Source organism: Ischnura elegans, chromosome 7 (assembly GCF_921293095.1).
Source record: "Ischnura elegans chromosome 7, ioIscEleg1.1, whole genome shotgun sequence".
NCBI lineage: Eukaryota > Metazoa > Arthropoda > Insecta > Odonata > Coenagrionidae > Ischnura > Ischnura elegans.
In genome coordinates, this window is record NC_060252.1 from 89,004,735 (window position 1) to 89,076,823 (window position 72,089).

The window sequence follows — 72,089 nt, forward strand, 5'->3', positions numbered from 1 at the left end:
AAAAGAGCTCTTTGTTTTGCCGTGTTTTGCAGTAATTCTGTGAATAGTATTTTTTTCGAGGGATAATGAGCCTATTCTCCCAAATATATATGGGAATAATTATAAAAACCTAATATTTTGTGTACAAACTACATGTGTGGAGTGTGAAAGCATTAAGTAATATCATTTTCAATTATGGTGCTGAATCATTACCCTAAGAATTTTGATAAGCATTATATCCAAATAAAAGAGATTTTCTGCTACTGCCGTAACATCGTAGTGTCAACATTAGATGCAGTCAATTACCTTGGGATTCACAACAAGAATCGATTTGAGTATCCAAAAAAGGTTTATAGCAGGTGAACTAGTAATGGAGGAGAAAATAAACATTTTTCCCCATCGACGCCTTAAAACGTCGAATAAAAACCTTTTTTCATTCATAAAGTTTTTATACCAAATGTTTTTTTACATTTTTTCATTTACTGTATAAATTTTCAAGTGGAAAAGTAGGCCAGCCAAGCATCTAGTTTATATTATTCTCGAGAAATATGCAGTTTCATTATCATTTCCTAGAATTAGTTATTACGTAGAAATATAAAAATATAAAATCAGACAATGCTACGAAAGGTATTTTCAATGAGATATTTAGCGTCAAAAATCACGTTTCAACACCGTTGTCAGTGGACTCGAACACGTACATTTTGGTAAATCGTTACTGAAGATATGAATACACTGACGCAAGGAGTTAGTTTCACGTGAAAGGTATTAAAAAATGTGATACATGATAATAGATGGAGGTAAATAATTTAATGTGGCCAATACTTGATATGCATTATAGTGAATAATTGCAGAAAATTACTCATGGTATTGATAGAGTGGGATTTATTTTGAGTGAAAATAGATAACCAAAGGTACTAAATGAATACGATATACCATGAAAAGCGCCATCTATCAAGTCACTGAAAAAATGTTTTTTTGTCGCGTTATTTTCAAGCCGATTTTAAAAATAACTTCAATTTTTTAATGTTGTAATCGTTTGGTTTTTTTGAGGTACGCATCTCTCATATCAAGACACACCAGTGTATTTTAAATATGATATTAATTAAAAATCCAGGTTAAAACACAGTAAAATTAAGTATGAATGAAAAACATTATCAGTACTGAATATTGGTGGCCCCGCCACCGGCCTCGGACATGGAAATAATAAAATAAATAGGTTGGAAGGAACTTAGGCAATTAACAGAAAGGAAGCTGTGGTAAGAGGAAGCTGAGCAGGACGTAGATTTTTACGGAAATTATTTTTTGGCTTCAATTACATGCGTTAAAAGTTATACTTCACCATACCCACGCAGAAGCGCAAGCTTTGTAACAATTCTGAGCAGAAACCATTGTAATCAAATTCTATTTTATGGACAGATTCTTGGGTGAAAATGTATATGTATCTCAACTGTATTTTCCCGATTAAGTTATGTAAGAAAATTTTGTGATTATTTTCATCGAAAATAAAGTCACCCAAATTTTGCTTGTGTCACGGAATAAACATGTAAGCGGGTAATCATGTAATACACCCGATGACTAATATGCATTATTGTGAACAATTGCAGAAAATTAGTCAAGTTATTCATAGGATGGGATTTATTTTCAATGAAAATAGATAAATTCATGATGATAAAAATAATTGCCAACTCAGACGAATCGCACACGCTTTTTGAGGTTTGCGAGGCTAAGGTACTCGTTATATTTCATTGAATATATTTCTCAAGACAACATACTATGAATATGTGGTATTGAGTGCGTTAAATTTTGATGGCTGCAATTTCAAATTAAATAAGAATTAATAAATTACAAAAATGGCAGTAAAACTGTCGTCGTGACATTAAGGAATAAATAATAAGTACTTATTTGTTGGCCGAAGTTTATTACACATACTCACATCTTACAGCAAAATCTGAGCCCGGTGGTTGGGAGGAGGATCTTCGGGTCTTGCGAGAGCGCAGACCGGAAAGGAATAGTGGAAGGTGCGGGTCTTGCGAGGGAGCAGACCGGCTAGGAACAGGGATGATACGGGTCTTGCGAGGGCGCAGACCCAGGGAGAGGTATGGTAAGAAGGGTCCCTTGTCCTTTGAGTACCCCATATTTATATCAATACGGGGGTCCAAAGGACTAATTGATAACAAGAGAGTGATGCGTCAGGGAGGGATGAGAGTGCAGGCGGACGCGATGACTTCACAGGAGTTCGGTTACTGCACTCCACCCACCCCCCGCGATAAAACAAATGTTTCATGGTCCAAATGAGGAGAAGTTTACAGCAGAAATATTCTAGATTAAATTAAATTAATACCGTAATTAATAATAATGCCCTTATTTTATTTTTCTGATAATTTCAGTTGATTCATAAAATAAAGGTTGGATATAATCGGATAAAATGAATATAATATGGTTAAATGTTATATAAGGCGTAAACTCTAACAAAACACTGCTTAATATATTCTTTTATCTCATATCTAATGTTATGAAAACAGACTTCACCTGAAAAAAATGTGCAATTTGAGCTTCATTTATGCCCGGAAAAAGTGGATTTATATTCGGGGAATGGTTTTTTGGGCGGAAGAGAGGAAGATACGAAAAAGAATGTCTATTCTCAAAGATATTTTATTTAATAACTTTGTACATTATTTTGGTGTTATAAGAAAGAGATGAAAGGCGTAATTCAAAGAAAAAACAATTCAAAGAGTTTAGTGAATGGATTTTTGAAAAAGCAAGATCAGAATAACTTCATTAATACAATTTGCTTATTCAGTTTGCCAGTCAAGCAAAGCTGTTTAAAGCTTCAACTTAATGATACAACTTGAATTTGAAGAAATCAAACAGTTTTTTTTATCTAGGTGCACTCAGTCTGGGATTAATATTCAAGAAGCATTAAATTAATAAATAGATTAACGCGGTATTTTTAGAACATTGCTTGAAATTTCAGAAACAATAAAAATGTACTCACACACAAATAGTTTGGAATGATGTATCATATTAAACGATATAGCGAGACATTTATTGAAAATAAAATAGCTTACTAATGAATGCGGAAAAGTTCTACCAATAACTTTTATGCTCTAAAAAATGATACAATGGTTAATTTTGAGAAAAAAAGATGGAATGATAAACTAAGAAAGTGAAGCAATTAAGAAAAATCCAATTATAATACTGAAAAAACCGCTAAAGCACTATGGTATTTTTGACTAATGATCATGTATCACAGAAGTCTCTCTCCAAACTCTTACTAAACCGACAGGTCCAGTAGTATGCGCAGTTTCTTTTGCCGTTTTGTCGCCTGATGAAATCACCGCTGTGTTGTCCTGATCACTTTTCGTCGTAGCTGTTGTCGACTTCCCCCGAATCTTCGTCGGCTTCGTCCGATCCGCTGTCCTCGTAGTAGTCGGCCTGCCGGTGATGTCTCCTCTTTGGGTAGCTCGGGCGGTGAGGCACCGGTTTCACCACATGGTGACCGTGGTGCGGACGCGATGGATAACTAGGACGGTGGTGCACGGCCGGTGGTGGTGGAGCGTAGGGCTTCTTGTGAACGTCGTAACGTTTCGCCTGTGATTCCTCGGCCAACATCACTGCCAAAGCGACGAAAGCCGCGACCGAAAGGAACAAAACCTTCCCCCGAATCATATTGTCGGACCGACTGTGCAGAGAACAAGTGAAGACCTTGAGCCGCAGGAATCAAAGGAAAGAATGACGACCCGGTCAGCCGAACGTGATATTTCACGTTGAAAGTGTGTGTTTACTATTTCGAGCGAGAAAGATAACAATACGAATATGTTATGTTGCGTGATACTACCATGACTTCTTTCCAATTTTTTTTCCGGAAATCTTGGTTTGGTCAAAGTTTCTTGCCGAGTCGTAAACCGCATGGATGTGGTAGGCCTTCGTAAATGCCTGAGGTATACGTAAACATCCGACGTATCGAAAATAAGCTATTTTATTTTTTATTTTGAAGCGGAGAAAATAGGCAATCAATAAACAAATTTTAAGTAAATATGGATAAAATCTATAGGTAGAAAAGTAAACGTCGCTGTATTACACACAGTACTTATTTGTTAAAAGACATAACTGATTTCTACGATCTCAGGACATTATCAAGAGGTTCACCGTTGAAAAGTTTGAAACTGACAGTCTCTTAATAAAGACTGTGTGGAATACAATAAAATTTACTTTTTAATCACGATACCACGAAGCACACTCGCAAACCATTGATACAATGGATTTAATCCCCGAAAATAAAGATAAAGTTTTTGGTTAAGAATTTTATAAGATTAAGCAACAGTGGAAATATTGCTAGGTTAACTGAAAATCATTGATATCATATGATACTGAGAAGCTTAGTATGAACATTATAAATTTCATAACTCTAAACAAATCTGTGAAGCTTAATCTCAAAGCTTCTCCTTCACCATTTTATGGCTGTAACTCTCAAAATATAAATTTTAAAAAAAATGCTATTTATGCATTTCAATATCGATAACTATGATACAAAAATTATGTTATTTGAGAATAAATATACCATGTAATTATTGCTTTCGTTAATTGCCACTAAGAGCAGAAAAAAACAATGGATAGCTACTTGACTGCTATTTCCTGCTCAGAGAATGAGGTTTGATAGAAGATTCTTGACACTAACGTTTTATAGTTTACTCTCAGGTACTATATTAACCTGTGAAGGAAAAGGAATTGAATTTTATTTTTTCAGGGAATGACTTCCCTATGCAGACATTTTTCGTAACATAATTTGACTGAGATGCCAACATTTTCTGTTGACACATCAAGATTTCCATCGCTAGAGTTTAATTTAATTTTTTATGTGCTCCTATAATTTTGATTATGATTTTTATTTTACCGTTAAGTTTACTCATAGAAGCTAGTATTATACCAAAATTCCCTGCCGTATATCATGCTTATCCAAACTTTCTATTTGCCTTTCTATTAGGCGATATAAAATAAAAATTACATTACATCTTTTTATCTATTTGTATTTATTTTATTGGATATTTTTTGTCCTCCTACAGAGTGTAATTGATATTTTTCTATTATTACATCTATCCTTTATGACCTCCTACATCGATTTGCTTTCAGAAATGTGTATCCTTACTTTTTTCATGCTTCTTAAAGTACATCCTGCTGTATTTCTCTCATACCAATGTGTTTTTTTCTCGATAGATATATCCAGAAGCCAACTTTGTTATTCCACCATCGTTTATCTGTTATTAAATTCTATATCTTTATAATGTTGTGATTTATCAACTTGATCGTCTCTTTTTAGCTTAACGTGTACATGAAAGGACAATTTCGTTAATCTATTATCATCTGTGTTTTCATACACACTGTGTATTCATAATTTGTGGTATGGCAAATTGACTGTACCCGCGGTTTAACAGGTACATGATATTTCGATTTGAAGGTATTCCTACAGAGATATATTACCTTTTTCACTTCTCATGCATGTGATTCCAATATTGTTTAAAGAATCTTGGGGATTTATAGCAGCCTTTTTATTGTCCTCAATTGATTGTACAAAAAGAAAAATTAGACCACTAATTTTTTTATACCATCGGATGTTTTTCTTTGAGAGTCCGCGAAAGCTTACCACATCCATAAGTTTTACACATGGGCAAGAAACGTAAGTTGAGTCAAGACTTCCGGCATGAATAGTAGAGGACGTGGACTGGATATCGTTGCGTCACATCTTATTGTTAGAGATCTTGAATTTGCGAGCACATTCCTGCATGCAGAATGATCGAAGGTGACTGTTGGAGAAGTAGTCTGCACTTTGATGACTGAGACTCAAGTAATCTACTCTCGTACAATTGTTTTCGCACAATTTGTGCATTGCGGGTGACTCCCGTAAAGTTATCACCGTGGATAATCCCGGTATACTTAAACTACCTAATCCCTTTATTAACTTGATTCTCCCGTGCCGATGCGATAATGATTAGCGGAAAGATTTTGTTCGTTTCGGTCGCGGCCTTCGTCGCTACGGCAGTGTTGCTGGCCGATGAATCCGAGGCGAAACGTTACGACAAACACTTCCAGACACATCACGCGCGTCTACCGAGTCACCATGTGGTGAAGCCCGGACACCACCGCCCAGGACATCACTTTCAGACGCACCACGCGCGTCTTCCGAGTCACCACGTGGTGAAGCCTGGACACCATCGCCCTGGCTACCCAAGAAAAAGACACCACCGAGAGGCTGGTGACTACGAGGACATCGCATCGGACAGAGCTGACGACCAGTTGCAGAGGGGAAGGCGTCAAGTGCGACGGAATGTGATAAGGACCACGCAGCGGCCGTGCTATCGTGACTGTGATAACGATGCACAGGGGCAGGACAATGGAATAGGAATACCTTTGGGCGGACCCATAGGGTTCAGGGAAGCGCTGGTAAGGGGCTGGTGATACATTCCGGCAGGCAATTTTGAGAAATAATGTAGTGGCGTCGAGGTATTCAAAGCCATTTCATTAGATCTTTCCTCATTTTTTCACGTTCCGATCGAGTAACAGAAGTTAAACTTGCACAGAACTTATTTCATCAACCATTACAACATTTCATAAGGAAATAGCCTAAATTAAAACTAACTTCCTAAATTATGGGAAAAATTATTTGCTCCAAATCAAATGAGTTGCTCAGCTGTGCACTGTGCACTCTTATTGATTTCAAAGAATTTTTTTCACCCTTAGTTTACTAGATAAACTAACTCGCTCGCGACAAATTTGATTGCTCTGACACACTTCTGTGTGTCCTGACACTTATTAAGACACGCAGACGTCCTACAGTGGATTTAAAAAATTTTCAAACGGAAAAACATTATTTGCTCCAAATTTAATGCCTATGTAATGCCATTTCATTTTTAGATGGATTTTTGCATGATTGTAATAACAAATAAACTCATAGATTATAAAAATTGTCATTGCCTATCATGAATAATGTACCATTAAGTTGAAACGAATTCCTAATCCCAATAATATGTCAATTGAAAATTGCTAAAGTAATTATAGTTATTGAATTTTTTTCAGTGAATTATTACATCCATTTCCAATACTGGATTACACTTCTTTTTATATTTACACGCTTTTATCTCAAAATGTAATGTGAATATAGTCGGAATAAAATAGTTTTCATTGATTCAATCATGTATGTGTTTTAAATTGTTATATAATTTTAATATTAACATACACCTTCACCATCAACATCTTCAGTGGTCAACAATCATAAAGTTGGTATATACTCAGTTTCTCCATTCAGTTCCCCAGTCGGGTAATCTTTTCAAACTTACGTATTTATTTTCTTTCACATCCGTCTTAACCTGTTCCGTCAATTTATTTGTATAAAAGCGGATATCTGTTTGTCTATTCCATATGCATTTCCTTATGTCTGCACAGATTGTAATCAAAGTTAGTATGTACGTGCATCTCGTGCTCCCAAAGCCCGTAGTGATACTTCTGGTTGTGTCCGACGCGTTCTTTGCGTCGTTTACTCATTTCAGTTTGTTACGTGACGTCATACAATTTCTGTGGCTTAACATCCTGCCGTGTAGACGAGGCACACATCTTGACACGCCCATAGGGAAAACATAACTCAAAAGAGTCTACACATATCTATTCATCTTCTTGATGCACACCTTTTCGTTGAGAAACAAGTTCTGACAACAGTTTTGGTCTGCGTACATTCGGACACACATAAAGATAAATGTTTTGGAGCCGGGTATAAGGTGGTCCCGTGCGCGGTGAACGGAAATCGTTTTTTCCATTGTTTGCTGTTACATATGTATACCATCACCATACCTGCTTTATTCCTTAGCCAAAAAATCCTGCCATTGGGACCATGAATCCCAATTTCCCACTTCTCAGGGTACTATTCTTCCCGATCAACGCAGGGTGGCCTCCTTGTATATTATATTCGCAGTCTTCGTTTTCATTTGTTTCCATCTAATTGTCCCTCATCGATTTGCAACACCCCTCAATATGCATGACCCGATTATTGTTGACTTTCGGGAATAAAAAACTGGTTGTTCAAGAACGACGTGGTGGCACCTCTGCATCATAAATGATAGGTTCATATTACGTTCAACTTAAAAACTATATTTACAATATCGAAAAGTATCGCAACTTTAGTAAATTCTTAAAAAGGATCTCAAAATTTTCAATCATTCGTGGTACATCGAATGGAAACAGTTATACTATCCCTATTTCCTTAAACAACTCCCCAAAAACCACTTACACCCTTCCTCATTCAAAGTGTGTTTGGAACGTCGCTAAGTCCTTCTTTCCTTCGATAGCAGGGTTTAGATAAAATTCAGAGCAATATAATTTTCATTCTCCAAGTCATAATTACGGAGTAAGATTACCAGGATAATTTATAAGCTCAGTTTAGAAATTAATGTATTACTGTATTCACTTATCTTGAGACATGAGTGCATAAAATGTAAGATTGTTCACTTTAAATATGCGTTTTATCAGTGTAAATTAATTCCTAACTAAAAATTTATGAGAACCTCATTCTAATAAATTTATATCTTCCAAAATACTTTGGGTAACAAACTATCTCTTCAGTGGCAAAGGTAGTATACTTAGTGTACTATATATTACATGCTTAATTTACACTCTGTGGGTATCGTAACATAGTGACATCTTCAGGTGTCTGACTATTACGCATGTGTTTTATTAAAAATCACATGCAGCTAGGATTGGGTATCCACCAGTGACGTAATGGCAAAATTAGCAGTGCCGGAACGCATAATCCATAACTATCTTTAGAAGTGAAACACTACTCTGTTTGTGTTTTTATTACAAGTAAGTATTTACATGTTATTGCAGTTTTTTGTTACGAACGTATATGTTAGAAATTACGAGGCAACAAAATTCATAAAAGTGTTATTTGACAAATGAGTCTTTTAGTAACCAGTGCCGGAACGGCGTTCCGCAGCGTTCCGGCACCATGACACCAATGATATCCACCAGTTAATCACTTGGCGATTATCATATTCCTGATCAGTATAGGAAATTTTGGCCTTGTTACCACCTCCGTGCTACTTGCAACGATTCCCTGAATCAACATTAGCGAGGATTCATGGACAAAATATGATTATTGCTTTCAATTTCCCAGTGAAACACCGTGATAGTGTCCCCGATAATCCCTCCCGTCTCTCATGTTACTCAATTAACCCCAACTTTAACACCCAAGACACTTCAGTGGGTGCTCGGAATATACACCAATATTTTGTAGGTCCTCCATTAATTGTACAAAAAGAGGGGTGAGTTTGTTTTTTTATACAAACGGCGGATGTTTTTCTTTGTGATGGGGCGTCCGCTAAGGCCTACCACATCCATTAGGTTTGAGGCTGGGCAAAAAACGTAAACTTAGTCAAGAATTCCGGCATGGATAGTAGAGGAGGTGGATTGGATATCGTTGTGGTGCAACATCTTATTGTTATTAATCTCGTTAGAGATCTTTAATTTGCGAGCACATTTCTGCACTTAGAAAGGTCTAAGGCGACTGCTGGAGAATTCAGTCTGTACTTCGATTACTGATACTAAAGCTACCTACTCCCTTCACTAACTTGATTCTCGCGTGCTGATGCGACTATGATTCGCGGAAAGATTTTGTTCGTTTATGTCGCGGCCTTCGTCGCTTCGATAGTGTTGCTGGCGGATGAATCCGAGACGAAACGTTACGACAAACACTTAAAAATGCATCACGTACGTCTCCCGAGTCACCACGTGGTGAAGCCTGGACACCATCGCCCTGGCTACCCGAAAAAAAGACACCACCGAGAGGCTGGTAACTACGAGGACATCGCATTTGACGGAACTGACGACACGTTGCAGAGGGGAAGGCGTCAAGTACGGAGGAATGTGATCAGGACCACGCAGCGGCCGTGCTATCGTGACTGTGATAACGATGCACAGTGGCAGGACAATGGAATAGGAATACCTTTGGCTGGACCCATCGGGCTCAGGGCCATAGTAAAGGGTTGGTGAGAAAATTCTGTGAGGTGATTGCAGAAGCACTTTTGTGCTTTTGAGATTTTTAAAGACATTTCATTAGATCTTTCCTTTTTGTTAGACGTTCCGATCGAGTTACAAGATTTGAATTATCCTACTACTTTTTAAATTGTGAAAAAATGAGTTGTTCAGCTATATACATTGTGCACTGAATCTTATTTTTTGGTTTCAAAGAAATAACTTCACTTTTAGTATAAGGAATAAACTAGCTTGCTCGCGACATATTTGATTGCCTTGACAAACTTCTGAGAGGCCTGACCCTTTCTAAGAAATGCTTAAATCGTGTTGCGGTTTTAAAGATTCTTCAAGAGGACATATAATTATTTGCTTCGAAATTAATGCCACGGTATTATATTTTAAAATGAATACTTACAAAAATCGTAAAAATATAATCCTAGTGGTTATAAAATTATATTGCCTATCAAAACCAATGTACAATAAGGTGGAAAATTTTCAATTCTCATTAAAATGTCAATTGAAAAAAATATTAACTCTTTTTATTGCATTTATTGGCAGTGAATTATTACTTGCATTTTAAATACTGGATTAGACTTCTTTCTATAATTCTTCACCCAAAATTTATTGTGGTACTCGTCTGATTAAAATATTTTTGATTGATAATGCGTTTACGAGTTTTATATTCTTTATCATTACTTAATATGCATCATCGTCATCACTTGTCAACAATCTCAATGTTTGTTTGATCAAAAATCTATAAAAATGGATTAAAACGTAACGTAAAATCACTCGCAAACAAAGTGGCCTCTAGTGGCGTGGTCAGGGAGGTCCGGGGCGTCCGGGGCGTCCCCTTTCCCCAAAATCTAAAAACAAAATTATTTTCCTTCATAAAAGAAAGGAAAATAATGAAAAATCATTAATTAACCAAATATTTTTTTATCAAATGAAGTTTTTTTGATTATGAAAAGTGTAAAATTAGTTTAAAACCTTCTACTTGGTACCCTGTTTTTCAAAAATTTCCCCCCCCCTGGTTTTGAACTCCCCCTGAACGAAATTCCTGTATACGCCTCTGATGGTCTCCAACGGCAGCCGGCACAGCACAGCACTACTCGTGCCGACGGCAGAGCCAATGCTGTCACTTGCGATCGGGCCTTCTTTCTAGATGACTATTGGAATATGTGTGTGTGTGTGTGTGATAATTTTTCTCATGTGCTCTCCATTTACCTCAACTCCTTCACCCTCCCACCGTCCACATAACAATAATTATTCCTCACTCACAATTCCCCAACATTTCCTCTATTCCCTCGATCTTGTAAAGATATGGTTTAAATCAATGTTAGACACCTGAAGATTTCATTATGTTGCGAAATCCGGGTAGTGTCCATTAAAAATTTACCGGGTGCTTCAAATGGAATCTGCAATACTTCATGAGCTATGAAAGGACCTTTTTAAGCATTTTGTCCTATGAATATTAAATATAAGGTAGCAACTATTTAGTTAAAAAGCTGTGGCAACGCAAATATTTTTATGTACTTTTCAGTTACCATGAAAACTTTTTTTATTGGGTATCCAAACTAATGGACATTTTTCAATGCTCTGGATTTTTAAGGACGTTAAATAATTAATGTTGTAAGAATATGTGCGATTACGATTGCCTGAAACAATTAATCTTTGAGCTTGATTGAACGAGAGCATTGAGCGAGTATCAACAATATGATTGCGTAATCTCACACATTTTGATATTACTTGTTTCAGACAATTATAATGACACATTTTCGTCCAGCCTTATTTATTCAATGTCTTTAAAATCCATAGTATTGAATAAATGTCGAAAAGGCTGAATACCCAAGAAAAACCGTTTTCGTGGTAACTGCAAAGTTCGTCAAAAAATAGATCGGTAACTAAAGAGTTGCGCCCCATGTTTATAGGACAAAAATGCTTAAAATGGTCTCCTTTATCAACTCCTGAAGTATTGCAGATTCCTTTTGAAACACCTTGTATAGTTACCCCCTCCCCTGGTGTGCTCCACTGGGAAATTTATAGCAAATTAATTGTTTTCCATGGATCGACGCTAGTGCTGTTTCAGGACATGGCTTCTAGTAGCACAGAGTCGACAACAATTCCAACAATTATTAGGAATATGGTAATCGCACACAGATGGATAAGTTACTGATTGGATTGATGCCGAATCACTTCCTATGGCAATTAATTTTTAATAAACCAGAGGTAGGAATCATGGTCAAACGCCTGAAGATGTCGGCATGTTAGGAAACCAACGTAGTGTAAATTAAGCATGCAATGCATAGTGAACTAAGTATTCGTTTTAATTTTTCATGTGGAAAGATATTTCAAATTTAAACCTGCAAGTTAATACTAACCGCACATTCAACTTTTTTTTAGATATTAGAATTTACTCTTTTTAAGGAAAGTTTTAAAAAACAGCCCATCCCGCTTCGTGTGAACATAGCGGATGTTTTTTACCGGCATGAGAAGCCCACGGAAACCTACCGCATCCATGTGGTTTACGGCTTTGCTAACTACGATTATTTATCACGCTTGCATCAAGCGACCGCTCCGGAAATAAGTGGAGAGGAGGTGGTTTTCATCAGGTGTCATTGTCATCACCTTCCCATCTTTCTAGTGAGAGAGCATTGATACGTGAATATTTTCTTCCGCCGGATTTGGTTTCTTAAGTTGACAATCCGTCTCGTCGCTCTCCTCAGTTGAGGCACTGCCTAAGGTTGTTCAAGTGCACTTTTCCTCCCTATCGGAAGAGTAATAACCCTTAAATATACATTGAGAGTTCGGATTGTTTATATATATTCGATAGTCAGCGTTGCCACCATCCCCGCTTTCGACAGCGCTTCGAGTGCTGAGTTTGGCTGTGCTCTTTCCTCCTAACTCCTTCGACATGTTTCGTGGGAAGGCTTTGATCGCATCGGTGGCTGTATTGGTTGTGTTGGCAATGATGGTGGTCGACGAATCCGAGGCCAGACGCTATCGAATCCACAAAAAGAAGCACCCTCCACCAGTTGTGCACCACAAACCCAAACTCCCTCCCACCCCCGCGCCCCACCCACATCACAAGCCAGGGCCCTACCCTGGACACCACTATCCCGGCTACCCATACAAGAGGTACTACAGGGAGACTGCTTACTACGACGACGGCGCTTCAGACGATGCCGCTGATTTCCTGTCCGATGGCGCCAACTACGACGTGAAGTGAGCGGGAGTCCACGGCGACCCAGACCTATGGCCTCAAGTGATTTGATCGGAGAGGTGGAACACGGTTTTGTGAAACGGCATTTATCTCAGGATCTCTGTTATTTCAACTTTCGCTGGCTAACCCATGCTTGTGGAATTATAATGTTAATATAATAGTAACAAAATTAATTTTTCATTACACAAATGATACATGAAATATGTATAAACAAATATTTTGAATTGGACACCCTTTGAGACTTTTGCCTCGAGTAAGGGCTACCGACTCACTCATTATAAATAATCCCAAATTTCAAAATTTTAATTTGGCCCGCGTGAAATAATTTTTTTTCTGTTTTAAATTTTCACCCGACTGCTGGAGTGCTTACATATATATTAAGAGAAATTATTATAGATGTTGAGAGAAAGTATTATAAATTTTTCTTATGTCTCAGACCAGGTTAGGCTCTGCATGACTGCCGGGATTTTGTAAGAGTACTTTACGATCGTCCTCGTGAATCTTCGATGTCCGGATGGACGGATTTATTGTCTAGAAACTGGACAAAGACCTGCCCATTGGATGATCGTAAAGTACTTCTACGAATCCTCGGCCAACATATAGAGCCTAGCCCTGTAGGAGGCTCGAAAATGCTTTTAGAATCAGTTTGTAAGGAATCCATCAAACCCTTCTTAGAAATGTGATTCTTGGTAATATTTCACTTCATTAATCACGACTCGAATGATTTCATAACTAACACATAATTGTCAAGAGTAAAGATTCTCTTGTTGGATAATGATGCAGTAGCATTAAAGCTGATATTGAGGTGATAATTTGGTCGAAAATGACCTTGTAATTAATTTCATCCTGCATGCCAACTGGATCCCTGGTTACAGAATGTGGTCCGGCGACATGATACACATTGGCCAAAATTGGAGTCATTCAGGAAGCGCTTTATTGATGAACATAAAAATGTGTGTATAAAAATGTTGAATAAAGTATGATTGTTTAAACTGGTTGAATTTCGGAATTTTAATTTATCTTTTTTTGGCATCCATGTCCCAAAACAATTCAATGGTTTCCGGGGATCAAAATTATATTGGCGACAAAACTTGCGGCGGAGGATTTGTAAGATAAATGCTGTGCTAAGTAATGAACCTGGACACTTAGCTCGCACTTCCAGTTTTTGTTTAATTCTCTCATTAAAAAAACAGTTTTTCATTGCTGCTAAATATAACGTGTGAGCACCGTGGCCAGGTGGGTAGAGCTTTTGGCTATTGCCTAATGATTTTTGGGTTCACATCCTGAGCGAAGTCTTTCGATCTTTCAGAAATATATCCTCACGGTGGTAGGTGGCCCAGGGTAAATGATTGGTCCCCATGTCCTGTTTTGAAGTTCACACGTCTGCGGCTTAGTCTAAGATGAACTCTACCTTCATAATTCCAAATCAGCCTTCAGTTTTACGAACTGGGTGCGTGTAAAAATTGCGATTGTCAATAATTTCGTTCATATACGTAAACATATAGGTTCTGCAAACTTATATTCATAATTTTAGCATTATTTTTAATAAAAAGTTCAAATATGCCCGTTTTAAGTTACTCATCGCACTTTCGTGAATTTGTAGTTAGATCTAAATTATTTTTGGTGATAATTAATGCTAGCTAGTATGAGGTATTTCCGTATGCTCGAGCTAAAAATTATTTTTTTAGATTCTCATGGCACTCAAATATCTTGAGGATTGCATAATAAACCCCAGTGTTTCTTCTCTCAGACTCCTTACACCCGTTCAAAATTTTTACCAATACTATGTAACGAAAATGTTCTGAGCATTTGATTATTGTTATTCATCGCTCATGCGTCGAAATTGATAAAACATGGCTGAATTTTATAAATTCGAAGTAGCTTAGCTTGCACGCGAAATTTTTCAAGATTCATTATCTTGCTCATGAGCTTTTAAGTGATCATCCGAAAGAAAATAATTCACTTTATAGAGGTCTTTTTCAAAGATTGATTGAGGTTCTTTTAAGCGGTGACCTGTAAAATTTCTGCTTCACAAAGCGAATGAATATCGCGATTTTCCGGCACAGAAACGATGAGCGTGGGCAGGGCCGATTTTAGCATGTGGATGCCCGGGTGCCCATGTTGGTCGTAGGCCCAGTGCTTCAAGGACTTGCAATTTGTCAAGAAATAACAGGAAATCCAAGTAAGTATTTTTCTAATGTCAATGTTAACGATTACGTATTAACCAAAAAAATCACTCAACTTTACTTCTAATCTCCTCATATGAGTTCATGAGTCTGTTTATGACTCGTGGGTAGAAATACCTCGGATAATATGGGGAAGAATTCGAAGCTGGATCTTTTGCGCTTTGTCATAATGCGACGGATATGATAATTTCCACGGTATGAGGGGTACATAGCTTTTAAAATTCCCGGTTGTATGAGAGCATTACGAGGGTAAAATTTTTGGAAGACAAGTTGTTTCTGAACTGGTCGCTTTTAGGCGCCAACGAGCCTTGCGTTATTTTTTTCCGCCACTGTATTTGATAATGGCTCGATAGCCGAAACCAGTACTAGTAATTTTTTAAATAAATTTTGGGAGTCACGAAGTATTATCATTGCTAATATGAAGCCCTACCACCAGCTTCTAGTTTCGATTTAGATTCAGTTTTACATAGCTTTACATTTTACATAGCCATAGATGATATCATTAATCGAGTGGAATCAAACTTCCCCCTTAAAGGATTTATTACTTAAATTTTCCATTTATGTAGCATGTGTGGCAATGAGTGTAACGTAAATAATTGGTCTAGATCTTTCATCAGAAAGTTTGAAAGTACCATTTACAGTAATCGCGACCTAATACGACGTGTGGACCCCAATATCTTTAACCTAAGTCAATGGAATGAACTTGGAAGATAATATTAGAATTTGAATACTTTTAGCGTAAAAAGGGGAATTAAATACGTCCCCTCGCAGGAGACCCCTTGAATCGATAATAAATTGAGTAGCAGTGCCTACCTGCGTGCACCCAGGTTAACCTTGCTGGGCTACCGGTTGTTACCTTGTTGCTTGGTATCAGTGCCGCAGCGAAGGGGGGGGGGGGGTTTGGGGGATAAAACCTCCCCCAAGAGCTCAGAGAAATTTTTAAGTTTAATCCATTTTACTTAATTGGATTGACATTACTAATAGAATAGAGTAAAGATTACTAAATTATCCCTCAGAAAGCGGTAAAACTCACCATTTTTAACAATTTATCTAAAAGAAGGATTTGGTCCTTTCCCGGCGAATGCTGTTGATGAAATCTTCACGGGAAATAAGCCGGGTAAGGATGATCATTGCTGCCAACGTTTCGATGGCCTTTTGCTTCGCCCTGAAGACGATGGCAGAGAAGGCCATCGAAACGTTGGCAGCAATGACCATCATTACCCGGCTGATTTCCCGTGAAGATTTCATCAACAATTTATCTTAAAGTTCCGCAATTTATTACTCTCGCACCTACCGCTTATCCTGGTGGGTATTCCAAACCCCCATTCACCCCGGTATTAGTTGAACCTAAACCCCCCCCCCCCAGGCTTAATTCATAGCTGCGCCCCTGCTTGGTATGGCCCAATCATGAGATTATAGCCCAATCGTGAGAATCATCCGCCGATTGCGAGAAATGGTCCCTGGGGACTTGGGGGGCATGGAATTATTTGTGGAATGCCAGTGCCTGTCTCTCCTTTACTATAGTTTTGCTAAGGAGAACCACTGCATTGGGGAGACAGTAATAAATTGTGGCTTGCTACTGTTTGTCTCCCGTTTTGCGGGCAGGCTCTTTTGGTCTGTTTTTGCACTTTTTTTCCCGGAACTTTAGGCGATGTCGACCAACAGCGCTGGAACCAAGTCTAAAATGTGCGTTCAGATCATCGGTCGTATGTAAATATCTTGCACTTCTTTGCCCTAATCTGTAATTAGTTATTGACGGCGGGCGTTTCTATGTAACCTATAAATAATTCTTGAATATGGCGATGAAATTTCTAAATGACGACTGCAATTTTTCCATTTAATACTATGTAAATATTCTCTCAGTGACCAAAGCCTGTTGGCTCCAATATGACAATAAGACTTGTGCTTATAAAATGTAATATTATGTATGTAATGGATATTAAATCCTATTTGTGGCATTGCAGCACAGCAAACAATGCATCACCACAAGACCGGATACACCAGCAATGCAAGGACACCGAGATAACAGCGAACGACATCACCGCGAGCACTTCATCAACCCAGCAACAACAACATCATCATTTTACACGGCGGTCTACGTGGGATTTTGCCGGTTTCCCTCACGTCTCGGACGAATTTCGGACCAATGGCCATCCCGGAGGATAAGAGTTCCAGCATTTTTTACTTTTACCATATCTGCTACAAGCTCACAAACAATGTATAAATAATAACAGTGTGACAAGCCCTAATATGTTCACGTACACTGCAGTATGGAAATAAGGCTTTTTTGAACTTAAGCTTGATTCTGCGTCGAACACAAAGTACACTATGTATTTTCGATGGTATGCATCGGGTCATGCGAGCACAAATTTACTCGTCTCAGGGCGTGCACCAAGGGGGGATAAATTATTGTTTGAATTCAATGTCACCGAACTACCTCAACTCCAACCATGAATTACCTTCCTGCCGCTGTGATGTGGTGAACGTCGGTCGCTCAAGCGTCGCTCTATCTTCCGTCGGCGGTCAGCATTTATTTCCATTTTCAATCCGCGCGGATCACTTTGACTCCAATCCGTCAATTCACTTCCTACCGCTCTCGATACTCGCCATCGCGGGTGCAAGGCAGGGGGCCACGAAGTTTACCTTCAACGCGGGCAGATTATGCAGGCCCCTTGCTCTCCACGTCTCATCGTCCCATTCTATTCTCAATATTCCCCTCCATACCCAACTGCTGAAGGCTTTTCTTCTCTGAGCAGTATGTATTTCGAATGCTCTCATGTCCCTGAACCGTTAAGTGCCATTACTAACACCGCATACATTGATGTTTGCAGTCAAGGTCTCTTTCTCAGCGTGACGTCATATTACTCGGTGATGAGAAACCGTAATATATCGCTGGTGGCCTGTCAGCCTCACTTCCCTGCTAGAAGTATTGGGGTGCACATCGTGTGTTTTTTTTTGTCCTCAGATCTGTCAGCAAAGTTTTTTTTGTGAAGAATTAATTTGTGCGATGGTCCTAAAATTGGCGGGGCTATAAAAATGTTTTTTAATATATTCTGGAGCAGTACGTAGCCAATGAGGTGGCGCGAGAAGTTGCGAGGGACATGGACTAATTAGGAAATCTTCAGTTCGTGTGGTGTGGCTCTGAATAATTATCACCATTCTAGACGGAAAGCATCGGCAGTTTCCATTTCCGAAGGATGACGAAATAAAGGAGAAGTGCCTCGCGGTCACCCGAAGGAAGAACGTCTCGCTATGTCCATAATTTCCAGTGAGTAATTTTATAACATACATTTCCCGGAGCCAGTATAGTTTTATCGAATCGCCAATTTTCGTCGGATGTTCACAAAACTTAATATATATTAAGTATTTCCTATTTTAAACAATCGTAAGGGGCAAAAGCGCTTCGAGTACAAATAAAAATTTACTAATACGGTACTTATTTTGGTGTCGGATGGATAACTTGTACGTTGCAGGAGCCATCATAGATGATAAAAGACGATCGAAAACAAACTGTTGCTTAGGTCAATAAATTTACGGGCTTATACGCTTAGTTTGAATCAATTCGGGTGACCAGGAGGGATTTGATATAATTTCGAAGGATGAATGAATGCCCTTAATACGAAAACCATGCCCCAACCCACCCCTGCATATTCCGACCCGCCCACATAATTTCGCTTATGCCGTCATAAACCCGGAGTCCACACATAAGAAAGAAGCCGCGCCTTCGGTGCGGCTTCCGCTGTGCGCTATCCAACCCACCCCCATGTCCTACGACCGTACACTGCGAATAAGCCATTCATTCGCTCGGATTTTACAAAATTTAGGAGGAAAAATTTGCATTCTTTACAAAACAATTTTTTCCTTTCCATTGTCCGCTACCGCCACTTACCTTTTCGTAACTTCTCCCTCAAAAATATTAGATCCTCTCTTGGCATTGCAACTTTAGCTGATTGGCGTATCCTCAATGACCGGAGACTCCTCTTAAATATCATTAATGGCAAATACAGATCATCTGGCCTTCTTTCTTTTTTTCCGCTTCGTGTTCCTTCGCGCACGACCTCGTCATTTCCCCGTAATCTCGTAAGCCATAGCTTGTTATCAATGTAGAACAGTAAAATGAAAAGTGATTATTCCATATGGTGAAGTATATAGTTAAACACATCGAGAACACAGCTCTCGCTAAACGTATAAAATCATTTGATCACTTCCAATGCAACATATTCATGAAATATGAGTTCTTCCAGTGACTTAAATAGAAATATGCTTTGGGGGGGATGTGGGGGCTTCGGGGGTGGATAAGAGGGATTAGTCCAGGGATTACCCTCCCAGGAAACGAGGATTGCAGGAAAATTTTTGAAAAATAACATGCCTGAAAATGCATTTTACATCATTTTGGCACTTGAAATTTAACTTTTAGCACATGCAGTTATTATATATCAAATCCAGGCAAGATTTTCAAATAATTTTTTGATTTCGCCGAGGCTTTGGGGGGGATACATCCCACATCACCTCATCCCCCCCATAGTTACGCCACTGAGTTCTTCATGTACATTATTGATGTTTTTACATTGCTGACTTCATTATTTGATGCACCGAAGGCGCGTTTAAGCTGTCCCGGTAAATCATATTCAACCTAACCAGCCAGTTCACATTACAATAATTATTGTGCACTTTTGATCGTGTTGTGGGTGTGGTGTGGTGTTTGTGTGAACAGAAACTTAAAACTAATATTTTGTTAGGCATAAGATTTTTTTGTGTTAATTATTATTTTTTTATTATATGCCTTATGGACATCAAGCCTGATCCCCTTGTTTTTCGTTAACAACAGGCTTATGCCAACGTCAGGTTTCTCTCTACTCTTTCTTAAATACCCTTACCTCAAGACGCAAATTAATTCAGCTGTTGCTCGCCTCCTCCAAATACCATACCATATAAAACTCTACCACCGATCATGGTTTCAACATCCTATGTCATTTTTAACGTATTCTTCTTGATGAGGACATAGAATGTTCAGTCAATGGTCAGTATAGTTATATTAAATAGTGGAAATAACCATTTTTAGTTTATATTTTATCATGGATTGATATACCAATGCTCAAGGGCAGTGGTGCAACAATGGAGAGGATGAGGGGGATAGATACCTCCCGAAAGCCTCAGAGAAATTAAACAAATATTTAACACTATTGTCTACTTTTTACATGCAATAACTGCATATGCCTCAAGTTAAAGATCATTTATTAATATCATGGCAGTGAGACGAATCACTGAATACCGACTGGTGACTAACGAGTCGGGTAAGGAGTGGATGGGGGCTCCAGGATGGGGTCGCCCGCCTACGTCCGGTATAATAGGTCCTCCCATTTCCCCTCAAAGCATATTCCTAGTTACGTCACTCTTCTAGGTGTTGGTGGAATGCGGCGAAGAGGTTAGGGGGGTTGTAGAGGAGACTGATAATGGCATGGAGGTCAATGATGAGTGTACAGGCTAAAGGGTGGGTGACCGAATATTTTTTGGGAGGGGGGACGGGAACTTGAACGGGAGAATGGTGCAATGGTATTCGGCCATTAGACAGATACTTATCGGACTTGTGCTATATTCTGCTGCTGCTTTTTCTCCCCAATTGTCCCGCATTCCTAATCCAAATTCTCGTTCCCACGAATATTACAAAAGAGGATCCTCGTGTCGGCCTCTTAATGCACGTCGTCACCCAGCGCGCATTTATATGCGTTAACAAAAGTCTTCACTCGCATCGCTGAGGGGCAAAGTGATCCTGGTTTAACGGGGAAAAAGGTTATATTAGGACCGTTAACCGAATTTTAAATGTATGATGTGATCTAACAAACGCATAACTTTTCAATGTAAATCATCACAATTAGAAACATTATTATTCAAAATATTGGAAAAGTGGATCGCACCACACTTATCGTCGCGCAGGGGACATTTTAAAAACCGATTAAAATGCGACCGAAGTGGCAGCACAAATCAGCCTTCTATGGGATGGATTTGAGCCGCCTCTGTGCATTCCCCTTGATCGTCTCCATCCCTCCCTTCCCTAATTGAGGCTCTGCAGTCCATCATCACAACTAGATTTTCTTGCATGGGCTATCCCTATTTATTCGAGTTTTCATATACCTCTTATACTTCTTCCTTCCTATAATTGCCAGGGGGCATGTAAACTTGAACCACCACAAGTTTTGTGGGTCGAGCCTCAGTTTCTATCATCGGAATCCGATAACTTACCTGATTTATACCTACCATTCCACGATCCATCTTCACGTTCATTGTTAGTACTAAAGCTACCCCTGGTCGTCTTTCCTCCCCTCCATAAGATATAAACGTGTACTCACCACTACAGTAATCCCCACTATCCTTCCACTTCATTTCGAATAATGCCAAGATATCTATCCTCCCTTTCTCCATTTCTTTTTGATATTTTCTAGCTTACCCGCCGTCATGATTATTATCCTCACATTTCACGTCCCTTCATTTATTGCTACCTTCTTCTTCTCCATCTCCTTGGTATTCTTTATTCTTTCTTCATTGCTGCTGCTGTTGATGATTATAAGTCTCTGCAGAGGTTTTGCGTGTTGACGACCTCTAGGGCCTTGCCGACCTCGCTGCCGTGACCGGCACCCGTCCTTTGCGGACGGGTCTCGTTCGATGTGTTACCGAGGCTCATTTGATTGTACTCCATTTTTTCATGTAAGAGATAGTTGGTAGGGTTTCCCACTTCCATTCCAACAGTATTTTTTAAGTGACACCATTACGTACACTACCTTTCGTCAGGTACCTTCCCCTCGACTTATCTAGCATAGGTGGCCCTACCGGGAGTAATTAAAAATTACTACCGCCAGTGCAGCTCAAGGGGTCTTAGGAAGGCACAAGCCTTTCCACCGCGACAAGGTTATAGACCTTAGGGAAAGGTTGATTTGGAAATCGTCGTAAAAAAATAAATGGCACAAAATTGTTAGAAAGATGAGGAAAAACTGGGATAAAATGTCGAACCTTGCAGTTTTGTATCCGAAATACACAAAATCACAGCCGAAAAAGTAATATTCAAAAATAAACAAAGGGTCGCAAAAGTAAAATGAAAAAAGGTCTAGAAGTTTACGCAAGCCTTTCCATCGCGATCAGGTGGTATCCCGAAGAAAGGCCATGAATGAATATTTTTTGTGATTTTTTCATTCTATATATGTACGGGACACTCACCCACAAATAATCCAGCCAAATACCTAGACCTTTTTCTCTATCGAGCTATTCTTATCCTCGCACAACAGCATGGCATGAATGCCTTGCAATCCTGTCGAAAGCTTCATTGCATATCATCTTTCCGCCTAATCGAAGGTGATGTTATTGATATCGAAGCATATACTTTCGAATATTGCCTTGCTCTTGTATATCTCTCTTATTTCTGCTGCTCGAACGATTATTTTCTTTTAAGTCCTCAAATCAACGATGACATACATTTTCTAAGTATATCTAACGTTTCTGTCCACTTTCTGTTTCCCTTTTTCTTTCTTTTTCAATCCTATAGATGACAAAAAATGACCTCAAAATGGGATTGCAGTTCACCCACAATGAACTCCACTCATCGGTGACGAAATAAACGGCATTTGAATTTTCACTGTCTCTGTTCCCATCCCGAAAACAAAAATATGAAGCTATTTCTTCGGTTGCGTATTTCATAATTACATGGTGGCCTCATTTTCTTTAGGGAACAATCCCACATTTAAAAGGAGACCACTTGGCCACTTTCGTCAGAGTATCTTTTGATTTCTACCCGACGAATATTTGCTTGGTGACCTTCAGACAGTTTCGAGCCATAATTGCTTAGCAGGCAGATAAGTCGTAAAATTCAGCGCATAATGTTCGCGTCCAAAAAAGGACTGATCCCGCTCCTTGCCACCATCTTAGTCGTCGCCGCCTTCACTCTCTGCCTCGTGATCACAACGGCGGACGCTCTGATGGACACCACGACGAGGGATCAGACGGGACCATGGACCAGGGAGCGTCTTCCTTGTCCGCTTGGACGGAGGATGACCGGAAGTGGATGTTCGTCGCTGCCCATCTGAATTGCTGTCGTTTTATCAACGGAGCTACAAAGCGTCCTTCAAGCTGACTACCTATTCGACGTTAAAGCTTGAATCACACGATGATTTTTTTCGTCCTTTCAAGTACTCATTTCAGAGGAATCTCATCAACTTTTTCATCACTCTTCACGTCGCTTTTTCCGTAGCAAAAATCAGAACGCAAGGGGACTGTATGGAGGAGGGTCAATTCCAACCCACGGAAGGCTGATTTCTATTGCCTTTTCTGTCGCATTTTAATCGGTTTTCAAAAATACCTATTCGCGGCGCGGTAATAAGTGCAATTCGATCCACTTTTTCCCATTATTTTGCATTAAAATGAGTTTAATTGCAATAAATAGTATTGAAAAGTTATTAATTTGATAGATCACATCAACATAAATACAAATTTTAGTGAATAACCCTAATTATACCTTATTTCCCCGCGAAACTCGGCTCAATTTGTCCGTTAGTTGACGCGAGTGTCGACTTAAGTAAATCCAATTAAAGTTTACCGGGACTAGCCACGGTGATAACTTTACAGAGTCACCCGCAATGCAAAAGTTGTGCGAAAGATCCACAGGGCACAAATCATTCGCATAGACGGGGATTCGAACCTGGATCCCTCGATTTCCGGCAGAGTGCTTTACCTAGTTGAGCTACCGAGGTGTCTGCCTCCCCTGAGAAAATTTGTGGATATTAGGGGAGTATACCGGACAAGATGGTATGGACTGCTCGGGCTTTTCTATCCGTCTGTGGCGCTGTGCGCACGATTTTGACTGCTTGTCGCAGCATATGCTCAGCAGTTATATTAGATGGCTCAGATGTTATTACATGCTCAGTATACAGGGGAAAATGGCGCCTCGGTAGCTTAACTGACTAAAATACTCGGCCGGAAATCGAGGAAATCCGGGTTTGAATCCCGGTCAAGGCGAATGTTTTTTTTTTCTCTGTGGGTTTTTCGCACAATTTAGGAAACCCATTTAAATGCGCGGTGGGTGACAACACACATTGAGGTGACTTGAGGATCCTCTTGTCTAATATTCGTGCAGGAATGCATGGCCGTATGGGGCGATTGAAGTGCAATGTTTGACAATCGTGAGAACGGCATTGGGTTAACATGAACGAATAGCTGTGATAACGCCGAAAAGTGACGAAAGGAGTGATGAAGAGAAGGATGAATATAAAGGCCGTGTAATAAAAAAAAATGGTGCGTCGGGCGATCTCTTTCCCGGCCCCCGAAAATCGATCGCTCGAGAGAGGACTAAGACAGACGAAACTAATGATCGTGTGATTCAGGCATAAGACGAATATCGCTACACTTAACCGGTGCGAAATCTTCAATTAGAGCCTTGAGGTGGCCGGTTGGTTTTGACATTATGTGCAATCAATTGTGCGGCGATACTGTGGAAATTTAAATTTTAAGCCATGATGGAAATCGGACTGGCCAGGACGGTTTAAACGCCGTTTACTAACGCCGGTTAAAATTCTTGCAAATTACATCGCGCAGCTAACGCCCATTGAACATGTAGCAAGGATTCGTCTTCGTCGCCCTTTCCGAAAGAATTCGTGGCGATGAATTCCAAAACTGGGTGAAAAGCTTGAGGAAGATTCGTTCGAGCTCCAACCTACTAATATGTGCAAGATAATTCATTTCATAGTACCAATTTTGTCGGCGAGATATATTTACATTGTATGGGAGTTTTTACAGAGACAAAGTGACTCCAAGTGACATATTTTATCACCTCCGTATATTTTCTTTGATCATTTTTTAACAAATAATTATGCATAATCAATTTGTGTTCTTATCCTTTGTTAGTGATATTTTGATTGTGTATCCTCCACTTCAAGCAGTGTTGCAATCAATCTGAAATAATGAACTTCGGAAGGTATTAAAGCTTATGTTTTACCACAATATTACCTTTAGTGACTTACCAATTGTTACCTTTATTTTTTGCTCAAAGCCAAGTTATCTAACTCACGTCATTGTAATATGCTAAGTAACCAAACTAATCGGCAACTTGATGTGTTATAATTAATTTTTAGTGTCTTCGCAGTAATGGTAATTTTTAAAAGACTCTTTGGAACTTCAAATGTTGTTTGAGAGCAAATAACTTAAGTAGGATAAAGTTTTAAGTCGTGGCGAGTAAATTATGCATGCCTAAACCAGGAGAAAAGACCATTATGCGCTAAAGAGGTTTTGATGCTTGACTATGAAATAATTGAAATTGCTTATTAGTATTAATAAAAAATGATTTTTTTCGTCAATTGTGTACTTTCGTATTTTTTTGTCATCCATCATGTAATTCAATGAAACTAAATATTAATTACATGTGAGTTTAACGCTTTTGGAGGTTCTACAAAACTATCATAGCTATAAATCCCAAAATTAAGCAAATAACTAACTTAAAACTTTTGCAAAAAATATTTTTCGAGCTTCTGTTCGTTTCCTGATTGTATAGATGGAAATAATGTCAGGTGCAGTTTAAAGTTTTTAATACAGTCCATCATGCAGGAATATATTCATCCTGTCATTCCACGCGGTAATGGTTGGATAATGCTAAAATTCATTAGCTCCAAATGATATAAGCGTAGCTGAAAAACTTAATCACTATGTCATTAAGATACTGATTTTCTGATATGTTAACTTGGTGTAGATTTTTTATTTTAATAATAAATAAATTTGATTAACTCACAGATTTAAAGGAGGACAAGCTGCTGTTAGCCACTGGGTAACGAAACGTGTTTCACATTTTAAAGTAGCGATAGGTTATTTTAAGAACTCAATCATTACACACACCACACTTACATGTCTGCTGATGATTGTTGATTTGTATTTTTCAACACTTTCACATTTTTAAGTAGCAATAGCTTGAAAAAACACTCTCTTTTATTTGTATTGACGTCACATTATTAACTTACATGTATTAATCACTCAAGGAACCACTCCGCACAACTTATTTTCAAATTAATACATATGAATACGATCTAATCTCTTTAATCCTTGAATGTTGTCATCGAAATATATCAATCAATGAGTCTGTGAAACAACAATTTATGAGTCTTTTGAGTCTCTGAAAACTATAAGTTAAACGAGATACAAGCATTGGATATAAAATGCATTTATATAGAAATGTGATCACCTATTAACCAAGCGTTGGGATGTATTCTGATTACTGGAGATAGCGTGAAAAGGTTCGCCTTTGATCTGTTTCCTGGGTTTCAAAATTTCGTCGTTGTTTCTTCCTCTTTCTACTTAAGTTCTAAAAAATCACATGCGATAGTACTGTGCTTTTAAGCTGAAGAAGGTGACCTCCAGCTAATGAAGATATTCGATTAACTCAAAGGACCATTAAAGGAAACCACTGCAAAGCTATTAAGATCATAGCGGTCTGCACCTCTGGCGTCTGCCGGAAAGGCGACAGGAGACCTTCCGACCAAAAGTAATTCCTATGATAGGTGGTTTATAATTTCTCTTCACTATTTTCGATCTCTGGATCCTCCGCTTGGCTCCGTCAGTTGTTGTTTGTCGACCAATACTCGGGAGAATCATTCGTCCGTCCACAGCTCTTGGTATATCCAATGACGTCTTCCTTTCCAAGGAAATCCATCTCAAATCTTCGGTTTTTGCTTCTGCGATGAGACTGAGCGCCGAAACTGCGATAACCAAGTAAACCAGTGGCGACATTGTCGCATTTATTTTTTATCAAAGACGAAATTTAATAAAATTATAATCACAGAGAATCTATTGACAATTTGATATCGTGTCGACACGCAACTGTCTTTTCCCGCAATTAATTTCGTTCGGAGGTTGACCTTCTTCGGAGTCAGCCTCCTACTTCATAAGAAACTTCAAGAATAATACGAGCATTACGTATGCCTGTAAATCGTAAGAATGAGGCAAAGTGTGTACTGACTCTATGTCTAGGTTGAGAAAGCTAGCCCCAACAGCAGGAAATCAAGAGCAGACGTAATGTGTGGATGGAAGGAAGTGGGAGATTTGAGGCGGAAAAAAACAACTGTGACAGAGATAAGAAGAAAACAATGGACGGTGGCTGGTAAAGAGCACGATCACTGAGAAAGTCATTGCAATAGAAGGGCATGATTTAAACCCATTTGTCAAAAATTCATACATTTGGTGATAGTTTTCCGGGTTTGTATTCATACATTTCCTTGAGAGAAAATCCACCTGGAACGAGAATCGAACCACGGACCCAAGGGGACAGCATAGAAGAGGCTTAAACCCATTCCATAGAAGGATTAATTCTGTTGCCACTTAGGTCACATTTTAATTTGTTTTCAAAAATATCCGCGGCGCGGTGATGAGTGCAATGCGATCCACTTTTAAAAAATATTTTGCAGTACAAGGTTTGTAATTGCGAGGAATAGCATTGCATGGTTATGAATATGATAGATCACAGCATCGTGTATATAAATGTTGATAGTTGCAAACATAAAGAAAACGATTCTAACAATAAGGAAGCAATCTTTGAAGCATAATGTTACAGGATTGTTATCAGAGCTACTTCAAAAATATTTTAAAAGTGTATTTTTTATTTTAGAACGGGAAAATACAAAAAAAACTTCATTTCAAATACAATATACAAGACACATTATTTCGTGTATTAGAAATTTCAAGTACGAATTACAGATGCATTTCAAATACCTACGTATTTTAAAATACATGAAATTTAAAATACTGCCAGGCCCTGCTACCATCCTACCAAATGCGAAAAAAATCGGAGGGGGACTCTTCGCGAATGCTATCGCTTGTGAATGCTATGGAATTTAACCTATCCTCCTCGTGGTCGCGGTCTTCTCCTATTCTATATCTTTTTATCTTGTTCTCCTTCCTTCGATGAAAGGCCAACCGTAAACCTTCGTTGTATTCTAACTCTTAATGCGCTGAGAACTATGCTCAAGTTATGACTCAGCACCGTTGATTGCACTGAAAGGTAGGAGCTTTACCATTCCCAAGTCTTCGTGTGACCAGGCGACGCGGTAATGAATCAGAATGGGGCGGTTTCCTATTATTCTATTGCCTAAATCGAAAGATTGCGTACTCCTGGAGTACGCATTTCACGCTCTTAGATTTTTAAATGACGATATCTATTTTTCGCGATTTAACGAGAAATGAAAATTTTCAAGCGCGCGAAAACGCGACGGCTAAGTATGAATGCTGGGAAAAGCCCGTGTGACGTATTTCTGGTTCCAGCTGTTGCCGTGTGAGGTGACCTTGGAGCGAGGCTTTGAGCGCTGATACGATGCAGGCTACTGCCAGGTAGCAGAGTACCCTGCTAGCACGTAGCGCTTGGCTTAAATAAGGATTATTATTACCCTATCAAACGAAGGAAACTTTCCGACCTTAGGCAATTTTAATAAGTGATTATTAAGAAATATTTTCCTGAGATCTGTGTCTCATGCATGCATTGGTAATCTCAGACGATGTAAAACTTCTATCTACTCGTATAGAAACTAGGTCCCTGTGACGTCACGTGGAGTGGAATCGCATGAGCACCAATCTGGCCTTGTCAAAGGTTAAAATTGACCATTAAAATTCGTCTAAACTGGGATTTTCAAAACCAAATAAGTTGTATATTTTGAATACACTAATGGTGGGTAAGGAATGGCAATCAATGCCTTTCGTTTTCTTTGAGGAAGGAAACTTCCCTATTACAGATGTTTTTCAATTACGTATTTAAAAAAAACTTTCCAGCCCTGCCTATTAACAATCACAAAATTCTCTTCCTATACAATAATATTTTGAATAACTGTACACTAAGTTAGGAAATTTAAGAAGGATAGGATTCAAGCAATGAGTGGTAAAATGTCAAACTTGACAAATAGGTTAAAATGACTCATCTTCTGTATCCATAACAAGGAATTTTTGAGTGATCGTGGTTTTTATCAACTCACCTTCCGTTTTTTCTTCGGTATTCTTATCTCTACCACAATTGTTTTCCCTCCTTGCATCAATAACCTCCCATGTGCTTCCTTCCGCACATTTCATCACGTCTTGATTTTCAACAGCTGTGTTAACCTCTCTGAGCGCCGACATTGAATATTAAGCCTTGGCACAGTTCGCTTCATTATTACGATTTTTCAGTTATCCGAATCGTTTTTGTTACCTTTAAGTTTATTAATTTTTTAATATCGTAGAGGACTGTTGGTGTTGGCTATCTCAACGTGGACATTAATTCGGTACGGAGTTCACCTCATTCTTACGATTTACAGGCATGCGCATCGTTCTTTTTCTCGAAGTTTTTTCATTAATAAGTTGAAGGCTGCCTCCGAAGAAAGTATACCACCGAACGGAAAAATTTCGGGAAAAGATAGTGGCGTGTCGACATCATATTAATTGGTCGATAGATTCACTGGGATTATAATTTTATTAAACTTCGTATTCGATAAAAAATAAATACAACGATGTCTCCACTAGTTTACATAGTTATCGCCGTTTCAGCACTTCTCAGCCTCATCGTCGGTGGGCAAACCGAAGATTTGAGATTGATATCCCTGGAAAGGAAGAAGTCAATGGATATACTAAATGCTGTGGACGGACGAGTGATTCCTATGACCATTGGTCTACAGACGACTACTAGCGGAGCCAAGCGAAGGATCCGTAGTACGAAAACAGTGAAGCCAAATCCATCCCACTCAAAAAATAAACCACCAAAGAGAGTATTTATACACGGTCGGAAAGTCTCCTGTCGCAGTTCCGGCAAACGCAAGAGGTGCAGACCAATTGGATCTCAATAACTTCAGTGTTTTCCATTGATGGACTTTATAATTAATAGAATATCTTCAGTGGCTGGAGATCTTCTTTTTCCGTTGAAAAACATAGTATCGCATGTGATTTTTTTAAACGTAAGTGGAAAGAGGAAGAATGAACGGCAATGTGTTGAATTCCAGGCAACAGATCAAAGGCGAACCTTTTCACGACATTTCCAAGAGTAAGAATGTGTCTCAACGCTTGATAAATACGTGAGGATATTTTTATATATAAATATTTTCTACTCAACGCTTGTGTCTCAGTTTAACTTATACTTTTCAGAAGTCAACAGACTCATACTTCATCATGCTGACTATATTCAGGGATCATAGAGATTAATTCGTATTCATATGCATATATTACTGTATAAGTGGTACGGAGTGGTTCTTTGAGTGATAAATTAATTAAAACTGTTCATGTGACTTCAGTATCAATGAAAGAAATTGTTTTTCTTTTACCTATTGCTACTTTACAATGTGAAACAAGTTAAAAAAATTCAATCTAGCAACCATCAGCAGGAATTGACAGTGTGGTGCGTGTAATGATTAAGTGCTTAAAATATTAAGGATAAATTTATTGTTTTTTTAAATTTATATGCTTCTTGAAGTTTTTGGATATAGGTTTACAAAGATATTTTTCTAAAAATGGATCAATTTCCTCATCGACGTATGCAAAGCTTTTTGCTTTTTGACTCAACAAAACTTCAATTGTTTTGATTAACTAGCACACGGTTGAAAATTTTCTAATCCAATACTAAACTTAAACTTTTGATATTATAAATATTTTTATTTAAAATTGTTGAACATTTATAAGACAATTTTTTTATTAAAAAATTATTATACGGACCAATCTCCAATAAATAAACAGTACTACTTAAATACGCTCTAATTAACAAAGATATCTATGAGCCAAATAATTATTTGGGAAGAAAACGTGAAAATTTAACTTCCGACCCTTTTCCAATCACTATTAATAACCTATTGTTCACCGAAGAGTTTACGCTAAAGGTAAATTTTTCGTATCTATATTATTAACAAGCAATGATTTGAACATTGAGTGATCACAGACTCTTGCCCTGCTTATGAAAATCATTACAGAATTAACGTTTGACATAATAATTTTAATTGCTGTTACATAGGTCAGCGTTACTAGTTTTTTTAATACCACCTACGATAGTAGGCTTCAATGTGTGACCCCTTGGTAGGTCGGAGAATGTCGAAGCGGTATTCTAATTCCCGCCAGGTGATTTGTAACACGTGTTCTGTCACAGTACCCACAACAGCTTGCATCCTAGCCTTCAGTTCGTCGATTTCAGCAACTGATGTGGTAGAAACTCTGACATTGATATAGGCTTTTAAATTTTAATTATTATGTCGAATGGTTATTCTGTAATAAATGTTTGTAATCAGTGCAAGACTTTATTCTCGCCCTGTAATTTCCATGCCAATTTATTTAAGATCAACGGGATTCAATGCTGCGTATTACCATCATGTGAAACACTGACGTATCAGGGAACGACGAGGAAATTCTTATAAGACACGGTCTCAGGCGTTACTTTGTGGAATTGCTTCATCATAGAATAAAATAAAATTACTTTGTTCTATTCTACACTTTATTTTAAATAGCACGACCCGGGTTTCCGCATTTAATGCTGTCATCAGGTATCAATGCTATCACATGATAATAGCATTAGATGCTGAAACCCGGGTCGTGCTATTTAAAATAAAGTGTGGAATAGAACAAAGTAATTTTATTTTATTCTATGAGGAAATTCTTCTTTCTACCTGAGTGATAATGCGTGGTAATCACGTGCACCGTTGAAACCCTTCCCCCTTTTTGATTTATTCGTGAGATCACAACGGTATTGATTTTAAATCTCAATGATAACCAACCTCAACGGAGATAACCCTGAAACTATGGCATTTATTGCGTGGTATAGTATATATTAGCATGCACAAAACACTTGGAAGCACAAAAAAAAAACTAAAATAATCAAAACTATTCTTCACCGTTAACAATAGTAAAAAACATATTTCAAAATTAATGAATACGAATCGCATCCGAAGAACTTTGCTTATTATTTCGAGTTCTTGGAGATTTCTCAATCCTAAGTACAAAGTAAACCGGTTTGAGACTGGATATTCGAGGCGAGAAATATTTGTTGCTTTCCCCCTCAATGAAAGAAGGATGTGATATAATTAGCGGAAGGAGGAAACGAAAATGATTCTGATGAGAAATGTACTTTAATAATAATAATATTAAATTTATCCTATGATAATATCGTTCGGAACATATGAAGTATGCATTTACATGATTGGACTCCGTAATATGACAATTTAAGTAGATATGAATAATTAAATGAGAAAAAATACTTTATAAAATAATTGAAAAAACAAAATAGTAGCTACAGTATGAAACCAAAGTCAACAAAACGTGTCAATTAAGAATTACCTTAAGGATATGTAAAGTAGATTAAAGTTTTTAGTGCAGCACACGCAACAGTACTGCTGCTCCGTTGAAGAATGCACAAAACATAAACGTGGTCAATTGATATATCAGAATACATGTGAAGAAATAATACGATTCATACACCAAATAATAAGAAGCTCATAATTATCGAGAGAATATTTACGGAAATGTAACATGGGGAAATTTATTTACATAAACGCAATAAGCAGGTAATACACAAATCTGAGTATTTCTAAATAATGCTAAGGATACCTACTTCAGGTAAAATTTCAATGTTTTGCAAAAAAAGTAACTGTTCAATCAAAATGTAAACAGCATAAACGTATAGAAGGCTGAATGCTATAACTGATATTAAAAGGTAAATACGCAAAAAAAATCTAGGACCTCGTTCGTACATGGTTATGACACTTTTCGTATAAAAAAGATAACATTTTAATTTTAAATTGATGTATATTGGTAGATTTGACAACTTCGTCATAAATGCTATTCCATATCCTAACTCCTGACTCTATATTTGACGAGAAATAGATATTGGTTCTGCAATGAGGAATTTTACATCTGTTTTTGGCTCTTACTACTCTGCCGGAATCACTTCAGTTCCTAGCAATGAGTTCATACAGAAAATCAGGGGTTTTCGTCGACGATGCATGAATTTTCATACGGCTTCACGGATTGCAACCAAAGTTAATTCCTAAGTGCACCTCATCCTGCCAAAACCTACCACTGCTACTTCTGGTTGGGCATAACGCCTCCTTTGAGTCGTTATCTCATTACCATTTATTACGTCACTTCATGCAAATTCCGTGGTTGGCCATCATGCCGGGTGGACGCACCTCTTCACACGTCAAAGGGAAAGCATAATTCAAATAATACTACACTTACCTATTAATCCTCTCGGTACAAATAATTTTGCCGTGGTATGACTTCACACTTCGTTTTTGGTCTACGCACGCACGTATGTACGTACGAAACACACACGGGATAAAGTCAAAATTTTTGATGATTGTGGCTTTGCACAAAAGTATTTAGTTATATTTTCCTTAATATTTGTTTATTTCAACGAGTAACAATACCAAATAGCCTCAAAACTTAGGGCCTACTTTACGTGCTTTTGGTATGTTACAATCCAGTGGCAGATCCAGAGAGGGCATCCAATCTACATACAATATTTTCCGACTTATTTACCTACTTTAACGATTTTAATGCAAATTAACTCTAAACTCAGGGCCTATTTGATACAATTTTGGCATGTTACAATCCAGTGGCAGATCCAAAGAGAGGATAGGGGGGGGGGGCTTTAGCTCCCCTCCTTGGGTATCCTATTTATACTAGATAGAATGGTAATTTTGTTCGGACCCCACTACTGTTGGGAGGTTACCCCCCACTTACCCCTCCCCTTGTCGCTATCTTGGATTCACCACTAACCACGATATCCTCACTTCTGTTAACTGATACTTTGTTGAGATGTTAAAATGTTACATTCATGGATAATTTAACTATTAAGGTAGGTTTGTTTGCAAAGAGGCAAATTGGCTAATCACAGTCTTGACCCTCAAAGGCAGTAATCCTAGAGTTTTATATCCCCCCTGATGCGATCTACCTCTTGCCTTGTGAGAGACAATGACTCTCCCGTTCCCCAAAAAAAACTGTGATAATAAGTTATATTGGGTGTAGACGAAGAGTTAAATGGCTGTCATTTTTTCGGCCCTCTATTACTCCTTGTTCCAAAGGCAGGTTATAAAACTACCGAAAAATTAACTTCACATAAATTAGTTTGAAAATTCTTTTTACTACTATCAGCGGTGGATAATGGCTTGAACTATTTGATGTTTTTGTGTTTTCAAGTGCTTTGTGATTGCTTATTGCTTACTAAACCACGTATTTAATTCCGTTGTCTTAGGATTTTCTCCATTCAATTTACTTGGCATTGAGAGCAAATGCAATAGCAAAAAATCCAATAACTTTGTTATCTCAAGTAAGTGTGTAAAAAGTTTCGATATTTCACGTGATTTCCACGTATTATCACTCAAGTTAAATTACGCACTTCCTCCCAAGTCCCTCGTACCTGAGTGTTTAACATGATCGAGATATGCAACCTTGAATTCCATTGTGTTTAAATAAATTTTTATGGATATTGTTTCTAATTTCCAACATTACTGCTTTTTAATTATAAAGATACGAAATTCATTACATTTTACGTATGTTTGGTGGTGAAAATTAGCTGTTTGCGTGCAGTGGGCGTAATGTTATGCCACGTAATATCCTTCGATATTTACTTAGGACGTAGGTAATATTACGCCATCCTTCTTTTGAAAAATCGTAGTTTGCCATTTTTTTAACGAAGAGGTACTAGACTCCAAATAAACAAATGGAAGGGAAAAAAATCACAATTTATTCTTTAAAATGATACCATACACCTATTCCCCTCATCAAAGGTTGGATTTTAAGAAATTACACAAAAAATATTGAAAATGTCCATAACTGGGGTAAAGGTCTACAATACCAACTTCAGCACAGTATGCGTTAATGACATAATAATGATTGTAAATTTAAAAAAAAATAATTCTGAAGAAGGTTCATCTACATCTACATCTACAAATTACCCTGCGAGCCACCTCTAGGGTGTTTGGCTGGTTCGGTGCTTGGCTAATACTACGCTTCATACGTGTCAGTGTTTAAATTCTCGGCTGGTCAATATTTGCGTGGACTTCATTTGAATACGCATGCCGTTAATCTTGTCTGTATACAATAAGCATGGGTGAAATATTATGTGAGATACGTTTCCAGAAAATGCGGAAACCAAATGTTTTTTACGAGTTCATTTCTCATGCAGCTCTGATAAGCGGTCGGCGACCTCATTAAGACCAGTTTAGCAACACCGCGTGGACTTGGGCTGAGTCTTCTGAAAAAAAAGGAGGGAAGCTCCCGTCAAAATAACTTCATTGCGGTGCTCACACCTCAGCAAAGGAAAGAGGAAGCGGGATACCTTTCGCAACTTCGAGAGCTTTTCACGACGGGAGTGTGGCAGTAAAATAACGCGGCGTGGAATTTAAAACCTGGGTCCAAGAAAAGCAAGAATTCTCATTATCATTCATACTCCACGAGTACAGTATCTTTGCTCGGCAGTGTTTTCCGACAGATCATCCAAAGTGTGAATATAGGTTTAGGGAATAAGTTTGTTTCCATCATGTTACGAGGAAGTGAAAGTCATGGCCACTTTTTGGCCATCCTAGCTGTGGCCCTCATCCTTGTATCCTTGACAGCTGGAGGGACCGAGGCCAGGTCCTTGGGGTACTTCAGGCTGCCCACGCTGGATTTGGAGGACCTGGACGACGCTAAGCAAGACATTGTGGATGCTCCTTTGAGGAATGCTTGTCCTCCAAATCACAGAATGTTTGCTGGGCGGTGCAGGAAAGAGATGTGATCGAGGGATTGGTGGATGCTTAGAAAAGTTACCTCTGAGCAGGCCAAAACATCGCCGGATAACAGGAGTGCAACGTGATATGGTTAGAGGCACCAAATTTTTGAGAATCGGGAAAGATAATGATTGTTTGACTAATCTAAACGTATGGCTGTGGTCACCAAAATTCCCTATCCCTGCCAATGGTTTAAGTGATCGTATTTTATAGTGACTGAAACCTTGAATGAATATCATCAGAGTATAATTGCATCCAATCCTTTGTTTCAATATCATGAATGCTCTTGCTTCTGTAGTCTATCCATATCCAATAAAGAACTTGTCATGAAATTTAAACCGCATTGGGTTTAATTCCTTAAAAAATAACCAGTCCACCCTAGTACCTATTATGTTCCCTTATAGCGACAACAATATACGATTTTAATGATATGGGGGTAACTCATTCAGATGAAGAACCTAAGGCATTCCCGGTAAATATTTCGGGTGAATTCTTCCCGAGTTTTCAACCGGGTTAAGGTTTGGCAAACTTCTTAACCTGGTTGAAAACTCGATAAGATTTCACCGAACTCTTTCTAGTGTTTATATTTTTTTATTTTGAACAAGTATACGCTCTGCGAATGGCTATGCCTGTTTCCATCATCTAAATGCGTCCATATGAGCAACGTTCAATAAATCCATTAAAATAACAGTGTACAAATTTATTCATACTTTTATTTCCGATCAGTTGCCATCGCAATAGTGCAGTAAACTTAGGATTAAATCTCATGAATTAAGAAATATTAATTCGTTTGATTATATATTTGTAAAAAGTAAGCCTTTTTATGCTTTTATAGTTGCGCTATAAACATTTCGTAAACATTCTTATTGATAGGTTTGTTTCAGGAAGCCATTTGAAGTTGCTGATAATTTGCACTTTTATGCAATAGCAGTGTTAAAAGCTTCCACTACCAATTTTATTCTCTAATGTGAGCCGGCTGACGAATATTTATTCACATTGAAAGTTTTTTTAAACGTGAATAATGATTTTAAAAGTTGCATTACCGGTCATTCGGCTGTGACAAATGCATCCTTAGCCTTATTCATTATTACCACTTGCTTACCTCTTTTTTGATCACCCCTGATATTAGTACAACCTGGCCATCTTCCCGACAAAATTGTTATTATTGGTTGAATATTTATCATTTTAAGTGGCATTAGGTTTATTTTTGCTTTCGGCGACATTAACTTTTCTATTGGATTATTATTAAAATAAGACATTGCAATATTTCCAATTATTAAGAACTTCCACCATTTCGTCCCCAACATCATGCAAGAAATTTTTTTATTGGAACTCAAAATGATGTGATGTTTGATTTCATCCATGTTGCCTCTCTGTCAAGATATTACTTTTTCCTTCGTCTTGTTGCACCAGAAAGAGATTGGACTGCATATGAAGCCGTCAATGTGAAAGTCCTTTGCCACATAATAATTGAATTATCAAAGCTTGAATGATAGCCACATTCACAGCAGTATGTTCGTAGATTTAAGGCTGAATTTAGACCTCTTCTATATTGAGTACATAAAGTCAACATTTTGCGGAGAGATATCTTGGAGCATTATACTGTATGTAAGAAAAGATATCGTTCTGCCCAATGATTTTATTTTTACAGCTTACAGCACGTGTTTTGATTACTACACAATCATGTGATCATTCTATTGAGTACATGTTAATTTTTGCAAAAACGTGCATGAATTCAATGGATCGAAATTTCCTTCAAATTGGCTTTTAGTTCCATGTCTTATAGGTGAACTAAATATGGTACTTTCTGATAAACATTTTAAAATCATTATACATATACTTCCATCGGAGTATTCTTCACCGAAAAGTCAGCATCACAATGACTCTGATCGGCTTAATTTCACAAATATTTAAACATACGAGAGTAATATAATCACTTTGTCTTTCCTGGAAAATTCAACTCTGCTGCACTTTTAAAGTACGTAAATAATGCAAAATCTATCTTTTGGTGTAATAGTAACGCATATGGGATGGATAACCTCTGGTAAAAAACTGAATAAAAAATATTAACTTATTCACGGTATTTAATTAAATTCTTTCGATTCAATTGTGTACCCCACACTTCCAATTTTCATTGAAACATGAGAAATTTTCCTCCGTTCACATTTCATCTGTATTCCGTACCTATTCGAATGATAACTGGTGGCTGGGTGAGAAGCGATAATTTCCTGCAGTAATTTTCATGGCAGATTTTTAGTTTTGTTTGTAAGTTCTGAAATGGAAAAAGGTGTAATTGGTGAGATACATAATACAAATATGTTTAATATAATTATTTTTAAACATATGTGACCATTCATGCCTTGAAATTACTTATTAATGTTTTACAAAAATTCTTTGGAAAATATATCGACCTTGGAAAAAAGCCAAGGAGAAATATAAGTGTTACACTTTTCATGTATTGATGAGGGAAAAAGAATAGATAAAGTTGAAGGACTTGATAAGTTTGGGAGCATAAAAAGGTAGCCGACCTCTCTTGGCAGTGCGATATCACGATCGAATTTCATATGAAGTAGATGATTTTTTTTAATATCATCTAGGTATTTGGATAGAAAAAGTTACCTAATTTTTAATTGACTGATATTACTAGAAAGGTCCACTTATGTATCCAAATATTTCATATATTCTTTCAAAAATGTTTCCAATATTTCTGATAATTGCAAACATAGCCTTCATCAGACTGATAAAAAAAGTTTTCTTAATTCAAGTGATGCAAACTTGATTCAATAATGAGCCCCTTTTAAATAGGTGCCCAGAATACCTTCTTAAGTTAAGGGGGCATCTCCCTAGAATTTTAGCCTCGAGAAAATGTTCTTTAATTAATAATATACTTGAAATTGAATTGTGTCCTCTAAAATTAAGAATGCCCTCTTGGGAGTGAGTATAATGTATTCAAGCAGTGATAATTTAAGAGCAATTCACTCTTGTACTTCTAAATCAGTGTTTCAACTCTATGATTGAAAGCTCACCTTGGATGAAGCCATGATGGAGGTGTGAATTCGTATATTCATAGAAGGGTGGTGAGTTAATTTCCCACGACTACACTGCGCTTTGAGGATTCCGGCTTGGGTGTGTCTTAAGGGTTCACCCTGGTTATGAACCGGAGATCCTTCCATCCGAGTGCTCTAATCACTATGGGCTAGACTGCTGTGATCTACGCTACCGCATTCCTGTTCCCTAATAAGGGTGATCCATTGGATAGAGCGTTGCGCTGCTAATCTAAGGGTACTAGTATCAACCAGATACAGGTGGGGGGCGCAGGGGGCCCGCGCCCCTCCCTTGCGGGCCCGCCTGAATTTCCAAACATTACAGGACCACAATTATAATTTTTTTATCATAAGATGGAATTTTCTTGTATGCGTGTGCAATAAATTTAATTAAAATTTTCTTTAACTCTGCATGTGACTTGATAAATTTTTATTAGGATAAAATTAAAGGTAACTCAAGATATCTTTTGCGCCTTCCCCCCTCGAGTTTTTTCTGTATCCGCTACTGGTATCAACTCCTGGATAACGCCTTCGAAAACACCGATACCAAAATTGTCGAAAAGTAAGGTGTCCCAGGGAAACTGAGCCTCCTACCATGAATTTTTTGCTTCATAGCAATCTATGTAATTACGAAAATATGTTAACAATAAGAACATTTTCTTAAAGCCAACAAGTTAAAGGCCATGAACACCAGCAGGTAACAGTTCTGATTCTATCAGATAAAACAATTATCCAGAATCTATAATAACATCTTATTTACGGTCATTAAGAATATCTCCCTCATAATTTAAGAAAACTTACTTTCATTACGGTACAGTAATGGTATAACAACCGATCGTATCAAATATTGTCCAAAAATGCTTTATAATTCTCTTAATCTACAGATTGAAGGTATTGAGTCAAGGGTAAAACCCTTGGCTTGAAACTTACAACTTTATGCTTCAGCTGCCATGAATCTCGGATAAATGGGTCAGCTTGGGTCCGTGAAAATTTTATTTACATCCAATTCTTAACTTTGCCCCGTCCACCGCCTTGATAGATGCGTTGTGGGTTGTGTTAGGACACCAGCCGTAAGCCTGCAAGAAAATGCATATTATAAGAAATTGAATTGCCTGTTACGAGCCATAATAGTATAAAATGATTATGAATTATTATTTTTTCAGCCATTTATTTTGTATGCATACATGGGAAAAACAAATTCCATTCCTATCAATGCCTATTTTCCTAATTTGAGAGTTATAAGATATACTATAGCATAGCATGATTTTTTTAGCAAATAATTTAATTAATCTTGATCGTATTTTCGCGCTGTCCAGATATTTTGCGAAGTTCACCATTGACATAAACCAAAAATTTGTTTTTGATGGAACAATACATTTCTGTAGCTATCGTTATCTTTATCTATCAAACTGTACCATATACCTGTGCACGTAGGTAATTAAGGTAACCATCTGTTGTGATAAGAATTTCTAAAATGCCATAGATTATGAAGCTCATGTTATTTTCGGATTTCTGGCAGTCGTCAGTAAGTTGTATTTCCTTCAAATATTTGCAATAGTAACATTTGGAATTCGGATAAAAAGCACAAAACGGCTACTTGCGATTTTTGGGGGATACGATTGTATACATTATAATTCTACGCTTGCATTTTAAGTTTGCGTCATTCACAGGAATTGCCTAGATCCGCTGGGTTATTTGTCACTGTTATTATCTGACCGTCCTAAGTTGGCACTTGACCGTCAAACAGTCAGCCAATCGGTGAAAGACTTTCATGTCGGTTGGCTGGGGTGGAGTGAGATACCGTGTGAAGCAAATATGGCATGTATTGTTTACATCAGGTGTTCGTATCAGCATCACAGTTTCACTTATACTATTGAGAAAACAATTATGGCGCGTCATAATATAGCAGTTCTATACTTATAATTATATTGTCTCGCACCTTCGCATTCTTACGTCGCCTTTCTATGACTGCAATAACGTTATTAAATTAATTAATTACTAACCGAAATTACAACTCATATTGCTGATTTTTTAAGTGTTTAATTCCTATATTTCACACATTGAGTGTCATTGAATGTTAGTAACCAATTATTAATGCTGGAAACTAAGTGAATTCCTTTTAAAATTTCAATTAATCAGCGGTTCTAAAATATGCATTATCCACTATCGAAGAAACTTCTATGAATGTACGCTTCTAGGTTGATTTTGTTTGATAGGTGGCGAATGATAATACATTTTTCAGGGAATAAACTCTTGTCAAAAATACATTAAGGTTCGGCAGTAGCGTGTTTCACTGATGATATTAGTTCTTTGACAGTGGGTGTACCGTCTGATCGTCATGCATTGCTCTGTTATCCCTAGATTTTTTTATTTATTTTACTGGGAGCTGTTTCATTTTCTGTTGTATTTATCTTTCAGAAATATCGGTGATTATACCGCAAACGATAATAATTTGAGCTTTTCTTGAGGACTATGATCAATATAATGCTTTGAAAAATGCATAGATTAATTATGAATCAAAAGGTATAACATAATATTACCGGAAAAACTCCCTGCTTTATGCTTCATTTTTAAAACTTTTATATTCTAATCCGGATGACAGTGACCATCAAGAACAGTGGTAGACTTCATTTCAATCAAAGAGACGCTGCATGAGACCTGCCAGTGGCGCTGCCAGGGGGGATCCAGGGGGTCCGGACCCCACCCGAAATATAAAATCACAATTATTTTACTTCGAAAAAATAAAACAACATATTAAAAAATCATGAATTTATAGAATATTTCTTTAACAAATGAATTCTTTTCGATTATGAAAAGTGTTAAAGTTAGTTTAAAACCCATTACTTAGTACCCCGTTTTTTTTTTAATTTTTCCCCCTGGTTTTGGAACCCCTCCCCCGAACGAAATTCCTGGCTACACCTCTGAGACCAGCACTATTTCGCTGAGATTATAATTTTACATCTACAACTATAGTAGATTATCGAATAATATTTAGAATATCTCATAAATTATTTGTCTGCGTCATTCGGCGTCAATATTGTCATGAATCATATTTCCTGTGGTATTTTTTTGCTCTCCAAAAATCCAATACAAAATGACATACAATTTAGTCCTTATTTATTTCGGAGATTTGGAAGCCAAGAACCTTAAATTTTTGTCTTCTTTAAATAATTTAACTTTCTACTGGCCAATGACATCAACAAAGTTATGAAAGAAAGAAACATGTTTCTATGAAAATAATAAGGAATTTTTTATTTTTATTTGTAGTTTTCTTCATTTTTAGCCACATTTTTACTTATTATTAATTCCTTAGAAGAAGAAGAAGATATAATCATTCGTAATTGAAATGTAGAGCAATGAAATCCATAAGACTTCATATTACCACTATATTGAATGTGTGTGAAATTAACGCACATTTTCCGTTTTTATCGTGGGTTGCTACCATAGAGTAAGTATATATATATATATATATATATATATATATAAATAATGTAAAACTTCTTCTTGCCCTGGGGTGGGCACACAAAAAAACTTAGAAATTGACAGAAAAACGAAAAATAAAATAAAAGAGAGGAACTTACGGGGAAAGGTTGTTTTTACAAATTTTCGATGGGACGCAGCCCATCTTTCTCAAGTGAGAAGAGGAGGGAAAGTGAGGAAAGGGCATAAGGAAGGGTGCAAGGCAGAGGGCAAAGATGGAGGGAGGAAAATATATATATATATATATATATATAGAGAGAGTAAGAGTAAGTATATGCTTACTCTATGCTTATATGCTCTATGCTTACTCTACATAGAGTAAGTATATGCTTACTCTATGGTTGCTACACAGATCCAGCGTTTCACACAAATGTGTGCTTTACAAAAAAACGCTCAAATCATATTGATGCCTACATTGCACACATTTTTGAAAATGGCGTCCATGCCTTTTTTGTTTGGTATTCAGTGAATTGACAGAGCACGAACATTAAAAATGAGGATCCTCAAGTTTTCTCTGTATTGTCACCCACCGCGTATTTTGAAAGGTATACAAAAGTCGCCACTCACGCCACTGACGGACAAAATGATCCGAGTTTGACGTGGTGATGAGGAATAATTAGGGGTGATAATCGGAAATTATACACATGATGACGTGATGTATCACATTCATTATTTTTCAAAGCTTTACCGTGCAATTACGAACATTATATTTGATAACTTCAGGCTTGACTCTGTGAAACCTTTCCATATTGGAAATAAAGTAATAAAACTTTGTAAGGTTCACTATTATATTAATATGGGCACGACACGGGTTTCGTAACGTAGTTGCAACTCCAGGCTGACCTTACATACATCTTATATTTATACATACATATTAAATACGACAGTGAGGACATAGAAACATACTTCGGTGTAACCCCAAGTGTTATGCACTTGTTGTTGAAATAATTTTTAAGGATGCAATGCGAAGTTTGATAAAAATTTTAAATACAATTTAGCCTGCTCTGCCGTATTGGATTCCAAAATATAACTGGTAACTTCAGGCTTGACTTTGTGAACCTCTCCATATTGGAAATAAAGGAATAAAACTTTGTAAGGTTCACTATGATATTAATATGGGCACGACCCGGGTTTCGTAACGTAGTTACATCTTCAGGTGACTGATCTTGCATGCATCTTATATTTATACATAAGTCTGGGGTTACACCTAAGTATGTTTCCTTATTGTCCTTACTGTCGTATTCAATATGTATGCATAAATATAAGATGCATGTAAGATCAGTCACCTGAAGATGTAAATACGCTACGAAACAAAGGTCGTCCTCATATTAATATAATAGTGAACCTGACAAAGTTTTATTCCTTTATTTCGAACATTATATTGCATAATGCTGGAAAAAAGTGAATTGAATTGCACTCATCTACATCTACATAATACCCCGCAAGCCGCCTAAAAGGCGTGTGGCAGGGGGTGTTAGGACACCAGCCGTCTACGCATAAAAAATTAAGTGCTCTCCGAAGTTGGGACTAGCATTTATTAAAGTCCTTTATTGTTCTGGGGAAAAAACGAATTCACATATCTATCCGTTCGGCAAAACATCTCTCTTAATCTATCGCTTCTATCGGACCTAGAAATATAGTGTGGCTCTAATATTATGTTCTCCGTGTCGCTCTTGAAGATATCCATTCTCAATTGTTCAAGCAATCTAAGCCTAGCACGCAGCCTCCGAGTCTCCAGCGGCTCCCAGCCTAATTCGCTTAACATCTGCGTAACGCAGTCTGTACGCCCGTAGCAGTTTTTGGCGAAACGCGCAGCCTTCCTTTGTATTTTATTCAGTTCGCGGATTAAGTCTTTCTGCACCGGATCCCACACGCTCGCTGCATATTCAAGGTGCGGACGGACGAGTGCGAAATAGCACCTTTCTTTCACTTTCTCATCCGAAAATCATCCCACAATACGCTTGACCAATCCTAATTTCTTCAGGGCCATGTTATAGATATTCCTTATGTGTGTTCCCCACGAGAGGTTCGAGGTCATCGTAAATCCCAGGTACTTAACTTCGTCTGTTTTCACTTTATGTTACCGCGCTCGTCACCGCGCCGCGGACATTTTTGAAAACAGATTAAAAGTTCTACTAAAGTGGCTACAGAAATCGCCCATCCATGGGATGGAATTGGGCCTCCTCTATGCAGTCCCCTTGGGTCAGAGGGCGAAATGCATTTTTGCCTTCGGCTCGGAGTCAGCCTGGCTGCGAGATCAGTCCCGCCGGTGAAGTTAGTGAGGGAACGTGGTATTGCTGTGGTCTAAAACCTGAATATCTTTCCAGTCGTCAGTCGGATCTAATGTGTAAAAATTGCTCTGTGAAAAAAAAAACAGCCGTCGCCCATCGGGAGAGTTGAGCCATTCTTTGCGCCCGCCTCTGCAGTGTGCTCGGCCAAGGTCAAGGTGAGTAGACTTGGCATTGTAAGCCGCTCTGGTGAGCAAATTTATTTTTATTGAATGGGCAGTGCATAAATCACACGTATTACTGTACTCGATGAGGAACATGCATGAAATTTGTTTAGCATGCTACTAAGTTTCATGGAATTGGAAATGTTTTCACAAGTCCAAATATATAAGCCAAAAACTCTGCAATTACTCCAAAAACATCACTTAATGCCAACAAAAAATTCGGGAATATCGCTTGAAGTCTCGCATTGCATTGAGCATATGAATTATTTGTGTATCGTAGATCACAAGAATCCTTCCTTGAAGCCAAATTATGTCTGATAGTTAATGCAATCACCTTATTATTTTCATATGTTTTTCCAAATTTCCTCAAATAATCCCCTTTCTTTATTTCAAAAACGCCTTATCAACCCAACATATTCATTATATGCAATCTGACGATAAAACAGCAGTTATTTTCGCAAATTTTGAGTTTGAACCCCTAAATTGACCATTTTTCTGTACACTTCTTCTGTCTGCCATCAGTGGATACCGTGTAGTGAAGTCACGCGCGGGCGCTCCGATGACGTCTTGTTTTCAATCGATGAAGAGTTATTTTTACAGACACATATATCAGTTCAAAAACATTATTTATCCGCGAAAATTTCGTCTAATACGTTTGTGATACGATTCTTACTATAGTACTCTGAAAAATTGTGCATTTTCCCCAGTTCACTCACCTGCGGACTTTTCTGATCACTCCGAGAGTTTTTACTACTTTTACCTGCCGCATGTTGGTTAGCGATCGTTTTATCGGTGAAATCTAACCTACTAAAATTGAATCCAAGGAATTCTGAGGAATTCTTGGAATCCAGGTTTTCTGACTTTTGCAAGGCTTAGAGTAATGGTGCCATTGATGACTTTGATGCCATGATGTTCAAAATACTTATTACCATTGTTTTTAGGTCCCCAAAAAGTAAGAGGCATCGAGGCAGTTGGCAACAATTTAATAGATAGAAAATTGAAGAAGTAGCGTTTGACAATATTTTCAATGGTTTCGAGCAATATTAGAGGAGTTAGATTATATGACTTTTGGTCGTATCTTGTCTCGTTCACCCCAGAAATTTGTGTGAATGAGTCTGTCAGTCAGCGGTCGGGTGTGAGTTTTATTGTATTTGTATTATGAATTCAACGCAGTAGGCCTCAAGATGTCTAGTCACCAGTGATGGGGAAATCATTGACAAAATGCAATTAGGCTAAATTCGATTCGATTACACTGACAAATTTGCACTCAATTAAAATGAGAAATTACTATTTGAAAAGTTATTAGTAGGATCACAATTACGATTGAAATTACTTGTAATTTTTCTCCTATGGCTATGGCTAAATCTGGAGGGCTTTTTCTTAAATGTGTGCTCTCATCTATTAAAGCCTCTCATCATAATAGAACCACATAATGTAAAGTCCAGAATAAATGTAAATATCTACATCCATAGGATGTAGATACTACGCAAGCCTCCACCAGGGTGTGTGGTACGAGGTGATTCCACACCAAGCATGCAGCACTCACGCAAACATTAGAAACGCGCTTGCATGCTAGAACAGGCCAAGCACACAGGACAACGACTTACGGACAAACCAGTAAATAGGAGAGTGCTAAAGAAAGTAAAAAAAATGCTAAAATGCAAATAAAACTAGAGGTTAGAAATATAAAAACGATTCGTTACCGTAATAAGTGATTAATGAATTATAACATGCCATTGCATCGTCCGGGAAAAGTCGAATTCAACTAATGGATAACAAAAAAATAAGGGTCAACAAATTTTCAGAACGGTTGGTTCCGACTTTTTTCTGAACATGAAGGAGCTTCCATTAGCACTGTATAGAACTCAGGCAGTCTAATTTCTTTCAAGGTGAACGTAATTCTTTTTTGTTTCTCAGCACCAAAAATTTCTCTTACAACATTAAGGCTGGAGTCCTAACACCCACCGTCTCACTCCTATTGAGACACCTTTTGCGTGGTATGTAGATGTCGTTGAATAAGCCATCGGGATGAAACACTGCTTGAGTAATGTGCCGGCTCAGAATTTTAAGTTCCTAGGTGTGAAACCTGACTGTAGTGGAACTTGATTGAAGCGGAAAACTGTCTTATCCGGAAAATATTGTTGGTCCTGGCGGTCGCAATAGGGTTGTGGGTGCATTGATGCCCTCTGTTAAACATAAATCGTCAAACGCGGAAACGTAATCGATTTCCGGGCACGTGTACCTTGGTGAAGCGGAATTTCAAAAAATAATTCCTTGGGCACTTTTTACCATAAGGAAATAAAAGCCTAAAATGAGCCTCCCTTAAAAACAATCCTTAAAACGAAACCACCCATAGGTGTCGTTCGTTCAAAAGTTTAACCACAACATTAAAGCTTTTCTTTTATTATTTCATAATAATTTCTTCAGCAGTTAGAATTTGAGTCGAACCAAACTTTTAGGCGACGCACGTCGGCGTAGGCGATACACGTGATATAACTTTCACGGTCTCTTTTGAATTGTCTTGCTTGGAGTTAAGCGGAATACTGCCTTGCCCTGAAAAAATGATGGATCCGAGAGATCCCACTAAATAGATGTTTCACTGTAATAGTTAACCGTAGAGTTTTAGATTTTCCCGGCGAATAGTTTGAAGGTATAATTTTTGGGTTTCCCACCGGGTAAGTTATTGGGGTATTGGTCCAAATGCTTCGGCGGGTGTGTCCCCAATCATCTACAGGTGGGAAACCCGAGAATTATTCATTTATAACTAACTGTGTTTGTTAGTTCAAAGGATGTTTGCTTCTAATTATATTATAGTACTTAATGAATTTTTTAATATTTTAAGCAAGAGTGGAAATATCTTGTAAGATATATGGCAATATGGGGAGGAAGATATTATTATCAGTTAAATAAGTCATTTCAATATTTTTCACTGAATTTATTTTATCAAGATGCGTTTGGTTGTCATAACAGATTTCTTAAACGCATCATGTGCAGACAAAAATGCTGATATGGTATGCCAACATTATGAATTGTGTGACACATAGCACGATGTGATGGAAGTTATTACTATGAGTTAAGAAATACCAAACCAACCAAAAAAACCTAAGAAGTCCAACACACAAAAATGTCTGCACGTAATGCACTTGATAATGTTGATGTTACAACGGATCGTGATTTCCTAAAATAAGTAAATAAATTCAGGTGAAATATTGCTATTTTCTTTTTACCAACAGGAGTGGGAACCTTTAGACTTAATTTGCAAGCTAGAAACCACTGTCAAAACACAAACAAAACCAACCAATTCGAATAAGATACCACCAGCTGAAGTAATTATCCCCACTGTTTGTGTGAAAAATAACTACAGCTGTTTGTTTCTTACGACATTGAATTTTCTACAAAGTGAGCTCTTCAACAATTACTGCGATACCTCCACTGCATAAATGCTCAACAATCGCCCACTGAATCAAATCCGCTCATCTACTACTACAAGGGCTATCCAGATGAGCGGATTTGATTTGGTGGGTGATTGTTGAGCGTTTATGCAGTGGAGGTATCAAACGATCAACCGCTTCGATTTGACCTCTGATGTCATTGAGGCATTCCTCAAATAGCACAAAATATCTACTAGACTTCAACGGTATGTCTTCAATCTCTTGGATATTTTAAATACCTATTAGATATTTACGGTATATCTTTGATGTCTTGGATATTTTATATATCTAACAGATGTCTATAATGTATTTTTTGAACGACGACTCTTACTGTATATGTCTTGTGCAATTAGCCAAAAAAACACCCGAATCTAGAAAAAGAGTTATTGCAATGCTTATTGGTGAATGGATGCATGAAGTCATTGTACTCACATACACTAAAAAGTAAAGGTAACTCTTCCGGCAAATGTTTATGAAAGCGATTTAAATTTACAAGAACTCGTTTTTTAAATATCTATTAGATGTCTAGAATATGTCTATTCCATGAAAGTCTGGCTAATGCTTAGCCTTCGAAAATACCGGAATTTTAGATGCTGAATAGCAAAAAATTTAGCAAAAATATTATTTAAATAAATGGTACATATTTCAAAAAGCATAAATATGATGAAGATGGAAAATCGAAAATTAAATCAAAATTTATTATTATTTAACTAAACAAAATTGATAGGTAACAATGAACGGTATCAGCCTAGTTACCATTAATAAACAAATCCAATCAATTGCAAAAAAGGATTCAAAATTCTAGTCTCTTCTTACTAAGTTACGTACAAATAAATAATTTTATTAAATTTATGATTGTAAAAAGCATTGTCATATCCATTTATGCCTTTTATGCATCAAAATTATGCACTCATATTCATCCATAATCCTGATGAAGGTATATAAATATGTTGGCAAAATTTGGCATTTTAAATTCTTCAGGACCTATACATACAGCAAACACTGAATCAACATGCATTGATGATGTCGTAGACTCCTTTGAGAAAGCTAAAAGGGAACTGTGTGCTGCTTTGGAAAATTCAAATCTGGAATCTGAGGAGGAAGCCCCTTTTAGAAAGCAGCGAAAGACAGTCAAGTTGCAATATTCGGAATCCCCAGAAGACACCCCTGCAGGATATACCCTCACCTCCTGCTCCACAGGCAGGCATTCGGTTGAAAAATAAACTCTTGTTATACCGAAACGTATTACAATCGAGTAATATATCCTGAATTTTCTCTGTGGGTCCAATTTCAACACTTATATGTAGAAAATATCTGCTCAAGATATCTTGTAGATATAGGAAAAGCGGACATTCAAATGTATACGGCATGTCAAGAATATGTCTACAAGTTACTACAAGATATTTTTTTGATATTGGAAAAAGACATATTAGATATTTTATTCACGTTTTGTAGATATTTCGTTCTAAGTGTGTAAAGCACCCGGTAACCCTAAGATATGTAAATCCCTCTTCCAACTTGCCTGCGTGGCGCAGTATTTACGCCAGCACCAACTTGCACTCTCCTGCAACTAGGTGATGTCCCTCTGGGCACAGCTGTCCTTCCATGGGAATGTACTCGTGAGACTGAACCTCCTCCTCCTCGTACTGCCCGAACCTACCCGAGGTCCATGGTGATCCGGGGAACACGATGGTGTCTGGACTTGACCTAGGCAATTCAACCCCAGATTCCTGGACCAAATAATGCGACGACATCTGAGTCCCCATTTTTTCTTGCCCACGACCTTGACCAATTAGGAGGAAACAGGCCAGCAGCGCCAGATTCAAAGCGGCAGTTCTGAATACGAGCTTCTTCATCGTATCAGAATAGCTGAATCAAACGATCTGAAGGATATGGAACAGAATCCGTCCAGTTTGGCCGCTCGGCCTTTGTGTCACTGAGCATTTCATCTGGAAGACCAGAGTCGCTCGAGACGGCAAAACATCGTACGAGCGTTATCCGCACATGTTCGTTCGTCACCGTTCCCTTGCACAAATAGCCTCTCGTTGCAACACGGTCAATGCGTCACGTGATCACGATTCCTCCTTCGCTATCCCCTCCCATTTCCATGCTGAAGTTCAAAAAATCGACCGCATCGAATCAACCGCGCTTCTATAGCAGCATTTACTGCGAATGATGCTGTGAAATCTTTCTTTGTGGCCATGGATAAGCGTCACTAGCGCGTAGTGGCATTAAATTATAACCTCTTATGTTGATATCGCAAAATACGAAGTCACCTTTGGTGATTCTCGTTATTTTATAATTGCACAACTCCTCATGACATGCAAATGTCATGCGCTAGCGGTCATAACGACTGTATCCTGTCATTGGAGCCCCATCATGTTTTTCGGATTGGGTTCAGTCCATTCGGCTTTATATTGACTAAAATGGCTCGGCCTATTTATGATGATTTAGACTGAGTAACTTCCAGGGTCCTTAACCGCGTTTTGAGCTGTTACCACTGTAGTATGACTCTGTGGAATATTTTACGGTAAACAGATAAAAACTGTGAATGGAAGTGTTCTGAGGGATTCTATGACTTCTCAGGAATAATGGGTGGAACGCTTGAAGAACTGAATTGGGAAATGAATGGTTGCAGTTGCCGGGTTTTCCTTAAGCAATATCTCATTTTTGCTCGTGTTCCTGAAAAGATACTCGGGTACTCACACGATTATATGAGCACCCTTTGAACTTGCAAATAGGTTAGTTGCCCTCCAGCTTAGACTACTAACTTATGTATTCCTTGATGAATGTTTCTAAATGTTCTTAGTTTTTCTAACGGCATATTTTTTTATGTTCCAGCTTAATTGGCAGATTGCCTTCATGAATAGTTGGCGAGTTTTGCCTTTGCACGAATTTGCACATGTATTTTGTTGGCATGCGTGACATTTTTATGCCCGTATGGTGTGCATGCGCTCATGCATGCTGCATGCTGGTGATTTATCACCCTCTGCCAAACATCCTTGAGGAGGCTCTCAGGGTATTGTGTAGATGTAGATAAATAACATCCGAATTCATATGAATACGATGAAAACTCACGCAGAAACCGTAACCATGGTTAAAAAATAGTTTCAAGTTTTATCTGTGTCCTAATAACTTTTTATCTGGGAAACACCGGCCGGTTTCATCACTCAGGAATCACTCTCAAAGGAGGTCCAACATGTAACACGGGACGAGTTCGTAAATGTACCTGAGCCAAACGGAGGCGCTAAGCTGGTTTTTATCAAGAACTTTGAAATCCTGCCTAGTGCTAAGACATTTAATAAGGATTTGTTTACTTCCCACTAACCAAACTTGAAATATTTTTTAAATTTCAATCGGGTACTTAAATTTCAAGTATCCTGATACATTAGCACACCTTCAGAGGACACGCGTTGATAAATATGGAATATGTAGCGTATTTATGGTTAAATCTGTGAATAATTTTCTTTGGGCCTTAAATAAGGCATTATTATCGCATGGTTTGTTTTTTTTGCATTTCTACAATACGATTAACTTATTTCATTGCTAATTTATGTCTTTGAATGATGAAAATATTTATCCTTTTGTATTATTGATATATTGTGAAAGGGAGTAGGCCTTATTTTCAGTTGAAGAGAGTAGTCAATCAAGGGAGGGAAGGCTGCAATAATATTTCAAAAATACTCCATGTAAATCTACTTTAATCGGCATAATACTTTAATAATAGTCATTGCAGCAATAATTAAACTCCAGTACTAGAAATTACCATCCATATTCTGTTCTTGGGCAGACATATGATGACAGATAAAACCATATTTTACTATGGATTTGATATTTTATTCATCCACAAATCAGAACAAAAAGCAAATAAAATAACAAAATTCGGCTGGTGAAGTAAAAAACATTTGTAAATTGAAAGAAGTCGGTATTCACCCATTAATAATCTCTTGGGAGGGAATGTTATCAAAAAGGTTCAAAAAAGAAATTGAAAACCAAGGAATTCAAAAACACTTGATTAACCTCGGGCAAAAAGCTGTTATACTAGTCTTATTTATTCAATTATATCTTGATTCTCTTTAAATCATGAGTAGGATAGCTTTGGAGTCTTAATCTATTCCGATTTATTTGCAAACATATAAATGAACTAATGCTCGGCGCTAAATTTCGATGAAACTTAAGTTAAATCCCTCAGTGCTTCCCACGTCCAACACATAGTTGCGCAGCACTCAGTTGACCTTGTATCTGACGATAGCGTTCATTCCAAATGGAGGGACAACGTCTTAGGCACTTTTTAATGGCCAAGATAACGTCTATATAATCTCATGTGACCATGCGGAGGTCATTGGAGGTCATTTCCCACAGAGCGTTGGGCCGTAGGGGTCGTCTGCTATTCATCTGTTATTCATCAGTCTTAAGAATTTACAATATGCTATTAAAATATGGGAGAAGAAAATTCTCTCTCAGATCATATTCAGGCCTCAAGAATAACATTGACCAGTCCTTTTGCCTTCTGTCTGTGTGCTTTCAATGTACCCACTGCGATGAATCGAGATCATTTATTTACACTATTTTTCGTAAAAAATTCAGACTATCTCAGTTTATTTTCCTGCATACTTGTAATTCTAGATGTAATAATGGCGAATGAAAGCTGCTTTTACATTGGAACATACCATTCAGAAATGTGTAAAGACATTGCTTTATAAGAATCAAGTGAAAAGGTTTTTATATTTCATTATTGGTGTTATCTGTTGTCGTCTAACATCATATAACATTATTAAAATATCATTGCCATCCCCTTCCCCTACGAGGGGATTTTCTCCAAAACGTTTGACTAGGCGCTAAGAACCTTCCAAATTTGTATCATTTTCTGTCAATTCAAACTATCTGCTTATCATTTACCATTGGCACTATTTTCTACCTCAAGTTGCTGAACGTTTTTTTCCACCTGTCAAAATCCCAGGAAATTCCAAACGCATGAAAGAGTTGTCGCAGCTAATCAAAATATCTTTGAGAGCAGTTAAATAATTTTTAAACCGGTACTTTAAATCATGTGAGCAATCAATGGTAATTACCGACACGATGGTGAGACGAAAGTGATAATCTTCTGTGTGTTTCTCAGGATAATGATAAAATTCTGACTCATAAGAAATATTTTGGAAATATTTTTCACTCTCATTCATTTCTTTCAAACTCTCCCACATGTTGTGTAATACCAGTTGCTGAGATAAAATTTCGACTTGAGATATTTTATAACTAACCATAAAATAATTCGTTCAATTAAGTGAAAAGTATGCTGCCGTCCTTAACTGAACCAATTTCAGTGGTTTTACCCTGTTATATTTTCACGCTTTACTATGCTATGGTTCTACATGATTTGAGGGCAGCTTTTAGTATTTACATATCGAATTTCAAACTTTTCTGCGATAATTAAGGTATTTACTTTATGTAATAACCAACCAGGGAATGGTCCGACCACGTCCGAATTAAGGAAAGCACCACGTCTCACCACTTTCATGAAACCACACATTTTTTTCCTGTTTCCGTTGTGGCTACTCCTCAGTCTCGCACTCACTTCATATGCCATCCGTGGGTGAATCACAACTTAAACTGAGAATTTATATCAAAGGGTATTTCCCTCCCAAACATTCTAAAATTGTTTAATACCCGGGTTACTTACACAAATTAAACCCCTTCGTGGTCAAACCCCTATAATTATTTCGGTGAAGCACGAGTTGTGTCGGTGGAATTCTTTTAAGCCATAAATCTTCTTTTTACACCAAAACGACGTATAATTTTTTATCAAATAATTTCAATACAATCAGTAATTGACTTTGGTCTAAAAAAAGACTGCCTCAATTTGCCCTTAAGTTTCTTTTTCTTTTCAGCGATTTCATGATCTTAGCCAGCAAATTTTTAATTGCGTGCGTGCGGGTGACTTCGCGCAAGCTTCGTTGATTCGATTGAAGGCGGTTTGTAAGAGAGGGGAGAAGGAATTTGTGTTATAAATAAATAGTATAAAATGTGTTGTGTGTGTTATAATAGAGGCTAAGAACTGCATTAGGTACTACAATCTGATAAATTAGTTCCTCTTTATTCTGGGTAGCAATTTACAAACAACCCCAGGTAGCAGGTTCTCTTAGCTGGGTGTGTGATCTAAGTAGTCACAGAAAAAGGTTACCATGCAAAGCCTGTGTCTCCGTGGTCAAGTCAAGAGATGAATATCCAACGGAGGGCCATATATACCAACAGCGACCATATTGATGAAAGGGCGGCAACAATTCACCCATTATGGCCATTTGCTAAAGCTAATGGAAAACCATTAATTATTCATAAATCGATTTATATTTATGAATATGTGAACTAATTTCTTTTTTTCCTATTCTATAGAAAGATTTACAAAACATTTTCCACATGGTGGCCAAAAAGTACCCCAATTCAGAAAAATTAAGAAAGTTTCTAGTTGTCAGAGCTAAATATTTATTTGAATTCGACAAGTTTTTATGTCGTTTGATAATTATAAGAATTGCGAAAGAATTCAAGATGACACGTTCCCAAAATCACTACCATTTTTAAGCAAATTGCACAACCTCTGATTGCATTCATTCAATATTTTCAGTGTTGCTCTTTCTACGAACAAATCAATGTTTGTGTGTCAAAGGCTGCTTATTTGATGACAGAATTATTATTATTATTATAGTATTCTATCGATTAAGGTAGGTTTCCATGGATTATTCGAGAAGTGATGTGGGAGCCTCCCTTTCCTTCCAGTACTGCCTTCTTTAATTCTCTGTAAGGCCTACTCTCTTTCAATCTATCTAAAAATACTATTCTTTTCCTTCCCCTCCCTCGTTTCCCCAACATTCTACCTTCCCACACCATTTTCAACATCCCTTCACCGCTAAGCACTAACTCCATCCATACCTTCTGTCTCCTGCGTATCTCATCTTAAATCTGCCTCTCCTCGCCAACCATATCCAGCACTTCGTCGTTCCTTTGAGTGACCCGAAATCCACCAAAGTCTAACTGGTAAGTTTCATGTTGACGGTTGAAAAAAATGAATATTTCAAGATATGATGAAGGATTTTTATTTTTTTAAGTAATTCACAACAATAACCATTCAAAAATTTAAGCAATATCATTTGTTCATGTTTACTCGAACTCGACAAGTTTTTTTGCATAGACATTACAAAAAAAGTTAAGATAACACGCTCCGAAAATCACTGCCACCTATTAGGAAGGCACGCAGTAACTCATGACGTGAAACAATTCTCTGCAGCTCTGTCGCATCCGTTTGATATTCGACCAAATATTTAATTCAATTTTTATTGCTAAACCCATCTCACAAAAGTAACCATTACAAAAATTCAGGCAGTTTTAATTCTACACGATTCTTCGAATTTGACGAGTTATTCGGCACATGCAACTTTGTTGAATCTCTTGGATACCCAATGAAATATTTCATTATTTTTTTATTTTTTTAGCCACTTCACAAAAGTGGCTATTCAGAAAAATTTAGGCACTTTCATTTTTTCATATTTATTGGAAGTCGATCAGTTTTTTTTGCATTGAAATATTAAACATCATCACGATGAGACATACTGCCGCCTATTAGGAAAGCACAGAATTACTTAAACGGTGATATCATTGTCTGCAGCACGAATATTACAAAAGAGGATCCTCAAGTCGGCCTCTAAAAGTGTAGTCACCCACCGCGCATTTAAATGAGTCTTCAAAAGTCGACACTCCTGTCGCTGACAGGCATTTTTATCCGAGTTTCGCGGGGAAATAAGGTAAAATTAGGTGTCTTAAACGAAATTTATAAACACGATGGTGTGATGATTCAAATTCATAATTTTTTAATGTTATTCTTTGCAACTACAATCATTATACTGCAAAATATTGATAGTAAAATTGATCGCATTGCACACATCACCGTGCCGCGGACATTTTTGAAAACAGATTTCAATGCGATCGAAGTGGCAACAGAAATCAACCTTCAATCGGATGTAATTGGACCTCCTCTATGCAGTCCCTAGGTCTGTGGTTCTGTTTGTTCCGTTGGATACCGGGCAAAATGTGATGCGATGTGCCAACAACGTCGGTTTAATGGATGGTCGGCCGGCAGCGACCGTAAGCCCACCGATGTCCGATCGGACATTTGGACTTGCTGGGTGCGTCAAACACCGCGACGTCCCTCCGGAACGGCGTCCTCGCGGCAGTCAGGCGGGAGAAGAACAGGTTAGGTCCCCGGTAGGCCTGGCGATAACGCTGCGCGGTCACCACGGTAATGGAAACGAGGAGCATTGCAAGGGCAAGGGCGGCTGTAGTGGTTCGGAAGTCCATCCTGTGTCTAAATGCCGCGACGCTGTGGGATGCTTGCTCGAGTTTCACGGGGTGACTGACTGCTCGCCACATGTCGAACATCCCTTCTCTTCCAACTCACGAAAGCTTCCATTTGGCCAATGGGACTGCAAAGAGGAGGCCCAATGCCATCCCATAAAATGCTTATTGCTGCTTCAGTCGTATGTGGCCTCGGTGGAGGTGGGGTAGAGTCCTCGCCTGACAAACCGAAGGTCGCGGGTTCGAGTCCCGCCTGAGCAAGTGACCCTTATCTAGTGCAAGGGCGTGTGTAAATGTCCTTCATTGTTAATTGTCATTTTCCCATTGTAAAGGCCTTAGATGTGCTGTTTATGGGGTAATGGAAATAAATAATTAAATATTCATGTGTTTTCATGGCGCGGTGATGAGTGCAATGCAATCCACTTTGTTCAAATATTTTGCATTGTAGAGTTTGTAATTGCGAGAAATAGCTAAGAGAAGTTAGGAATTTTATGAATCACATCATCATGTACTTACATAAATCTCGGTTAAAACCACTAATTATAGCTTAATTTCAGTGCAACTATGACCAATTTTCCGTCAGCGACGGCGACTTACGCAAACTCTTTTAAATCTTGTTGGTTGACAGCACATTTAGAGGCCAACTTGAATGTCCTCTTTTGTAATATTTGTGCGTAGGGCACTCAATTCTACTGAAATTGGTAATCTAAGGCAGCCAGGTGTCGGGACTCGCACAAACTTACGGTAACTCACATAGCGATCCAGTATCGTTGGTTGGTTCATGGAATTCGGGTAATATATATAGAGATTTCAGGAGATAAAGAAAAGGGGAGATCGTAATAAAAGTAGAAACGGATAGACATCAATCAAGTTGCACAGCGAAAGTTAAATTATGTCCCAGAATAAAAAGCATACCGCAGGCAAGGGCGGTATGAGGTGCTTGGGGGCTGGGTCTCATGATGGAGCATTCCTGACCGGGCATTCCTTGCACGAAACTTTTAAGAAATTGTGCGCCCAGAATTTGATTTTGACGCTATTTTGGCTCTTAAAAGGTATAAAACAGTTAATAAAGCAGTCATTTCGTAAAAAAAATATTGTGAACAGTGAGAATTTCACAGATTATAAAACTTAAAAATGCATTCTATTTATATTATCATTTAATGAATATGTTCCGTGAAACAGCACTGAAATCTAAAGAAACCTCTAAAATAATCTTTTCGATTAACCCTCAGGTTTTCTTTTATCTTCTGACAACTTTATTTCATTAATTTTTACGTAATGAAACATGACTTGCAATTTTCCACAAAAATAAATTTAATTCGACCCGAGTTTCGATGTTACTACATCATTTTCAAGGTACAAATGGTTTATATGTAGGTCCACCATTTGTACCTTGAAAATGATGTAGTAACATCGAAACTCGGGTCGAATTAAATTTATTTTTGTGGAAAATTGCAAGTCATGTTTCATTATGAATCAATTCCTCTACATCTCGCTTGATTCCTCGAATTTTATAATTTTTTATGTAATATTTTTACGCTGAGTATGCTGTAAATAAAGCAATTAATGAAAACGTAGGATTTTAATAATTCAATAAAATTGGTTTACGCAATCTGTGTTCTGGGTAGACCTTTCATACACGCTCTTCAATACACGCGAGCGTTATTAGGCCCCCTAGCTCGGGGCCCTCGGCGATTGCACACCTTGCCACACCACCCTTGGTGGCAGGATTCTCTTAATAAAACATGATTCAGATGTTATCAAAAATATATCTATATATTACTCTGCAACCCGCCTTAATATTTATTTGGAGGGTTTGTTAGAATATCAGCCGTTAACACATAGAAAGGAAATGCACATACGATGTTCCACCTGGTATTTATTAAAGTCCTTTATGGTTCGGGGGAAAAACGAATTCCCATATCAATCCGTTAGGCAAAATATCTCTCTTCATTTATCGTTTCTGTCGGACCTGGAAGTATAGTGTGGATCTAATTGGATGTTCACCATGTTGCTCTTAAAGATATCTTTCTTCAATTGCTCAAGCAGTATATGCCTAAGTCCTAAAACGCAGCTTCAGAGTCTCCAGCGCAGCCCAACCTAATTAGTTTAGCAAGTGTGTAACGCTTCCTGTGTGCCCGTAGAAGATTTTGACGAATCGCGTAGCTTTCCTGTGTATTTTATTAAGTTCACGGATTAAGTTTTTCGGCACCGGATGGTGAATTGTTCCTTGCTCATTGTTGCGTCTTGGACATTCTTGAAAAGCGATTAAAAAAAACAATCCACGCAGAATATATCAACATTCTTCGATATGACTGCAGCCTTCTATTGTAGTCCTATTTGATTCTCATGTTTTTTGGTCCTTTCCATGCCAGTCATTTGACACGCTATGTGCAATCACGGAATATTAGAATGTAAAGGTAACTTGAGAGACATTGAATCACTATAATTACATCAAAATTGAAAATTGCAATTAAAACACAGTTTTGCTGAGCCAGGATCCCAAATTTTTCCTTAATTTGATCCAAAGGTTGCCCATTTGGGAAAATATAAGTATGTTTTCATTTTCACTAATTATTTGAAATTTAAAATTATAATATTTAAATTTTTATTCAAATATTAATGTATAAAATTTAAATTAAAATACTTAGTCCAACAAATTTTTTACGTCGTTTTTTAATTACTGTGAAGAATATAATATGACACGTTCCAAAGATCACAACGATCTAAAAGGAACGTTCACAACCTCTGATATCAATTATTCAATACTTGCAGTGCTGTTCCATATACGAACAATGGCCTGATTCTGTGTCAACGACTGCTTATTTGATGACGGAATAGAAATGACCCTAGATCCACTGTTGTGAAATCTTATGATTACGTAAATTAAATGAGACATCGCGATATTTCCACAAGATTTATTTTAAAATGAAACGCATCGTCTTAAAAATAAATCCAAAAGAAATATTGCAATGTCTCATATAACTAATAACATTAAGAACCTCCACCACATCGTGCCGCATGTCAGACAAAAAACACTAATATAGACGGTTGAAAAACATCGATTATTTCATGATATAATGTAGGATTTTTTTAGACATTTCACTAAATTAACCATTCAGAAAAATTAAGACAGTTTCATTTTCTCATATTAATTCGAATTTGACAAGTTTTTTGGCAGTCAAAATATTTTTAAAAATTGCGATGGCACACACTCCATAAATAACTGCAGCCTATAGGGAAAGCACAGAATACTTAATACCGTGAAATTATTGTCTGCAGATCTGTAGGATCCGCAGGATTCCCGGTCAAATATTTAATTAAATGTTTTTTTTAACTATCTCAAAAAAGTTACCCTTCAAAAAAATCATGGCAGTTTTAATTTTACATGTTAATTTGATTTCGACAAGTATTTTTGTATGGAAATTCGAAAAAGTGATTACGAATACACACTTAAATAACTGCTGCCTATTAGGGAAGGACAGAGTTACTGAAATCATTTTCTGCAGCTCTGTTGGATCCGTTGGACACGCGATTAAAAGTTTGAATAAACGTGTAATATTTAAATCATTTCACAAAAATAACCATTCACAAAAATTTAGGAAGTTTTATTTGTTCATGTTCATTAGAGTTCGACAAGTGATTTGGCATCTGCAGCCATGTTGGATAAAGGAACAAATGTTGGATAAACGAACAAATTGAATGTATATTTTGAAACAATTAAGTCTAATCAAAACAAAAACCAAAGTAACCATTGGTAAAATTGAGGCAGTTTTATTTTTTCATGTTTTTTTTCGAATTCGACAAGTTTTTGGCATGGAAATTGTAAAAATTATTGCGATGTCATAAACCACTGCCGTCCATTAGGAAAATAAATATTAATAAAATAAATTTATCAAATAATTTTAATCAAATATTTATTTTTTAAGTCTTTTCACGAAAGTAACAATTCATAAAAATGGATTTAAATTTCATTTTTTCAAATTTCATTTTCGAATTCGACAAGTTATTTGGTATCTGCGGATTAGTTGGGTTCACGATCTAATATTTAATTAAATGTTTATTTTTAATCCATCTCACAAAAGGAAACTTTCAGAAAAAATGAGGCAGTTTCATTTTTTCATGTTTATTAGAATTCGATACACTTTTTTTGGCATAGAAATAATAAAAATTTGTTCGATGACACACTCTTCTTAAATTACTGCCGCCTAAAGGAAACCACAGATGTACTTATTAAGTGAAATCATTGTCCGAAGTTCTGTTTTTTCCGTTGGATACCGGACAAAATGTGATGCGATGTGTCACCAGCGTCGGCTTAATGGATGATCGGTCGGCAGCGGCCGTAAGCCCACCGATGTCCAATCGGACATTTGGACTTGTTGGGCGCGTCAATCACCTGGACGGCCCTCCGGAACGGCGTCCTCGGGACAGTCAGACGTGGGTAGAACAGGTTACCTCCCGGGTAGGCCTGGCTGTGACGCTGTGCGGTGACCACGGTGAACGAAACGAGGATAATTGCAATGGCAAGAGCGGCCACGGTGGTTCGGCAGTCCATGCTGTGTCTTAATGCCGCGGCCCTGTGAGATGCTTGCTCGAGTTCCACGGGGTGACTGACTGCTCGCCACATGTCGAACATCCCTTCTCTCCCAACTCACTAGAGCTTCCGTTGAGCACTCGAATCCACTGAAAAGGATTTTGCAAGCAGGGATGGAAGGTGAAACGAAACGGAAATGTTTCTTTTCGACCCGGAGGGAAACGAAATTACGACGCCTGGGTTTAGTTTCGTTCCCGCACGAAATTAAAATCACCAAGGAGTTCAGTTTCGACCCGGGACGAAACTTTACTCCCGAGAACGAAACTAAATTAATCGAAACTCCGCTGCCTAGCGTTAAGTTTCGATCCCAGGAGATGAGTGGAGGGGGATGAAAGTGAATAGTTTCGAGCCATTTCATGACAATATACAGTGCAACTTGGTTATAACGTCATCAAAGGGACCAGATGATTTTTAACGTTATGTCCGAGTGACGTTATAAAAAAGCAGCCTTTAATCTGAGTGAAAGGACAAAGTAAAAACGCAAATGTTCTGCTATATACAACACTGTTTACTGTGACGTGACTGATGATCTACCGTAACTAACGAAACAAACAATACAATACAGTGTGCCTGGGTCAGTGGCCTTGTAGAATGTAGGGGTGGGAAGGGATAAGACCCTGGTATGCGGGACAGCCCCCGCTCCCTCCAGACACCAATTAAACAAAAGAGTTGCATCCCGTCACCAGCTCAACGTCCAGCTTGTCACCTGTTTTTGCTTTTGATGTTCCTACACATGGTTTCTATGAACTTTGGGACATAATACAATCACACTACCACTTTTGCGACATAAGAATCGCAAAATATTTGACGCTACACCCGAGCGTCGCAATATTTGTTGACGATATAAACGGGTTTTCGTACAACATAAAATATTCAATTTTGGCTGGTCTGTATAAAATGTGACGTTAAACCCGAGTTGACGTTACAGCCGATGCCGTTATAACCAAGTTCCACTGTTTAGAGGTTATATCATTGAGCTCAACAATCGAATGGCCAGTTTGCGTTCACCGTCCTCGTTGTGCCCAAAAATGGGTGCCCCATGTATGTTACGCCGAACATTTACTTCATTCACCCTTACTTCGTACCTGGCGTGTGGGTTGAAACTGAACTGTTCGAAGGTGAAGCATGTGGTCCCTACGGTGCGAAACCTAATCTGTGTTTCGTTTCGTCCCAGAGTTTTAGATTAGTTACGACCCGAATTAATGTTGACTTCGATTTCGTCTCGAACCCTACTTTTGCTCCCCGGATTTTATTTTGTTTCGTTTCTGCTTATCCCTTCCAGGATCGAAACTATTGAAATTTTACTGGTTTTAACAATCGTTTCATTTGCCACCCCTGTGTAAGGTAGTCTTGTCCTGGTTTATCCGTTATCCCCACATTTTAGCTGTGCAGAAAGATAAGAACTTCTCTTTTCCGCAAAGCGCCCAATGCTGCCTGAATGCGAATTTCCATATTCAGCACATTATGCCTTACACAACTTTCCTGATCGCGAGCATCTAAAGTTTGCATATTTCTGCCATGTCAACAGCAATTGGACGTCTCCCGTATCTTATGTATATATATCACAGAAACAGCACAATAACGTACCACAAATGTTAAGCCAATTTAAATAACTATATTAAATACATGTTTGATATAATAGTATCTTTAATTAATGCATGTATATTAGGAAGAGATATCTTACTGTGTGTTTATTATAAGTACATGTTTATTATAAAGATATGGTTTAAGAAAAGCGCCGCATACTCCACAACATGACCTTGCACCTAGCCGGAGTAGTATCCCACGCACCGCCCCAACACCTGCTCGGAACAAATATCTACTGGTCATTTGCAGAATTAGCCCGGTCAAAATAGACATTGACCCTAGCATAAATTCCCAACAAGCTGAAAATTTACAGGATCATTAGGAATAATACTCTCTCGGAATCCTGAAAAGTCCCCATCGATCCCGTGTGTGCAAAAATTTTTATTCAAGGTCAAAGGTCACAAAAATTGATTTTTTGCATTTTTTGGCCAAACGGTTAGTTAAATGATAAAAATTACTCAGATCAAAATTGTAGATCATGGAAATATATAAAAAATAGCCACTGTAATTTTTTTTTCTAAGATTTACCATTTCCGAGCAAAAGCCATTCGAAAGTTAGCTGCAGCTATATTCTCTGTTATATGCATGGCCATATTGTTGCGCTCTCCGAGAATTATTGGACAGCTCAGATAACTTTCTATTGGTTTTACTCAGAAATGGTAAATCTTAGAGAAAAATGCGGTGACAGTTTGGTAGATAATTTTCTGATCTACAATTTTAATCTGCCCAATTTTCATCGTAAAGCAAACCGTTTAGCCAAAAAAAAACATTTTTGTGACCTTTGACCACGAATAAAATCTTTTTCACACACGGGATCGATGGAGACTTATCAGGATTTCATAAGAGTGGTATTCCTTAAGTTGCCGAAATTTTTCAGCTTGTTGGGAATTTATGCAAGGGTACCCCAATTTTTTGGGATAATTTGACCGGGCTAAATCTGGAAGTACGGATTGTTAAAGCTGATTGACTGATTGACTAAGTTGATAAAGGAGTTCCTTTAGTACGAATTAGCGGACCTTTTATCGACTTCTTCCTGGCGGTCATAAAATGTGCGGAAAACGGATGCGACCGTCTGTCCATACAGGGAAGGCGAGTAAGAGGTTATGGCACCGCTGTCGAAGCCAACAATAGCCGCGTACCTACCGTCCACCAAACAGCCGGGATCCGTTGAACCGCGTAAGCTATAATGAGTCACGAATCGCACTCCACTTGGAAAAATTATCGCAAACAATAAGCGCCATTTGTAATTTTTTATTGCAGTATTGATTTTTACGTGTAATTCCATGAAAAATAGTGTAAACTTGTCAATTAGTTGTGTAACATTTATGGTTGGTATAGTAATAATTATAAAAATCATAAGTAATATGTGTTTATTCGGGCGAGGTTGAGACTAATAAGTCTCCTCTTCCACCTAACCCCTTTATATGTCCAGATTAGCGTTAACGGGAACATGGTACCGCCAAAACCTTATTTGGTGACTGTAAGTCGGTTATAGTAAGTAAAAGTAGTTAAGAATAATGTTTTGTTTACGTCATGATCTCCAATGCAATGATTGCATACATCCAGTTTTCATGCTCCACAAAATATGAACCGAATATTATAAAACCGGCCCAATGTGTGACACTTGGATAGAATGCAAAATATATTTATTACAACCACTAAGCCACATGTATGTTAAGCAGAGGATTGAAATGCAAATTAGCTTCAAAGCCTCGACTTTTAGCCGGTTTTGAGTTAACTGTCAAATGTTGACAAATGCTGAAGTACTATTTCCCAGAACAATTTGCCTTATGCACCAAAATATTTCAACAAAAAAGCGATAAAACAGTAATACGTAATGAAAAGAGAACAAAATACGTGCGGTCGAGATAAAAGGGTGTGTCCCCTTGAAATTCTTTACGGGAAGGATGATGAAATCAGCTGTTTTGGTTGCGGTGGATAGCGGAAGAAAGCAGGCCATTACTTCCCAACGGATGTAGCTTCTCGTGGTCACAAATGTCTAATTAGTCAAGCTACTTATTAATTCATAACGCTCTGTGCTCCAATATTTATATAATTTCATCGATATGGAATATTTTAACAAGTGTAATTAATATTAGCGGGCGTAAATTTGTGGAAATCCTTCATCGTAGGAATAGAAGAAATAAATACTTGGCTATTTCCGCATCGAAACATTGTCAGGAGACCTTGACAATGAAACCCTGGTCGGTCACAATAAATTACCATGTGGAAGTAGCCAATTTTTTATTTATTCTCTTTCTAAGTTTTTAATAAATAATTACAGCCTATAGGGATTTGTCGTTTTTTTGGGGAAAATATGGAGTTCTTATTTTGTAGAGAAGTGCACTTTATTGAGTTTATTCCCCGTTACTGTCTTCCAGACAACTTTTCAATTTAATGTCTGAACAGAATTTAAAAATTACCTCATCGCGTCTACCTGTGAGTCCCTCTATTTACTGGATAAATGTACAACTTTTGAACTGTCCTCACGCTGTCTCTTCGTTACTGGCCTGCATCTCCTCCTCTTGTTGTAGCGACAAGGTGCTTCGGTGGTCCTATAGTAGTTTGGTCTACCGAAAATCGCTCCTGCTCGGCAGCTGTACGTCTTGAAACGGAACACGACAGTCGGCCTCTGCTCCGGATAATTGTTCAAACCAAACTTGTAATACCTCTTCGCGTACACTTTATTGAGACAGCTTGACTCTGATATGATTAGATTCCTGGCCCTAACCCAACCTGATGTAGAATTTACCGAGCGGAACGCAGGAAGCTGAGCATACTTGCTCTTCCCTTTGGCGCATGTCACTTCAACGTTCACAGTGTTTTCTTTCCACTCGATTTGGCACTTGGTCCCCTTGGAAGGATGCTCAAAATCTATGGACATGCCCTCAATCCTGGTATCGGTGAAATATCCGTCCACCGGCGCCAGGACGCGGTAGTTGCACGCCGCGTCGGTCGTAGGTAGTACTGGGTCGAGACAGTACATGTCGTGAAGGACGAACTTAGAAGCGCTGGCATCGTGGTCAGTCATAAGCACGATGAATATCGGGTCGTTTTCCGCCATGGAAGATGCAGCTTGGGATGCGATGACCAGAAATACCAGGGAAAAGTACGTTGTGATGCAATTCTCCATCCTCATCTCGGATATTCCCATTGCAGACAGAGAGGTAGTTCCTCTGTTTGGCGAGGCGGGAGTACTTCTGAAAAAGATGAGAAGAAGGTTGGTCAGGAGGCTGGATATGATGTGAAAATCTATTAAGTATTGTGCTTATTATCATATGGGAAAATATTGGGCCAGCGGTGGAGGAGGAGAGAGGCACTCAGTGCATGAGTGTATGGAAATGGATGATAGTATTCAACAACATATTAACACTAGGAGGACGGAAATTTCTCCCGGCCCAGGAGATTGGAGGGATCAAATTTGACCCCATCGTTCTTTCTGATTGCACTATTCATGTTATGCGATTTATGCTAAAAACGTATCTACTGTTAAGAAATACTTATAAATAAGGGCTTCATTCTACCACCAGATGTATTATTATAATATTTCATACTGCTCTTTTTACACTATTCTCTTGAAAATCCATCTCTAAATAACGCCATTTGGTCTTTATTCTAATTCACGTATCAGTTACTTGTGAAGGCTTTTCTCCACTTTTTGAATACAATGCCTAGAAAGACGTATTTTACAATGGTTGACGTAGTGTCATTTCAAATTGCGATAAAAAAAGTGATGACTTATTGTTTTTATTCGCAATTACGTGCAGCGAGAAAAAACCTCACTGAACCAAAATCGCCTGCTATGCATCCTTAGAAGAGATTTGACGACTCAAAAATGAATTCACCTATCGCTTTAAAAACGAACATTTTTTTACGTTTCCTACAGCTTTTTCAAATTAGGAATCCCTTAGTTACTTCTTTAAATTTCGATTGCACATGGCATTTCTTGAGCTTCAAGCTTGCCTCACAATGATTTTCTTCTCGATCCGCAAATTCCCCTAGCGTACTAGGGTATTAGCAGCTAAAATCTTCTCTACAAAAAGAATAAACTTACGGCAAGAATTTTACAGCTGTTTAGGTCTCCAACATAAAAGAAAGGATTAACACCAGCGAGATGTAGAGAAGTTAGGAAAAATCATTTATGAAATAATGTTATCCTTATCCAGAGCTATCCAAGCGTTTTGCCCATACTTACCAGGCTTTCTTGGAATAAATTGCAAAAATGAATAACGGTTTTTGTGGGGAAAAATTATTCCTTTATTGTTACTTGGGCCCTGAAATTTAGCATGCCTGACTGTTTTTATATTGAACCCGAGGTGAGGAACTACGCAAATTTGTCTGCAGCCTTGTTGATTTTATGTCAAATGGAATAGAAAACGACAAATTTCTTGAAAACGGTCTCTAGCCATTGCGTATTTGCACGAAGGCAAACCCTAATTTACTGACCGCTATGATTTTTTAGTTAGAGATTTGTCTTGATTTACATATTTTCATAACAGATTAAAAGTCACGAAATTTCATTGCAATAGGCAAAAAATTAAGAAATCGTCGGCAATTCAAAAATGCCGAGGGTCAAATTTGACCCCTTCGGCCTTTTAGTGGGAAATATTAAATCTACCCCAAATTCCTAGATTCACTTTCAATCTCCGTAGCGTAAAATTTTTTCCTCTATTTCCTACTCCCTTGGACACAGGTAATTTAATACTTGTACGAAAACTGTTGAATTCCCTTTTCAAATGACGCTTGAATGCTGATCCTGCTGGCGTTTTCCAATAAATTGATGCATTTAGTTTAAAAAAACAACGTTACCTCGCATGCCATTGAAAATATATCTTAGCTACAAGTCTCTCCGTTTCCAGGGTGCATACCACTAAATAGAATATGGCGGATGATCATACCGGTGCGCACCCAAATATTTCGATGCGAGTCTGGAACTCAGTTACTATAGTAAGATAGTTGTTTGATAAGTCCGTGATTTTTTGAATTTCCCATATAGTTGATATAAAACAAACGTACATCTCAAATGACGTCGTACATTCAGGACGCTCGAAAGAGGTCGTCATGCTAGAAATCGTGGATAAAATACATAGATTGATACTGGACGATGTGTGTGTGTGTGAGATGACTGATAATATAGGAATCTCAAATGAGCGGGTACATTATATTTTACATGATTATTTGAAAATGAAAGAGCTATTCATGTGATTGGTGCCCCCATTGCTCACACTCGAGCATAGGTACAACCATATACCCACTTCAAAGGAGTGACTGGCGATGTTAAGTTGCAATTCGAGCGAGCTGTTTCGTAACCGTTCTACATCTACGTAATACCCTGCGAGCCACCTCTTGGGTGTTTGGCAGGGAGTGATCAATCACCAGCATGCAGCATGCAATTGGACTCCAACATGCACACCACACGGTCCATAAAACGTCACGCATACTAACAAATTATACTACTATATGCTGTTAGAAATAATAATAAAATTAAGAAACATGCATTAAGTTTTACATAGGTTAGGTAGCTACACCATAAGTCATGCAATCTATTTATGAGTTCTATCGCTGCCGTTATAATTTCTTATTGATCGTGGAAAAAATGACATTCTGAATCTGTCTGTTCTACAATCTATCTCTCTTATTTTATTTATATGATATGATCTTCCGTAGTATGTTGGCGTCCGCAAGATATGGGATGCCGTTGATGGAACATGGATCCATCACAACACACCGGAATCCAACGAGCAATCGTAACCATTGGTTTCTGTTGGGGAACGCGCACCAAAAAACGTTACGGTGATCACTATGCCATCAAGGCTATGGCCACAGTTTTTTTGGGATTCACGCTGTGTCAACCTCATCGAATACCTTGAAAAAGGTTTAATATTAACCGGCACTTTTGGGCAGATTCGATATTAATGGAAGTAAAAACGTTATAAGAAATAAGTTCATTGTCATCAAAACAATTCAAGGAGATAGCCAAAATCCATAAAGTTGGCTACGAACTGCTACCCCATCCTGAATATTCTACAGATTTAGCCTCTCGTGACTACTTTCTGTTTCAAAATATAAAGAAATGGCTAAACGGTTAGAGGTTTGGATCCAACCAAGAGGTCATAACTGAAACAAACTCTTATTGAGGGCCTTGATATACTCTTTAGAAGGAATAAAGTAATTGGAAAAACGTTAGGCTAACTGTATCGAGCTTAAAGGAGAATATGCAGAGAAAAAAAAACATTTTTTGCCAAAAAAATACATTATCCAAAAAGACACGGACATATCAAACCACCCTCGTATTCATCGGAGAAGTCATTGTAATCATTAGTAACATTGCGTGATTATTTGAGTACACATTCGAATAATTTACAATTAACTTCGATTATCAAAAGATTTTACATTTCACCACTAACATAATCACTCGAGCGCCCCTGTAATCATTCGTGTTCGCGAAAATCAATGTGAGTTATTATTTTTGGCATACAGCTGGTTACAACCTAGACCAGGTGCAAGAAATCCTTAAGGATTCACGATATCTTACCTCAAATGAATGACAAGAAGAGTATTAGCCGGTTCTTTTTATAGATGAGTAGCGGATCAATGTTCCTTGGAGCTGGTATTAGAAATGACTTGCAAAGTTATAAGCCAGAACGTCTTCACTGTCCAACCACCAGCACGGAAATGCTCGAGTTTCCTCCTGCAACACGAAGGTCAACGAGAAATCTCAGCCGTCGTCAATTTGCATTAATTCACCGTAACCGACGCGTCAAGGCCACTATCACATGTTTTCATCGGATCTCTCGCTATTCATAATCTGATCGTGAAGCTTCAGTTACATTTGCCGAAGTTTGTTAACCAAAGAGCATGAATATTTTGAGCACTGCGAAAACGCAACAGTCTGCCTCGCCATATTTAATTGTTTTAAATATTGAGGCGTAGAATAGCAAAAAATATTTTTAATTCATTAGAAAAATTCAAATGAATTAAAATTATGGACATACAAGATCTTTTTTTCTTTCTGGGCGAATTACGAATGTTACTGAAGCTCGCAAAATCCTAAATTAGCCTATGTTAATTATATTGGTATCATATATTCTATTGGATATTTTAAGATTTTGCGAGCTCCAGTGAACTCAGTAATTCGTCCAGAAAGACTGTTATATATATAAATAAATGAAACTTTTTGCCCTGGATTGATTTACATAATTTAGAAAGTGACTTACCGTCCTGGCTACAAAGGGAACGAGTTATAATATAACGAGAAAAAATATTTTTAACACACCCCGATAACAATATTTTTTAAAGAGATATTAACATAAAAACAACTAACTATGGCATACCCGTATAATACAATGTAAAGAAAAGCTTTCCCTGAAGACATCTCGAAATAATTGTCTACCGTTACCAGCCGTTTTTTTATAAGCAACCTTCCGTCAAGCAATCTTCCTCGTTTTAACGGACTTTATTCTCGAGAAAAGCGCCCCTCTAACAACGGTTTAACCCACTGTTTTGTAATGTGTGTCATTATAATAATTATCAGGGGGTATATGACCAGCTCTCGAAATGTTTTAGTGGGGAAAAGTATGAGACGAAATGAATTCGATGTAAGTTTTCATCATTAGCATCGCGGAATATCGTGCCTATGAAGAGAAGTCTCTATCCCAGGGGTTCCCAAACTGGGGGGCGCGCCCCCCTGGGGGGGCGTGGAGAAAGTCCTGGGGGGGCATGACACCCAAATGAAATAAAAAAATTACAAAAATAATTTCCTCAGATCTTTGATATAAAGTCTTACTAAGTTTTCATAATTGTTTTTGTAAAGCTTCAATAAAGTTGTAAGCTTTATCAAATAAGGTTACAGTACTGGTTAAAGTACTTAAAAGTTTACCCTAGTGTTTCAGAGAAAGCTGTTCGGATGTACTTGCCTTTTTCAACAACATACATGTGCGAAAAATCGTTTTCAACTCTTGTGGCGATCAAAACCAAGTACCGCAACAAACTTGATGTCGAAAGTGATCTACGCTGTGCTTTGTCTGAAACTCAACCCAGGCTCTGTCAACTTATCAACATGCAAGCGCACCCATCTCACTAAATTACATTTTATGTTTTGTTTTTGTTAGTAGGTAGGCCTATTGTTTAACGTTCCTTAAATTGAAAATGTACCTGTGTTCCAATGTTAAATTTTGTACCAGTAATTATATTTGTTTTTCATGTAATACTTGTTTTAATTTTCATCATATGTACAATTATTGAATCTATCCATTCTGCGTTAATGCATTCAACAGTGAGCCAAAAAATCTACCTACTCACCGTATCAAGTAGGCACATACTTGTACGAGTACAAGTACTTGTACAAGTAGGAGTTGGTATGTACGGCACCGTTGAAATAGGGTATTGCAAAATGGAAAGCTGATCTGTGTAGCGGGGGTGGGGGGGGGCGTGGTACAAAAAAGTTTGGGAACCTCTGCTCTAGCCTTTTCATTGTGACGTATTTCCTCTCTTTTATATCCTGTATAACCTGTCGTAGTAACTTATTCGCCGCTGTCCTTGCCTTCCTCCCTTCCCTTGGGCCTTCTATGACTCTTTGTGTTTTCATCCACATCTAAGTACTAAGTTCGAGTCCCCACTCTTGTCTCCAAACAGGAACGTTGTTTAAACCAGATGATAGATAAAGCTAATGAGCACCTAATATTTATTTACTAAATTGTAGTTCGTAACTTAGTCTCTTGAACTTATAAAGGCAAAGATTTATACCATAATAGTGGATGTTATAAATAAGTATGCAAATTATCATAACTGCCATGCAACCGCATATCTGAAGCAAAAGTCCCATGTATAATGGAGCTTTATTCCAAAACCTATGTTCAGCGTTAAAAGTCATTAAGAGCTTAAGCTAGGGACTAAATAAATGGCAGAAAACTCCGACAGTAAAATATATTTATGACATCGAAATAGCATTAGTTACATTACATTGATGAAACATTTTTTAATGTATGCGTAATGTAGTACGTTTTGTCGGAAAATTGAAGGGCAAGCCTAAAATTC

General features: G+C 37.8%; 1 protein-coding gene and 2 long non-coding RNA genes across 3 annotated transcripts; 1 reads left to right on the forward strand and 2 right to left on the reverse strand.

The window, feature by feature from the left end:
• The first annotated feature begins 18,343 nt into the window (after positions 1–18,343).
• LOC124162104 lies at positions 18,344–35,606 on the forward strand. The gene is made up of 2 exons (XR_006865482.1): positions 18,344–18,670; positions 35,543–35,606. It is a non-coding gene; the product is annotated as an uncharacterized LOC124162104 (long non-coding RNA).
• A 2,143-nt stretch (positions 35,607–37,749) lies between these two features.
• LOC124162103 lies at positions 37,750–40,245 on the reverse strand. The gene is made up of 2 exons (XR_006865481.1): positions 40,100–40,245; positions 37,750–38,397 (listed from the first exon to the last, which is right to left on the reverse strand). It is a non-coding gene; the product is annotated as an uncharacterized LOC124162103 (long non-coding RNA).
• Positions 40,246–63,932: 23,687 nt separating this feature from the next.
• LOC124162688 lies at positions 63,933–69,728 on the reverse strand. Its single transcript, XM_046539285.1, has 2 exons — positions 69,589–69,728; positions 63,933–66,253 (listed from the first exon to the last, which is right to left on the reverse strand). Exon 2 carries the CDS (start codon positions 66,205–66,207, stop codon positions 65,503–65,505), a length of 705 nt encoding a protein of 234 aa, XP_046395241.1. The 5' UTR covers positions 66,208–66,253; positions 69,589–69,728; the 3' UTR covers positions 63,933–65,502.
• Between the last annotated feature and the right edge of the window lie 2,361 nt (positions 69,729–72,089).

What these genes read in the sequence shown, in the direction of transcription:
- LOC124162688 (XM_046539285.1), bottom strand. Translation starts at nt 66,207, where the DNA reads ATGGGAATATCCGAGATGAGGATGGAGAATTGCATCACAACGTACTTT.